Source organism: Mus caroli, unplaced genomic scaffold (assembly GCF_978045245.1).
Source record: "Mus caroli unplaced genomic scaffold, Mus_caroli_1 scaffold_15, whole genome shotgun sequence".
Lineage (NCBI taxonomy): Eukaryota > Metazoa > Chordata > Mammalia > Rodentia > Muridae > Mus > Mus caroli.
This window is the reverse complement of record NW_028227270.1, coordinates 101,377,984-101,450,072: the sequence shown is the minus strand read 5'-3', so window position 1 is coordinate 101,450,072 and position 72,089 is coordinate 101,377,984. Positions and strand designations below refer to the sequence as shown.

Below are 72,089 nucleotides of genomic sequence, written 5' to 3'. Positions count from 1 at the left end.
AAAAAAAAAAAAAAATGAACTGCCAACAGCAAGAACAACTCGAAAGCATGAGTGCCAAGGACAGAAGAAAAGGCGGTTATGAAAGGGGAAAGCCAAGCAGTAGGAAACTGTGTCCAGGAGACTTCTTGGAATCTTCTCTGTGGCTCTGACAAGACAGTCTGTTAAGTCCTGCCTGTTTATAACTATTAAGGACCTTGGATAATTTTGCTTGTTTGAGTGTGAAAATAACAAAGGAGGTTGAGTCCATGGGTCAATCAGCCTCAGACATAGATGCTAGGGAAGAACCCTGTGAACACACCAGGATACATCCAGGCAGCAGCAGTATTTGAAAGATATGTCTGGGGGTAATTGATATTAGTCCCACTAAGAATTCATAATGATCAAGCTAATGCTGGCAAAATTCTGAGCTTTGGAAAAAAACCATCAGAAGTAGAAATATATACACACATTGAATGTGCAAGACAGGTGATCTCACTTTTGGAGAATACCGTCTACACTAGTGAATGAAGCCTTGAAAAATCTTTTACCATCCCTAATCATGCAATAACTGAGTGAGCTGAAGAGAAAGGAATTCACCCTATGTACTAGGGCTTGGTTGAAAGAGAAAGTCCCCTAAAAAGTACAGTAATGACTTTCCTCTGCATAGCAATCCGTACACATCTGCCTGCCTTTGGAGAGGAGAAAGTTTGAGGACCCCATCTAAGGAGATGAGCACGAGAACTGTGCTTTCAGGTAGTCATGAAATTTTCAAGAATGTGAAATAATTTCAGTAAGAAGGAGAGGGGACTCAGGGCACAAAGGCAGGAAAAGACAAGTTCAAATGCCAAAGGCTATTACTAGCCAAGCCAGATCAGATGGGAGAACAAGGAGAAGTCAGGAATAGTGGTGAGATAAAGGGTCAGGACAAACCAGAAGGCATTGTCTGCAGATGCACACTGTCACCAGGTGGTTTGGGGTTTCTGGGCTTAGCTTGTTTCTAATAGAAGGCTAGGTGTCTAAAGGAACTATCCCAGAGATCTAGCAGAGCCTCCATCAGGGTAGCAGAATCTTGTATCACTCTAGGTTCTGGTTAATTCACCAGAGATAGCCAAGATTTTCTGGAAGATTTGAAAAGATATGAGAGAGATGGGTGAGGGGTAAGGGGAGAGGAAGAGATTGAGTTTGAACTCAACCAACAAATTACTACTGATTGGTTTTTCATTTCAGGAGATCCTTTTTGTGGTTTGGAGTCTGTACAAATTGAGATGTAAATACTCATGTCACAAAGCTGTGTGTAAGGGTGCCTTAGCTAGGATTAATACTGATGTGAGGAAATACCATGGCCAAAGCGATTTGGGGAGGAAGGGGTTTATTTCAGCTTACACTTCCAGGTTATAGTTCATGACTAAAGGACGTCGGGACACAAACTCAGAGCAAGAACCTAGAGGCAGGGGATGATGCAGAGGCCAGGGCATGTAGTGCTTACTCACTCACATGAGTCACTTTCTTACTTACTTGCATGTCTCTCTCAGACTGCTGTCTTATAGAACCCAGGACCAACAGCCCAGGGTTGGCACCATCCACAATGTGCTGGGCCCTGCCCCATCACTAATTAAGAAGATGTTTTATAGCCAGTTCTCAGGGACTTTTTTTTCTCAATTGAGATTCCCTACTTTCAGATAACTCTAGCTTGTGTCAAGTTGACAAAAAAAACTTGGCCAGCACAGACGGTGAAACTAACTTCTTCTGTAGTGCAGGTAGCACTGTGGTCAGTATCTGCCCTCATGACTGCTTTTCTCCTCCTTTCTTATTTCCTGGTATCATATTCTTTGTTCTTTCCTTTAATTCTACACATCTACACAGAGATCAGAAAATCAGACCTTCCAAGGCCTTCAGAGAATCAGCTTTTCAGAGCTCAGGTTGACCTGACCACAGTGGCCTTCACATACATTAAGTTTCTCACTTCTTCCCACACTATCTCAGGAAGGGTGATGCCCCTCAGCCAAAAGGATGTAAGCAGAGAAGACTGTAAGCCTGAGTCAGGGTACCCTGGGGAAGATGAGTGGAAACATCATAAAATAAACTTAAAGCATGTGTTTTATGTAACTGTGGCTATCATAAGGTCAGACAGTCAGCTGTTTCCACAGACAAGTGGAATCTTTATCCGAGCCACTTTTCAAGACCTTTCACAGATGACTACTAGTTCACTTCTCGTCAACAGCAAATCTGTGTCAATCACCAAGATCATATGGATTTGCAACAACCTCTTCAAAATAGGTCTGCTAGACAGTAGATTATTTAGCTATTCATGTGACCAAAGCAATGCATTATTTATTTATTTTACATGCAAACAGAAAAGGCAATCACACTGCAAGAAGTTGTCTGCATAAGGGTGATAGCTGAAGCCACACTTTCTAGATGGGCTCAAACAGGACACCAGATTGGAAATCAGTTAGATAACAGAAAGGAGCACATAAGGAGAAAATGTCCTTGCAAAGTGTAGGCAGAAAGAAGAACAAGATGGTGGGGAAAGAACTGGTGTTTTTTGTTTGTTTGTTTGTTTTTGTTTTTATCACTATTTTACATTTGAAGAAGTCAGAGAGGGCAAAGGCTCTCAGTGTGGCTGAGGTGGAAGATGCCTTTTATGGTTTTCATTTCTCTAACAGTAAGATTGACACTGTCACAGGGCCAAGTGGCCAGCAGCTCACCTTATACTATTTTGTCATTGGTCTCTGACATGCAATTCTAGCTTTAAGTTACTCAAACACAGTGGTATGTCTCTTACCACAGAAACTTTTTCCTATGTTCCCCAACTTGGAATACTCTTTACCAGAGTGTCGCTTTATTCTTCTTTCCAGTCTTAGATAAAGCACCTTGTATATAGGTCTCCACTCGGTGATCTAGATCATATCAGCAACACCCTTATGCATATGTTTTTATACAGTTTTATTCAGTCTTAATATTAATCTCTATTTTAATGCTAGACTATTGTTCATGGTGCCAAAACAAACTGATGTGTACTCTATCCCAGAGTCTCCATCTAGTCACCTTTGAAACAGTAAAATGCATTGCATGTCCACTGATGTTACAGGGGTCCTTGAAATTCAGAATAAATTATCCATTTTGTGTAAAGCTTGCATCTTGTATATACTCAGGAGAACTCTGTATTAATTGGGTCAGTAGCCAGGAAGGAGTGGAAAGCTTCAGTTTCCTAAGTCATAGTTCAGATAATACAAGAATGATAAAGTCTATCATGATATTTGCTTCATCCCTCACAGCTTGAGTCCTGGAACCCTGTCTTGGCATGGCTAGGAAATCAAGAAAAGACAGATATGTAGTCACACATACAATTAAACTGGATTAAGGAGGGTTCTCTAACCATTCAGAGTTCCACAGAAACCTGGAACCTCGGCATGTTTATTCGTTACAGCACAGAGGGAGAGGTTGGCTAGGCTTGGTAGAAGGTCTCTGCAGGTGAGCCATCTAAGAATGTAAATATTCCTGAAAAGGAGGCTTCAGGAGCTAGTCTTTGCACATACTTACCAGTTTTCATACAACTTATACTCAAACTTTTAAGGAAAGCTTTGTTATTCCTCTTGAGCCTGGCTCATGTGGGTAAGAACTTTGCCAGTTTAGCATGGACTGATTGGTCTTGGAGTCCTCAACTGGCCTTGCTCACATCAAAATACACATCACACAGGACTTCAGTGACTTGGGGGTTCCTCTGCCCCCTATAGATATTTGCAACAGGTGCAGATTCCTCCATCAATATAAGCAGTCCACTCAAAAATAACTTTGCATAAAAACTTAGAAGAAAAGGAACCTTTTCATTTGTCTCTAGAAGAATGTTCAATATATTGAAAAGTCATAAACAGACATTGTAAATTTAGATGGCCCACAGTCAGAAATAATACTAAATTCTCTTTTTGAAAGCATGAGCTCAATAGCTAATGAATAGGTAATTTAGATCAGCAAAGTACAGAAAGAGAAGATCTGAAAGCCCAGGGTTAATAACTTAGAAAATTATAAAGTCCAGTTACAGCAAGATTTCCAGTAGAGTGTGGTACCTGGAGACCCAGACAGGCAGAAACAGATGTGGGAGAATCCTGAAATGACATCACTTTGTCTGATGAAAAAAAGTTTTAGCAGATGGAGAATGGTTTTCATAGAGTTTTCTTAAAGAATCTGAAACTGAGCATTTGATGTTGCTAATCTAACTGCATCCAGTTGAGAGAAGTATGGAACCAGGAGACCATAAAGAGGATATTGGTGACAGACATGAGATTAAAATCATGTTTTTTTATTTTGGTCACAATTCAATAAATATCCAGATTTTACTTCATTCTCTCCATCAATGATACACAGAGAGGTAACCAATTTCCATTGCTTGCTAGAGCTTTGGCTCTAGACATTTCTGTAGAATACCGAGTCTAAGCTTCTGTAGAATACCGAGTCTAAGCCAACTAGAGGAGGGAGGGACCAAATTAATTGCCTTCCAGAGCAGGCTAAAATACCAACTTTGTCCATTTTAGCCCCAACTCAAGTGGCTCATCTTCAGAAATACTCTACTTCCAATGCTGAGTGAATTCACAGAAGGCTGAGGAAAAAGCCATGACAGCTAGGAACGTTTTTGACTTGGTGCCTAATGCTACATCCCAGGATCCTGGCTAATCTGAGCCATAATCACCTGCAGGAAGAGGAACACCCCAAACAGAAAAGAGTTGGCTCATTCTGTAGGTCAGGTAGAATTCAGTAACCTCAGCTATCCCTCTAGCCTATGGACACCCATCAAGACAGGAATATCTATGTGTTCCTTTTGATCTCCCAGTTTACCTGCCCCTGGGTGCTTCTGGGCACCTCAATATGTCTTCCATTGCTCCCACTCACATCCATTAACGTGTGTCTACCCCTGGCTATAGGCAGGCATCAGCACTCTCATAGCTCCTACAGTTTTTCCCACAAGTCCTATCAAAAACAGAGAAGACAAATTAGTTTCAGCTTCAATGTTCATGGCCATCTAAGATGCCTTGTTTGTGTGAATTCCTATACTCTAGTTTCATGATAGTTATTTAACTTCTACAACCATTTATAAACAGACACTGTGGCTCTTATACCCATCTCACAGTTTAGAAGACTACAGTATGCATCAAATGCTCTTGATTTGGGATAATAATGGAAAACTTTCAACTATGATTTTACTTATTAGGTATATACTATTTGTGTAAAATTTAGAAATGACATATACCAAATAAATAGAACATTGAATGAATACATTTAAATATAATTATCTACAGATAATTTCAAATGGATTGAAAAGAAAGCTTTGTTGTTCAGTTTCATGTGACTTTGATTGTCAGATGTGCCAGATTTCTTTTACAGTAATACTATTTTTTATTTCCCAAACTTTAGAATCAAATGTCCATTAAATCACAATAAAGTATAAATCCACAAGAAAATTCCATTATGTTCATCAGAAGTAGAGGTTCTGCAGTACCGTTCAGCAATTTACCAACCAGTGCAAGAGCTTTCTTTAGGCAACATCATGGAGCCAAAATTATCAATGTCATAATAATTTTATTCTTAGAAAACAGCACAAACAAGACAAGGGTAGGGATATCTTGGATAACTTTCCTTCCCAGTGTTACCACTAGAAGCCAGTGCTCGTCTCTCTTACAGGGAGAGAGCTACATTTGGGACAATGTGAAAACCCTCGTCAATCCCTCTTTTCATCCCTCAATAGTACTGTCTTTCTGAATAAACTCCAGGTAGACAGTTTTTAGCACCAGCCAAGAGTCAAACAGAATAGCTTCTGGTTCATTGACAATAGTATAAGAAGCCTCTAAAAGAGTATAGCTTTCAGGCCATGTAAGCATTCATTCACTAAGAATTATAGACACCCTCTGTATTTGTTAATTGTGTGTTGCTATGAAAATGACCCAGGCTAATAAGAATGGAAGTCCATGAGTGTGGTGCCTGCATTCTGGCAGGGTTATTACTAGATAATTTTGTGACATGGCAAAGAAGCAGAAATGGAAGCAGCCAAATGTAGAAGAGGCCAAATGAATGAAAAGATACTGTTTAATAACAACTTTGCTAGCAAGAATTGGCTTAGACTCTGAGGCCAACATTAGCCCCTTCCAAGGATGTTTCTTCATAACCTAGCAACTTTCATGGTGTCCTATCTTTTAACTGTTCCACTGTCTCAACACTGATTCACTGAGGAATAAACTTCCATCACAAGTGAGCATTTGGGGAACACATTCTAACAGAATTCTGGCCATATCCCCTCTAAGTTCAAGATTGTTACTTGAACAAAGGGATATAGTCAAAGACATGCTCCTGGCCTAACAAAAGGCACAGAGCCCTTAAAAGGCCAGGGTGACACATTCTGCCCGGACAACAAAATGATGGTGGTGGAGTAGATGAGCCATTGGCCCTTTAGGTGGGGTGCTCAGGAAATGCCTCTATGGAGAGAAAAAATGGAAATTGAGGCTGGACAGAAGATCCAACAAGAAATACTCCAAGCAGACAGAAATGTCACAACAAAGGCCCCGGTTTCAATGAACTCATCTTGTTTGAGGAATTGTACATGCCTAAATAGAAAAGTTCATGGTTTTATCTCTAGTCATTGAGTCCAGATGTCCTGAGGCGAGTGTGGCCAGTATAATATCTTCAAATAGAGCAATGGGTGTGGATTTCAGTCTAAGGTCTATCTGAAGTAGAGGCTGTTCTGCAGAAAGCTCACAGCATCAGACTGTTGGGGTTGGCCTGCAGTTCTCATGTCTGGGTTCGAGCCTGGGATGCATCTTGGAACTGAAAGAAAAGAGGGAATCTAGGAGGGTAAAGAGAGAAATGGAGTCAAGACTGTATTCTGATCAAGACTCAACTTTAATGTCGTCGGACATGCTTTATAAAGAAGAGGGGAGGCCCTTTCCCAGTCTCACAAAGTTCCTTTGAAGTTGTCAGATCAGCCTTTTATTAAGAACCCGAGAAAATCACAGTTCACAGTTAACTCTGAAGATCTTGGAGAACCGGTTCGGCCTCAGGCAGGTAGCAGGTAGTGGCATATCAAAGGAGAGGGATGAGAAGTAGCACAGCAGGTGGCTCCGCCTCAGTGGCGGATGGTCTGAGCCAGCCTAGCTAGGCTGGAAGGAGGTAATATCTGAATTACAGTTTGGTAGGGCCCTTCTGGTCATTCTGCAGAAATAGGTGATAAGCGACTGAGAAGAAAAGCTGGAATAAAAGGCCCAGGGGAGACAATGGACACGTGTATATACTAGTGGCCAATACAGAGTGGGATAAAGGCATTACATATGATTAAGTAGTCGTCAGGGCATGTTGAAGGGAATGCTAGAGTAAGTAAGGGGACAGACAAAACAGTTCAAAAAAATTCACCTTAGGTTTAGTCACAATAAATGTAGCTCATATTCAAAGAACTTGACAATAAATGATAAAATGGTAAAATCTTCTCTTTCTATAACTATCAGATATGTGTGTTTGTGTGCATGTATGTCTGTACATGTGAGCATGCATGTGTGAGTGTGCATGCACCTCTGTGTTGAATATGCATGTGTGTGTGCTTGTGAGTGTGCTTGTGTGTGCATGTCTCAGTGTGTTTACTGCTACAGGTGCAGAATGAAGCTATAGATAAGGTGGATGAGATTTGCTCCTGTTTCAGCTGGTATGTGAGAGGAACTTTGACATCATTTTAATACCTCGGCCAGAGGCAGAGCCCATCAACACACACTGGATGAGCCATGCTATTAGTAACAAAAATCATCAACTTCTGAGTTTCGTTAGCCTATCCCCAGCTCCAATTGGAATAAAGGAAAAATATGGAGGAGGAAATTTTGTTGACATTCCTCAACCAGACCAAACACTAGTCCAAAGCTCAGCAGCCTTTCTTATTATCTCTCAGCTCCTCAGACTCTTCCTTTTTAGAGTGTGTTTGTTTTGTTAATTCAATTCAACTAGCAAATCTGCATCTGTTACTCATGTAAAAGTATCAATGAGAAATTGAAGCAATGCTAAATAAAAGGTTCACCCTTGAAGAAAATAAAGTCTAGCTCTATTTAAAGTATAACTAGACATACATTAAAAGTAGTAAATGATTGTGAAAAGTGGCAGAAGATTTAGAATGATGTCAAAGTTCCTCTCACATGCCAGCTGAAAGAGGAGCAAATGTCCCTCTTGGTGTCCCAAGAATTCATAGGCTTTTGAGACAAAGCACAAAGCGTATCTGTGAAATGTAAGGCCACTGAGTCTTCACAAGGACTATAACACACACCATCATTTTGAAATTCTCTACAATTTATATCCCAAAGAGAAAAGAGAAAATCCTCAGGTTGAGTTGAATTGTCTGTTTTTCTGAGAAGGTGAAGTAGAGTGACATCCTGATGTATGTGTTTCTCTTATTTTACAAAAGCAAAATAAAAAACCCTGTAAACTTTTTTAAAGTGAAAAATAAAGAATAATATGATACCCAAGATGCAGATACTTCTGGGAGAATCTACACCAGCTTGCCAAATCACAAATGGAACAAACCTCTGTGAGTCCCAAGAGGGAATCGAAGCAGAGCAGAAGTATGTAGGAAAACCTGTTCATCTTTCTGTATTGTCTGCATGAGTTGTGCATGGGGTATTACTACTCCGATGTCACTAGGAGCAAAGGAGAGTGACTGAGCCAAAGGCATAGCTTGGAGTACTGTACATGAAAGCTGCCAGCCTCCAGCAGGCCACTGTGTTGCTACCATAGTGAAAGCCCCCATGGTTTCTTGGGTTTCTGTTCAGAGAGCTAAAAGACTCATTCGTTATTTACAAGCACCCTAGTTATCCCTTATTATGAGACCACTGAGATTCAGAAAGATTTACAGACTTGCTCAATTTCCACAGCTGGTGATAACTTCCACCGAGCTTAAGGTGTCTGCAAATTATTATTGGCCACCCCTGCTCTCAGAAGGCCATCAGTCTTTACCACCTGGCAGTCTGTTCCCCAGCAGTTCTACCCTTCCTGCCTTTGTGCCTATATGCTTTCTAATAGCATATGGAGAATGGTGCTAGGAGTTCAGAGGTCCTGTACTCTGTCACCTCAGGAACTGGCCATGTACTCTCGGCTAGAATCTCATTTCCCGCTTCCCATTCCGGGAGCCACTCCTCGGAATTCCGTTCCTTCTGAGAAACAGGGACTGTAGCCCTGTCATTTGTTTTTGCAGTACACAGTTTTCAGATGACTTCTTACCATTTCCCTTACTTCCTTGTTCAGTGAAGAATTTGGCTTTGCCTTCTACATTGGAAGCTCCATCTGCTGACTTGTTCACAGAGCCTGGAGTCTGCTCTCAGGTGGGCGATCAACAGTATGCCAGGAGGAATGGGAGGTTCAATTTCTTTTCTTTATTTTTTGAATTTTTGTTACTATTCCCACTCTAAGCCTGGACATTATAAAGTTTCTGATCACAGCATCAAGAGTCTGATTTAGTTCTATTTATCTAACACAGGTTTTGTCTCCAGTCTTCCCCAGCACTGAAGGAAATGCCTGTGTACTAAAATCCTTGGTGATTGCAAGATTTCATGTTGCCATGAAATGGAAGAAAAAGAGAGAATCCAAGAGAGATCTTTATACAGTCCTTAATTTTATTCAGTTGTTCTCCTGTTTCCTCAGAAACAACTGAAACATCTTTAAACACGGTTCCTTTTTAGCCATTCCCCACCCTCAGCCTGGGAAAGTACACACCAAGTTCAGCAAAAACTCGAGACCAATGAAGAGTTGCACAGCTAGCTATGCAAGCACCCCATCACTGTCCATTGAGTCCTAATTATAATCTTTCCACAAAAAAAAAAATCACATGTCCTCTCATGGGTCTTGACTCAGCAAGGCATCACATGAGTCTGCTTCAGCAAAATAGCAAGGGAGTCTGCATCTCATGACACAGCCAGAAATTTACACTTCAGGGTCTAAAGGGAAGATGTAGCATTTATTGTATTGTTTTGAAGACTTAGTGAAGAAACAGGTACCAAGTGGATAGGCAAGGGGCTTCTCAGTGGCATGCAGTCACTGTTGTCAACCCTCTCCTTCCCCTTGCCTTTATCAAGGGAGATTTTGATATAGGCAAGCTTCAGAGGTTCCTTGAACACCTGAAAAGTTATATTTAAGTTAGTTATATCCATGAAGGATCTGATTACATCTAAGTTAGTCATATCCATGAAGGATACTATTTTTAGAGAAAGTTTCTATATATATTTCCCAGAGTTGTCTTTTTTTCTTTTTTTTTTTTTTTTTTTGGTTTTTTGAGACAGGGTTTCTCTGTGCGGCCCTGGCTGTCCTGGAACTCACTTTGTAGACCAGGCTGGCCTCGAACTCAGAAATCCACCTGCCTCTGCCTCCCGAGTGCTAGGATTAAAGGCGTGCGCCACCACGCCCGGCCCCAGAGTTGTCTTAACAAAGCACTATACGCCTAACTAACAGAAATGTATTATGTACAGTTCAGGGGGTTGAGCCTCTAACATTAAGGTTTTGGTAGGGCTGGTTTCTTTTATACACTCAAAGGAAGAATCTAATTTTATCTTTCTTGAATAGAATTTGGTAGAAGAATAGGTGGGATTCTTCAAGTGACTTGTCTGTATGTCCAACTTTCCCCTTTATATGAGAACATCATTCTATAGGATCAGAGTCTACCATGATGACTGCATTTGAATCACTTAAACACTTTATTCCTAAATAAGTTCTCATTTTCATAGTTCAGGGCTTAGAACTTCAGCCTATCTTCTAGGGTAAAGGATTCAAGCCACAATGTATCTATAGTTATTGTTAGATTTTTAAAGGAATCTATAGTCTCACTATAAATTTTCTTGATCTTACCCACAACCTAGCCATCAAGCCTGGAGGTTTAGAGATAGGCCAGAGTATATCTTGAGTATTAAATTATGGGGAAATCCCACAGTAATTCTGATGGATTTTATTTAGACACATGCTGCAGGTTGACTATTCCTTATCAAAAATGCTTGGGAAAAAAGTTTTATAAATTTTAGGGTTTTGCTTCCTAGATGGTTTTAGGATACATAAATATACATCATAATAAGTTTTAGGAATGTGACTGAAAGTCCAAAATTTTTTTCATGTATCTTTCATATATGGGTTAAAGATAATATCTTACATTGTTACATTTTGGGTATGAGGACAATATGAAATTTTTAATTTTAAAGATATGTTGGGGCTCAAAAATTTCAGGTTTTAGAGCATGTTAGAGTCAGGGCTTTTAGATTTGCAGTGCTCAACCAGTATAAGAGAAAATCCACAGAACGTAATTTTTCTACTTTATGTTCTGTACTCTATAGTCTTCATGGGTGGGGCATTTCTTTGAGGAGAGATTGATGTGTTAGGGCCCAGCCTAACATGGGTGTTGCTGCCTCTGTAAAAGTGGTTTTGGGAAGTAGAGGAAGGCAGCTGAGTGCGAGCTGGGAGAACTAGCCAAAGAACAGCACTCTCTGCGATCTCTGCCTAAGTTCCTGCCCTGACTTTCCTGATGGGGAACTGTAAGCAAAATAAACCCTTTCCTTCCCAGGATTTTTTGGGGGTGGGGTGGGGTGGGGATGGCATGGTGTTTATAGCAGCAGTAGAAAGAAAAAAAATAGGACAATTTGATTCCCACATATTGAATATACAACAAAACCAATCTTCAGTTACTATGGCTAACATAAAATGTCATTTAAAAATGAGTGTCCTGATAATGTGGGAGCATGATTTCTAAAACCAATAGGCTTTCGCCTCAAAGCATTTTCCTTCTTCAGAACAACCTAGACTATGACATATAAAGGTCCTCGGACATGGAAACAAGTCTAAACTGCTCGCAGAGGAAGCCTGTGGGCTGTAGTTAAGGGAAGATCTTCCAGGTGAAAAACTACTTTATGGCACCATAGCTTGAAGGCAAGGTACCTGAATTGAACATATCTAAGGTGCTGGTCTTCTAAAGTCTGTGCTGTCCTTATGTCTGTCCATCAATGTGCTTCAGACTAAACATTTGTGATGACAAATACAATGTCTCCTTCTTCATCTCTTTTAGATTTCTTTGCTGTTTGGGACATAGATCATTTGAGTTGTATTCAAAGAATTACATTCACATTAGGACTTCTGTAATTATACTGTTGGCATTGTTGAGTTAGGATACATAAATATCTAAGTGAAGCTACTGGTACTACACATATCATAAGGTTGGAATTCATCTGAATCCGTCTTCAGAACTATCATTAACTCGCCATGTGGTGTCAGTTGCAGTATCGGAAGCTAATCTGTGGTAGTTATGTCATGACTAGTTTCATGTCAACTTGATGCAAGTTAGGGTCATTTTGGAATACAGAAACTCAGTTGAGAAACTGGCTGGATTAAACTGTCTTATGGAAAAGCCTACATTTTATTTTCTTGATTAATGGTTGATGTGGGAAGGCTTAAAACATCGCTATGGCTTCTCAATAGTCACAAATAATATAAAATATCTTGGCGTGACTCTAACTAAGGAAGTGAAAGATCTGTATAATAAAAACTTCAAGTCTCTGAAGAAAGAAATTATAGAAGATCTCAGAAGATGGAAAGATCTCCCATGCTCATGGATTGGCAGGATCAACATTGTAAAAATGGCTATCTTGCCAAAAGCAATCTACAGATTCAATGCAATCCCCATCAAAATTCCAACTCAATTCTTCAACGAATTAGAAAGTGCAATCTGCAAATTCATCTGGAATAACAAAAAACCTAGGATAGCAAAAACTCTTCTCAAGGATAAAAGAACCTCTGGTGGAATCACCATGCCGGACCTAAAGCTTTACTACAGAGCAATTGTGATAAAAACTGCGTGGTACTGGTATAGTGACAGACAAATAGACCAATGGAATAGAATTGAAGACCCAGAAATGAACCCACACACCTACGGTCACTTGATCTTCGACAAGGGAGCTAAAAACATCCAGTGGAAGAAAGACAGCATTTTCAACAAATGGTGCTGGCACAACTGGTTGTTAACATGTAGAAGAATGCAAATCGATCCATTCCTATCTCCTTGTACTAAGGTCAAGTCTAAGTGGATCAAGGAACTTCACATAAAACCAGAGACACTGAAACTTATAGAGGAGAAAGTGGGGAAAAGCCTTGAAGATATGGGCACAGGGAAAAATTCTTGAATAGAACAGCAATGGCTTGTGCTGTAAGATCGAGAATTGACAAGTGGGACCTCATGAAACTGCAAAGCTTCTGCAAGGCAAAAGACACCATCAATAAGACAAAAAAACCACCAAAAGATTGGGAAAGGATCTTCACCTATCCTAAATCAGATAAGGGACTAATATCCAATATATATAAAGAACTCAAGAAGGTGGACTCCAGAAAGTCAAATAACCCCATTAAAAAATGGGGCTCAGGCAGGGTCGGCTGACACCTGCCAGCTACCCACGACCCCCGCCACAGGATTTTGAGACTGCTGGTGAGTGGAACACAGCTTCTGCTCCAGTCCAATCACGCGGGACCTGAGACTGCTCTGGTTGGGGAGGCAGAAATCCGGACTACGTAGGGCCACATCCTCTTCCAGTGAAAAGCACCGGGGTAGCTAGGACACAGGGTCGGCTGACACTCCCCAGCTACCCACAACACCAGCCACAGGATCTTAAGACTTCTGGTGAGTGGAACACAGCTTCTACTCCAATCCAATTGTGCATGGGACCTGAGACTGCATTAGTTAGGGAAGCAGAAAACCGGCCTGAGTAGGACCACAGGCCTCTTCCGGCTGGACCAGCACCTGGGTACCGCCAGCTACTCACGACCCCCGCCACAGGATTTTGAGACTGCTGGTGAGTGGAACACAGCTTCTGCTCCAATCTTTAAACAGTGACAACGACAACAACTAACCCCAGAGATTACCAGATGGCGAAAGGTAAACGTAATACTCTTACTAACAGAAACCAAGACCACTCACCATCATCAGAACCCAGCACTCCCACTTCGCCCAGTCCAGGGCACCCCAACACACCGGAAAAGCTAGACACGGATCTAAAAGCATATCTCCTGATGATGGTAGAGGACTTCAAGAAGGACTTTAATAACACACTTAAAGAAATACAAAGGAACACTGATAAACAGGTAGAAGACAGTAAAGAGGAAGCACAAAAATCCCTTAAAGAATTGCAGGAGAACACTGCTAAAGAGTTACAAATCCTTAAAGAAAAACAGGATAACATAATCAAACAGGTAAAAGTCCTTAATGAAAAACAGGAAAACACATCCAAACAGGTGATGGAAATGAACAAAACCATACTAGACCTAAAAAGGGAAGTAGACACAATAAAGAAAACCCAAAATGAGGCAACACTGGAGATAGAAACCCTAGGAAAGAAATCTGGAACCATAGATACGAGCATCAGCAACAGAATACAAGAGATGGAAGAGAGAATCTCAGGTGCAGAAGATTCCATAGAGAACATCGGCACAACAATCAAGGAAAATGTAAAATGCAAAAAGATCCTAACTCAAAACATCCAAGAAATACAGGACACAATGAGAAGACCAAACCTACGGATAATAGGAGTGGATGAGAATGAAGATTTTCAACTCAAAGGACCAGCAAACATCTTCAACAAAATTATAGAAGAAAACTTCCCAAATCTAAAGAAAGAGATGCCCATGAACATACAAGAAGCCTACAGAACTCCAAATAGACTGGACCAGAAAAGAAATACCTCCCGACACATAATAATCAGAACAACAAATGCTCTAAATAAAGATAGAATACTAAAAGCAGTAAGAGAAAAAGGCCAAGTAACATATAAAGGCAAGCCTATCAGAATTCCACCAGATTTTTCACCAGAGACTATGAAAGCCAGAAGATCCTGGACGGATGTTATACAGACACTAAAAGAACACAAACTCCAGCCCAGGCTACTATACCCAGCCAAACTCTCAATTAACATAGATGGAGAAACCAAAGTATTCCACGACAAAACCAAATTCACACATTATCTCTCCACGAATCCAGCCCTTCAAAGGATAATAACAGAAAAAAAACCAATACAAGGACAGGAACCACGCCCTAGAAACAACAAGAAGGTAATCCCTCAACAAACCTAAAAGAAGACAGCCACAAGAACAGAATGCCAACTTTAACGACAACAATAACAGGAAACAACAATTACTTTTCCTTAATATCTCTTAATATCAATGGACTCAACTCCCCGATAAAAAGACATAGACTAACAGACTGCTACACAAACAAGACCCAACATTTTGCTGCTTGCAGGAAACTCATCTCAGTGAAAAAGATAGACACTACCTCAGAATGAAAGGCTGGAAAACAATTTTCCAAGCAAATGGTATGAAGAAACAAGCTGGAGTAGCCATTCTAATATCTGATAAGATTGACTTCCAACCCAAAGTCATTAAAAAAGACAGGGAGGGACACTTCATACTCATCAAAGGTAAAATCCTCCAAGAGGAACTATCAATCCTGAATATCTATGCTACAAATACAAAGGCAGCCACATTCATTAAAGAAACTTTAGTAAATCTCAAAGCACACATTGCACCTCATACAATAATAGTGGGAGGCTTCAACACACCACTTTCACCAATGGACAGATCATGGAAACAGAAACTAAACAGGGACACAGAGAAACTAAGAGAAATTATGAATCAAATGGATCTGGCAGATATCTACAGAACATTCTATCCTAAAACAAAAGGATATACCTTCTTCTCAGCACCTCATGGTACCTTCTCCAAAATTGACCATATAATTGGTCACAAAACAGGCCTCAACAGATACAAAAATATTGAAATTGTCCCATGCATCCTATCAGATCACCATGGACTAAGGCTGATCTTCAATAACAAAATAAATAATAGAAAGCCAACCTTCACGTGGAAACTGAACAACACTCTTCTCAATGATACCTTGGTCAAGGAAGGAATAAAGAAAGAAATTAAGGACTTTTTAGAGTTCAATGAAAATGAAGCCACAACATACCCAAACTTATGGGATGCAATGAAAGCATTTCTAAGAGGAAAACTCATAGCTCTGAGTGCCTCCAAAAGGAAACTAGAGAGAGCACACATTAGCAGCTTGACAACATACCTAAAAGAACTAGAACAAAAGGAAGCAAATTTACCCAAGAGGAGTAGACGGCAGGAAATAATCAAACTCAGGGGCGAAATCAACCAAGTGGAAACAAGAAGAACCATTCAAAGAATCAACCAATCGAGGAGCTGGTTCTTTGAGAAAATCAACAAGATAGATAAACCCTTAGCCAGACTCACTAGAGGGCACAGGGAAAGCATCCTAATTATCAAAATCAGAAATGAAAAAGGAGACATAACAACAGATCCTGAAGACATCCAAAACACCATCAGATCCTTCTACCAAAGGCTATACTCAACAAAACTGGAGAACCTGGATGAAATGGAGAAGTTCCTAGACAGATACCAGGTACCAAAGTTGAATCAAGATCAGGTTAATGATCTAAACAGCCCTATATCCCCCAAAGAAATAGAAGCAGTCATTAATAGTCTCCCAACTAAAAAAAGCCCAGGACCAGATGGGTTTAGTGCAGAGTTCTATCAGACCTTCAAAGAAGATCTAATCCCAGTTCTTCACAAACTATTCCACAAAATAGAAACAGAAGGTACTCTACCCAACTCATTCTATGAAGCCACAATTACTCTGATACCTAAACCACAAAAAGACCCAACAAAGATAGAAAACTTCAGACCAATATCCCTTATGAATATTGATGCAAAAATCCTCAATAATGTTCTTGCTAACCGAATCCAAGAACACATCAAAACAATCATCCATCCTGACCAAGTAGGTTTCATCCCAGGAATGCAGGGATGGTTCAATATACGGAAATCCATCAACGTAATCCAGTATATAAACAAACTCAAAGACAAAAACCACATGGTCATCTCGTTAGATGCGGAAAAAGCATTTGACAAAATCCAACACCCATTCATGATAAAAGTCTTGGAAAGATCAGGAATTCAAGGCCCATACCTAAACATGATAAAAGCAATCTACAGCAAACCAGTAGCCAACATCAAAGTAAATGGTGAGAAGCTTGAAGCAATCCCTCTAAAATCAGGGACTAGACAAGGCTGTCCACTTTCTCCATACCTATTCAACATTGTACTTGAAGTCCTAGCCAGATCAATTCGACAACAAAAGGAGATCAAAGGGATACAAATTGGAAAAGATGAAGTCAAAATATCACTTTTTGCAGATGATATGATAGTATATATAAGTGACCCTAAAAATTCCACCAGAGAACTCCTAAGCCTGATAAACAGCTTCGGTGAAGTAGCTGGATATAAAATTAACTCAAACAAATCAATGGCCTTTCTCTACACAAAGAATAAACAGGCCGAGAAAGAAATTAGGGAAACAACAGACTTCTCAATAGTCACAAATAATATAAAATATCTTGGCGTGACTCTAACTAAGGAAGTGAAAGATCTGTATAATAAAAACTTCAAGTCTCTGAAGAAAGAAATTATAGAAGATCTCAGAAGATGGAAAGATCTCCCATGCTCATGGATTGGCAGGATCAACATTGTAAAAATGGCTATCTTGCCAAAAGCAATCTACAGATTCAATGCAATCCCCATCAAAATTCCAAATCAATTCTTCAACGAATTAGAAAGTGCAATCTGCAAATTCATCTGGAATAACAAAAAACCTAGGATAGCAAAAACTCTTCTCAAGGATAAAAGAACCTCTGGTGGAATCACCATGCCGGACCTAAAGCTTTACTACAGAGCAATTGTGATAAAAACTGCATGGTACTGGTATAGTGACAGACAAATAGACCAATGGAATAGAATTGAAGACCCAGAAATGAACCCACACACCTACAGTCTCTTGATCTTCGACAAGGGAGCTAAAAACATCCAGTGGAAGAAAGACAGCATTTTCAACAAATGGTGCTGGCACAACTGGTTGTTAACATGTAGAAGAATGCGAATCTATCCATTCCTATCTCCTTGTACTAAGCTCAAGTCTAAGTGGATCAAGGAACTTCACATAAAACCAGAGACACTGAAACTTATAGAGGAGAAAGTGGGGAAAAGCCTTGAAGATATGGGCACAGGGGAAAATTTCCTGAATAGAACAGTAATGGCTGGTGCTGTAAGATCGAGAATTGACAAGTGGGACCTCATGAAACTGCAAAGCTTCTGCAAGGCTAAAGACATCATCAATAAGACAAAAAAAAAAACCAGCAAAAGTTTGGGAAAGGATCTTCACCTATCCTAAATCAGATAAGGGACTAATATCCAATATATATAAAGAACTCAAGAAGGCGGACTCCAGAAAGTCAAATAACCCCATTAAAAAATGGGGCTCAGAACTGAACAAAGAATTCTCACCTGAGGAATACTGAATGGCAGAGAAGCACCTGAAAAAATGTTCAACATCCTTAATCATCAGGGAAATGCAAATCAAAACAACCCTGAGATTCCACCTCACACCAGTCAGAATGGCTAAGATCAAAAATTCAGGTGACAGCAGATGCTGGCGAGGATGTGGAGAAAGAGGAACACTCCTCCATTGTTGGTGGGATTGCAAGCTTGTACAACCACTCTGGAAATCAGTCTAGCGGTTCCTCAGAAAATTGGACATAGTACTACCAGAGGATCCAGCAATACCTCTCCTGGGCATATATTCAGAAGATGTCCCAACCGGTAAAAAGGACACATGCTCCACTATGTTCATAGCAGCCCTATTTATAATAGCCAGAAGCTGGAAAGAACCCAGATGTCCCTCAACAGAGGAATGGATACAGAAATTATGGTACATTTACACAATGGAGTACTACTCAGCTATTAAAAAGAATGAATTTATGAAATTCCTAGCCAAATGGATGGACCTGGAGGGCATCATCTTGAGTAAAGTAACACAATCACAAAAGAATTCACACAATATGTATTCACTGATAAGTGGATATTAGTCCAAAACTTAGGATTCCCAAGATATAAGATACAATTTGCTAAACACATGAAACTCAAGAAGAATGAAGACCAAAGTGTGGACACTGTGCCCCTTCTTAGAATTGGGAACAAAACACCCAGGGAAGGAGTTACAGAGACAAAGTTTTGAGCTGTGATGAAAGGATGGACCATCTAGAGACTGCCGTATCCAGGGATCCATCCCATAAGCAGCTTCTAAACGCTGACACCATTGCATACACTAGCAAGATTTTGCTGAAAGGACCCAAATATAGCTGTCTCTTGTGAGACGATGCCGGGGCCTAGCAAACACAGGTGTGAATGTTCACAGTCAGCTATTGGATGTATCACAGGGCTCCCAATGGAGAAGCTAGAGTAAGTACCCAAGGAGCTAAAGGGATCTGCAACCCTATTGTTGGAACAACATGATGTACTAACCAGAACCCCGGAGCTCTTGTCTCTACCTGCATATGTATCGAAAGATGGCCTAGTCGGCCATCAATGGAAAGAGAGGACCATTGGACTTGCAAACTTTATATGCCCCAATATAGGGGAATGCCAGGGCCATAAGAATGGAAATGGGTGGGTAGGGAAGTGGGGGGCGCTATGGGGGACTTTTGGGATAGCATTGGAAATGTAATTGAGGAAAATATGTAATAAAAATATAAAAAAAAAATGGGGCTCAGAACTGAACAAAGAATTCTCACCTGAGGAATACTGAATGGCAGAGAAGCACCTGAAAAAATGTTCAACATCCTTAATCATCAGGGAAATGCAAATCAAAACAACCCTGAGATTCCACCTCACACCACTCAGAATGGCTAAGATCAAAAATTCAGGTGACAGCAGATGCTGGCGAGGATGTGGAGAAAGAGGAACACTCCTCCATTGTTGGTGGGATTGCAAGCTTGTACAACCACTCTGGAAATCAGTCTGGCGGTTCCTCAGAAAATTGGACATAGTACTACCGGAGGATCCAGCAATACCTCTCCTGGGTATATATCCAGAAGACGTCCCAACCGGTAAAAAGGACACATGCCCCACTATGTTCATAGCAGCCTTATTTATAATAGCCAGAAGCTGGAAAGAACCCAGATGTCCCTCAACAGAGGAATGGATACAGAAATTATGGTATATTTACACAATGGAATACTACTCAGCTATTAAAAAGAATGAATTTATGAAATTCCTAGCCAAATGGATGGACCTGGAGGGCATCATCTTGAGTGAGGTAACACAATCACAAAGGAACTCACACAATATGTATTCACTGATAAGTGGATATTAGCCCAAAACTTAGGATACCCAAGATATAAGATACAATTTGCTAAATGCATGAAACTCAAGAAGAATGAAGACCAAAGTGTGGACACTGTGCCCCTTCTTAGAATTGGGAACAAAACACCTATGGAAGGAGTTACAGAGACAAAGTTTTGAGCTGTGATGAAAGGATGGACCATCTAGAGACTGCCGTATCCAGGGATCCATCCCATAATCAGCTTCTAAACACTGACACCATTGCATACACTAGCAAGATTTTGCTGAAAGGACCCAAATATAGCTGTCTCTTGTGAGACGATGCAGGGGCCTAGCAAACACAGGAGTGGATGCTCACAGTCGGCTATTGGATGTCCCACAGGGCTCCCAATGGAGAAGCTAGAGAAAGTACCCAAGGAGCTAAAGGGATCTGCAACCCTATAGTTGGAACAACATGATGTACTAACCAGTACCCCGGAGCTCTTGTCTCTAGCTGCATATGTATCGAAAGATGGCCTAGTCGGCCATCACTGGAAAGAGAGGCCCATTGGACTTACAAACTTTATATGCCCCAATATAGGGGAATGCCAGGGCCAAAAGAATGGGAATGGGTGGGTAGGGAAGTGTGGGTCGCTATGGGGGACTTTTGGGATAGCATTGGAAATGTAATTGAGGAAAATATGTAATAAAAAATATTAAAAATAAAACAAACAAACAAACAAACAAACAAACAAAAAAACATCGCTATGGGTAGTGCTGCCCTTGGGCTGGTGGTCTTGGATGCTGTAAGAAATCATACTGAGAAGCCATGAGAAACAAGCCAACAAGCAGTATTTCTCCATGGCCTTTTTGTTGGCTCCTTCCTCCAGGTTCACTCCTTGAGTTCCAGTCCTGAATTCTCTAAGCAGTGTACTGTGATGTGGAACTCTGAGCTGAAATAAACCCTTTTCTCCCCAAGTTGCTTTTGCTCAAGGTGTTTTATCACAGCAACAGAAACACTAAGGCATGGTACATGAATGGAGAAGAGACAGTAGAAGCAAATGGGCATTTTACCATAAGACACTTAATAAAGCACATTCCTGAGCTGGGCTTAAAGTGTTCTTCTGATTGCTTCCACAATATTCATGTGTATAGTCACTGACATTTCCAACAGCCACACAAGTTGACACAGACACACACACACACACATACACACAAGTATATGCCTTGTCTCTTACCCTTCCCTGCTCTATGCCATCTCAAGACTCTGCAAAGAAGACTTCACCACTGGGGCCTCTTGTCTCTGGTCCTCCAAAAACTGTAAGCCTAACAAAACACTTTCTTTCTAAGTAGCCTGCTTCAGTTACTTCAACCTAATAATGGAAAAAAAAAAACAGACTAATATAACAAGTACCACAGAGAGGTTATCCAATAATGCTTGCTGGGTTTGAAAAAAATGACTTCATGTAGTAGCATGCAATCTTTACATCTAACATTTGCTTAGATGGGTAATTTTCTGTATGGAAACAATAGAAGTCATGTTTTAGGAAGAAGAACTCTTCTTTTCTCAATAGGTAATACCCTGGTGGAGGAGATGAAGACTTAGCTATGCAACTGAGCTGCTATAGGTTAAATGTATAGTAAGACCCTGGCAACTACACAATCACAACCACAGCACAGAACATAGATAGGTGCATATTCTCAGATGGCTTGAATGTGTTCAGTGTAAATTAATTCTTAACTACTGGTACTAAACTACATGTTCCAACTTTAAATATGAAATGAATTTAAAGTCATGTGTTAATGTTTTCTCAAATGAAAACAGTGTGTATTTAAAATTAAATATTATAGAAATAAGTGTCATTATTCATGCATGAACTACACAATGAGTTATGGACCGAGTATTTTTCTGCACATGGTATATGAGTTAGTAACTCTACACTGAAGCAAATAAAATATATTTTTATTACTATCCTAGCCATGTTTGTAAAAGATATGGTTACTGGTGCCAGGGTGTCTATAAAATTAAATTTGCCTTTAAAGTGGCATTTTTAAATCACTCACAAATTGTTGGCTGGAGAGACTCGTTCTCTCATCCAACTGAAATTGTGGAATTATTTTGACTAGACATGGATGACAGATGCATTGGTTCCTTCACTTGAGGTACTTCTGTAACTGGAGGAAAGTTAGATCTATATATCTGGAGAAGTTAAAAATACCATAGGTTGTCTGGATAATACACAAGCATGGAACATGAAAGCTGTGGGTGGAGGTGGTAGAAGAATCCAGCAAGAGTTAAACTGGAGCTTTTGGGTGATGTGGACTTAGCATGGTAGGGAATTGTGTGTGATTTGTAGGACATTTCCTCAGAGATGCAACTTTTGGCCTTCCTTAAATATTTGAATAACTTTGTAGGTGTGTCCCAAGTTCCAATTTTAAGAACTTGTAATCCACAGCATTTGGGGGAGCCATCTTGGTTCCCAGATCCCGCCAAGACTAGTCTACACAGATGAGAGTGTGGACTGCAGAAGCTAACAGCTTCTGGGAAAGGCAGAAGCCACAGAGCTTCTGAGGTAGACCATGTTTTGGACTCCAGACATCCCGGCACCTTCCCTGCCAGAAGAGAGGTGTTTGCCCTGCCTGGGAGGATTTGCCAGAGCACCTGGGGGAGCCATCTTGGTTCCCGGATCCTGCCGAGACTAGTCTGGACAGGTGAGAGTGTGGACTACAGAAGCTACACAGATTCTGGGACAAGCCCTGTTTTGAGCCTTCATCTTCTGCCAGGAGGCAGGTCCGAACGACAGATATCTGTGCACCTTCCTTGCAAGAGGAAAGCTTGCATGCAGAGAATGCTCTAACTACTGAAACTCAGGAGAGAGCTAGTCTTCCAAGTCTGATTACAGAGGCTAACAGAATCACGAAAGGAACAAGCTCTAAACAGAGACAACTATAACAACTAACTCCAGAGATTACCAGATGGCGAAAGGCAAACATAAGAATCTTACTAACAGAAACCAAGAACACTCACCATCATCAGAACCCAGCACTCCAAACTCAGCCAGTCCTGGGCACCGCAACAAACCAGAAAAGCTAGACCCGGATTTAAAAGCATATCTCATGATGATGGTAGAGGACATCAAGAAGGACTTTAATAACTCACTTAAAGAAATACAGGAGAACACTGCTAAAGAGTTACAAGTCCTTAAAGAAAAACAGGAAAACACAACCAAACAGGTAATAGTCCTTAAAGAAAAAGAGTAAAACATATCCAAACAGGTGATGGAAATGAACAAAACCATACTAGACCTAAAAAGGGAAGTAGACACAATAAAGAAAACCCAAAGTGAGGCAAAGCTGGAAATAGAAACCCTAGAAAAGAAATCTGGAACCATAGATGCGAGCATCAGCAACAGAATACAAGAGATGGAAGAGAGAATCTCAGGTCCAGAAGATTCCATAGAGAACATCAGCACAACAATCAAAGAAAATGCCAAATGGAAAAAGATCCTAACTCAAAACATCCAGGAAATCCAGGACACAATGAGAAAACTAAAATATAGGAGTAGATGAGAATGAAGATTTTCAACTTAAAGGGCCAGCAAATACCTTTAACAAAATTATGGAAGAAAACTTCCCAAACCTAAAGAAAGAGATGCCCATGAGCATACAGAAAGCCTACAGAACTCCAAATAGACTGGACCAGAAAAGAAATTCCTTACGACACATAATAATCAGAACAACAAATGCACTAAATAAAGATAGAATATTAAAAGCAGTAAGGGAAAAAGGACAAGTAACATATAAAGGCAGGCCTATCAGAATTACACCAGATTTTTCACCAGAGATTATGAAATCCAGAAGATCCTGGACAGATGTTATACAGACACTAAGAGAACACAAATGCCAGCCCAGGCTACTATACCCAGCCAAACTCTCAGTTAACATAGATGGAAAAACCAAAGTATTCCATGACAAAACCAAATTCACACATTATCTTTCCAGGAATCCAGCCCTTTAAAGGATAATAACAGAAAAAAACCAATACAAGGACAGAAACCACGTCCTAGAAAAAGCAAGAAAGTAATCCTTCAACAAACCTAAAAGAAGAGAGCCACAAGAACAGAATGCCAACTCTAACAACAAAAATAATAGGAAGCAAAAATTACTTTTCCTTAATATCTTTTAATATCAATGGACTCAATTCCCCAATAAAAAGACATAGTCTAACAGACTGGCTACACAAACAGGACCCAACATTCTGCTGCTTACAGGAAACCCATCTCAGGGAAAAGGACAGACACTACCTCAGAGTGAAAGGCTGGAAAACAATTTTCCAAGCAAATAGTAGGAAGAAACAAGCTGGAGTAGCCATTCTAATATCGAATAAAATCGACTTCCAACCCAAAGTTTTCCAAAAAGACAAGACGGGCACTTCATAATCATTAAAGGTAAAATCTTCCAAGAGAAACTCTCAATTCTGAATATCTATGCTCCAAATGCAAGGGCAGCCACATTCATTAAAGAGACTTTAGTAAAGTTCAAACCACACATTGCACCTCACCTCACACAATAATAGTGGGAGACTTCAATACACCACTTTTACCAATGGACAGATCATGGAAACAGAAACTAAACAGGGACACAGTGAAACTAACAGAAGTTATGAAACAAATGGATTTAACAGATGTCTACAGAACATTTTATCCTAAAACAAAAGGATATACCTTCTTCTCAGCACCTCATGGTACCTTCTCCAAAACTGACTATATAATTGGTCACAAAACAGGCCTCAACAGATACAAAAATATTGAAATTATCCCATGCATCCTATCAGATCACCATGATCTAAGGCTGATCTTCAATAACAACATAAATAATAGAAAGTCAACATTCACGTGGAAACTGAAGAATACTCTTCTCAATGATACCTTGGTCAAGGAAGGAAAAACAAAATAAATTAAAGACTTTTTAGAGTTTAATGAAGATGAAGCCACAACATACCCAAACTTATGGAACACAATGAAAGCATGTCTAAGGGGAAAGCTCATAGCTCTGAGTGCCTCCAAAAAGAAACTAGAGAGAGCACCTACTAGCAGCTTGACAACACACATAAAAGCTCTAGAGCAAAGTGAAGCAAATTCACCCAAGAGGAGTAGATGAAATGAAATAATCAAATTCAGGGGCGAAATCAACCAAGTGGAAACAAGAAGAACTATTCAAAGAATCAACCAGATGAGGAGCTGGATCTTTCACAAAATCAACAAGATAGATAAACCGTTAGCCAGACTCACTAGAGGGTACAGGGACAGCATCCTAATTAACAAAATCAGAAATGAAAAGGGAGACATAACAACAGATCCTGAAGAAATCCAAAACACCATCAGATCCATCTAGAAAAGGCTATACTCAACAAAACTGGAAAACCTGGATGAAATAGACAAATTTCTAGAAAGACACCGGGTAACAAAGTTAAATCAGGATCAGTTAATGATCTAAACAGACCTATATCCCCTAAAGAAATAGAAGCAGTCATTAATAGTCTCCCAACCAAAAAAAGCCTAAGACCAGATGGGTTTAGGGCAGAGTTTTATCAGACCTTCAAAGAAGATCTAATTCCAGTTCTTCACAAACTATTCCACAAAATAGAAGTAGAAGGTAGTCTACCCAATTCATTCTATGAAGCCACAATTACTCTGATACCTAAACCACAGAAAGACCCAACAAAGATAGAGAACTTCAGACCAATTTCCCTTATGAATATCAATGCAAAAATACTCAATATAATTCTCGCTAACCGAATCCAAGAACACATCAAAACAAGCATCCATCCTGACTAAGTAGGTTTCATTCCAGGGATGCAGGGATGGTTTAATATACGAAACTCCATCAATGTAATTCATTATATAAACAAACTCAAAGACAAAAATCCACATGATCATCTCGTTAGATGATGAAAAAGCATTTGACAAAATCCAACACCCATTCATGATAAAAGTCTTGGAAAGATCAGGAATTCAAGGCCCATACCTAACCATGATAAAAGCAATCTACAGCAAACCAGTAGCCAACATCAAAGTAAATGGTGAGAAGCTGGAAGCAATCCCACTAAAATCAGGGACTAGACAAGGCTGCCCACTCTCTCCCTTACTATTCAACATTGTACTTGAAGTCCTAGCCAGAGCAATTAGACAACAAAAGGAGATCAAGGGGATACAAATTGGGAATGCAGATGATATGATAGTATATATAAGTGACCCTAAAAATTCCACCAGAGAACTCCTAAACCTGATAAAGAGCTTCAGTGAAGTAGCTGGATATAAAATTAACTCAAACAAGTCAATGGCCTTTCTCTACACAAAGAATAACCAGAATGAGAGAGAAATTAGGGAAACAACACCCTTCTCAATAGTCACAAATAATATAAAATACCTTGGCGTGACTCTAACTAAGGAAGTGAAAGATCTGTATGATAAGAACTTCAAGTCTCTGAAGAAAGAAATTAAAGAAGATCTCAGAAGATGGAAAGATCTCCCATGCTCATGGATGGGCAGGATCAACATTGTAAAAATGGCTATCTTGCCAAAAGCAATCTACAGATTCAATGCAATCCCCATCAAAATTCCTACTCAATTCTTCAATGAATTAGAAAGGGAAATGTGCAAATTTATCTGGAAAAACAAAAAACCTAGGATAGCAAAAACTCTTCTCAAGGATAAAAGAACCTCTGGTGGAATCACCATGCCTGACCTAAAGCTTTACTACAGAGCAATTGTGATAAAAACTGCATGGTACTGGTATAGTGACAGACAAGTAGACCAATGGAATAGAATTGAAGACCCAGAAATGAACCCACACACCTGTGGTCACTTGATCTTTGACAAGGGACCTAAAACCATCCAGTGGAAAAAAGACAGCATTTTCAACAAATGGTGCTGGCACAACTGGCAGTTATCATGTAGAAGAATGCGAATTGATCCATTCCTATCTCCTTACAAGGATCAAATCTAAGTGGACCAAGGAACTCCACATAAAACCAGAGACAGTGAAACTTGTATAGGAGAAAGTGGGGAAAAGCCTTGAAGATATGGGCACAGGGGGAAAATTCCTAAATAGAACAGCAATGGCTTGTGCTGTAAGATTGAGAATCGACAAATGCGACCTCATAAAATTGCAAAGCTTCTGTAAGGCAAAAGACACTGTCAATAAGACAAAAAAAAAAAAAAAAAAAAAAAAAAACCACCACCAGATTGGGAAAGGATCCTTCCCTATCCTAAATCAGATAGGGAGCTAATATCCAATGTATATATATATAAAGAACTCAGGAAGCTGGACTCCAGAAAACCAAATAACCCCATTAAAAATGGGGCTCTGAGCTAAACAAAGAATTCTCACCTGAGGAATACAGAATGGGTGAGAAGCACCTGAAAAAATGTTCAGCATCCTTAATCATCAAGGAAATGCAAATCAAAACAACCCTGAGATTCCACCTCACACCAGTCTGAATGGCTACGATCAAAAATTCAGGTGACAGCAGAGGCTGGCGAGGATGTGGAGAAAGAGGAACACTCCTACATTGTTGGTGGAATTGTAAGCTTGTACAACCACTCTGGAAATCAGTCTGGCAGTTCCTCAGAAAATTGGACATAGTACTACCAGAGGATCCTGCAATACCACTCCTAGGCATATATCCAGAAGATGTTCCAACTGGTAAGAAGGACACCTGCTCTACTATGTTCATAGCAGCCTTATTTATAATATCCAGAAGATGGAAAGAACCCAGATTCCCCTCAACAGAGGAATGGATATAGAAAATGTGGTACATTTACACAATGGAGTACTACTCAGCTATTAAAAAGAATGAATTTATGAAATTCCTAGGCAAATGGATGGGCCTGGAGGGCATTATCCTGTGTGAGTGAGGTAACCCAATCACAAAAGAAGTCACATGATATGTATTCACTGACAAGTGGATATTAGCCCAGAAACTTAGAATACCCAAGATACAAGATACAATTTGCAAAACACATGAAACTCAAGAAGAATGAAGACCAATGTGTGAACACTTTGACCTTCTTAGAATTGGGAACAAAACAACCATGGAAGAAGTTACAGAGACAACGTTTGGAGCTGAGTCGAAAGGATGCACCATCTAGAGACTGCCATACCCGGGGGTCCATCCCATAATCAGCCTCCAAACGCTGACACCATTGCATACACTAGCAAGATTTTGCTGAAAGGACCCTGATATAGCTGTCTCTTGTGAGGCTATGCCGCGGCCTAGCAAAAACAGAAGTAGATGCTCACAGTCAGCTATTGGATTGATCACAGGGCCCCCAATGGAGGAGCTAGAGAAAGTACCCAGGGAGCTAAAGGGGTCTGCAACCCTACAGGTGGAACAACAATATGAACTAACCAGTACCCCCAGGAGCTATTGTTTCTAGCTACATATGTATCAGAAGTTGGCCTAGTCGGCCATCAGTGGAAAGAGAGGTCCATTGGTCTTGCAAACTTTAAATGCCTCAGTACAGGGGAACGCCAGGGCCAAGAAGTGGGAGTGGGTGGGTAAGGGAGTTGGGGGGCGTGTATGGGGAACTTTTGGGATAACATTGGAAATGTAAATGAAGAAAATACCTAATTAAAATTAAAAAAAGAACTTGTAAGTGGCAAAGCTTCTGATAAGAAAGTTGTCTTTGCAAGTAGTTGATCAGAGGCAGAAGGTCCAATTTGGCACCTTGATGTTCATAAAGCAGTGCAGAAAGCAGCGGATGGCTCTATGTTAGGTTGGGACCTTCTTTGACCAGACAGAACTGATGCTGATCACTCCCTTGTACATGCAAGATTCATGGCAATTTAAAAGCTACAGAGCTGCCTTCAAAAAAGAAATACATTTTTCCAGTGTAGAATAAGGAGACAGAAACTTTGGGGTTCAATGACACATTTCAAGAGTAATTAGATCTTTGTCCATTACAAATGACAGAATTCCACTCCACTTGTGACCCTGGGCACATCTCAAATTATATCCATATTCAAAGCAGGAAATTTTCTGTCTTACTCATGGATGCAGGAAGTGAGTTTTTTTTCCCCATTCTAAAATGGTTTCTAGAAAATAGATCAGAGAAAGGTAGCAGGTGCGAATATTCCTCTGAATGCTAAGTGCACTACCTAGTCCTTTTATTAGGTATAGTCCTGGATCTATTAATATCCCTCTTCATTTCGAGGGATGACCACTAGCACATTTCTATGGCCTGCTGATTAAAGAGATCCTCCTGATACTCAGATGTAACTCAGGCGTTATGTCTCAATGAGAGCAGTGAAGAGCCACCATCCTTGTGCAGAAGGCTGGTTTGTTGTGCTAAGGGGGCTGGCTCAGCTGGCTGTTAAGATGATGGAAAAGCATGGTACCCCAGGACCCTAAGATCCATGATGAGTTCCTCATCAGATAAAAAAAACCCTCTCTGGGCTTTTTATTACATTCTGTGATAGGGTTTAATTACTAGAATGAGTCAAATGAAAAAGGAAGACACACTCCTTTTCTGTGTCCATGAATAAGATACATCTTCCTTTCTGCTTTGATTGTGGATATGGCCTGGCATGTGCCCAAAGTCACAGGGCTGAGCAGAGATATGTGGTTTGGACTGGACAAAGGCCATTCTGTGGGTGGGGATATGGGAAAAAGGCAAGCACTGCCACAATTTCTTTATAGGCTGGAATTCCTGGAATGTGGCTGTGCCATTCTTCTTGGTCTTTGGCTGGCCTTCACTCTCTTTTGTGGTTTCAGGAGTCAGCTTAGCTACTGTAGAGGACAGAGGTTCGATGATAGTTTATGAATATATAGGACTATATTATGAAATTACAATTATGTATAGGTAAATGAGAAGTGGATGGTTTCTAGGAAATAGACGAGAGAAAGGGTAGTAGGTGTAAATATTGCTCCCAAAGCCAAGGATGTCACGAACCCAGACCTGGTGGTAGCTGAGGAGATGCATAGACGTGGTGGCTATAAGAACTGCACTATGATGTTACCTGGGATCCTGATTAGTGGTAAGGACTGACTCAGGAAAACAGATCAGTACTGCCTTTGAAGCTTCTTTCTGACCCAGGCAACTGAAAGCCGAACTTTATAAAAGATGAGACTTAGTAAGCTCTGAAGATAACCAATTTGGCTTTGATTATGGGAAGTACTTTATTTGCTTATTACAGAAGGATTTTATCTTCTTTATAATTCAGTTCCTCCATATTTCTTACAAAAACAAACACATCAAAGAATAATTTGTAGGGTTCATTAAATTTATTTAATTGTATAGATAAATTACAATATAGATGGCTATGGCATAAAGCAAGCATCATACATTTCTCTTGATAACAAAAGATGCTACATGGCAAATGAAACACAGCGATAAGAAGAATCTAGAATAGTAAGTTGTATTACTATAAGTCTCCTTAGCAACCAGAAAAACCAACCCTGTTTAATAGATGAAGAAAGTAAACACTGACAGAGCTGGTGAGCTCCTTTCTACAAATGTTACGGGCACAGACTATGTGCCAGGCACTTGCTTGGTGCTGGAGATACTAAAGTAAACAGAGCATGGTACCCGTACTCAAGGGGTTCTTACCCAGGATAGCAGAGGTCAGCTTCTAATAATCAGGAAATCCCACACAGCATAATGAGTATTATGAGCATGGCATGCCAAGGTGTAAGATGCAATGAATTCAGGCATGGGAGTAGCTCACAGAGGTCACATGTGAGCTGATCTTGGAAGCATGAGCAGTAGTCATATAGACACAGTTGCAGTGAAAGAGTTTCAGGAAAGGAAAGGCAAGGGCTACTAGCCTAGTTCATTTAATATGTAAAGGATTAGATTAGCAGAGAATTCTTGGCCTTACTTGGGGGCCTCCCAGGTCAGTGCTATTTTGGAAGCCTGTTTGCCCGCTAGAAAAGACATGAAGGTTCAGCAGAGCGGTCAGTACTCTTGCACACAAAGCAGCACACGTGACTGTTCATTTCATCTCACGTGTAAATACTAAGATTGTCCAAGCCTCCCACTTAAAGCTTCCTTTGCCGTTAGAGGAAGCATTACTTTGTATTAACAGTTTCTACTTCCTGGTAGAGTATCTACATCCAGTGGGCCATGCCACAAAATTCAAGTCTAGAAAGAATCTTAAAGGCTCATCTTATAGTAACCAGAGGCAGGGGTGGTGTCACTGGGAGCTATTGCTACCCTGGTGCAGACAAGCAAGGGACTTTCTTTGTAAGGGGAGAACTGAACAAAAGCATTCTATCTTATTATCACCTTCGATTCTTATTGGCAATAATAAAAGTCTCACCCTGCAGAGGCAAACTCCTTGTGCTGACCCCACCCCCACCCTTTCCTACTCTATGGCACTGACTACCCACCTGCTCACAGAAAGGATGGCCCCTTTCCTTCTCAAAACAGAGCTGAGCAGCCACAGTCAGATGTACAAGCAAGTCCACATAGGGTTTATCTCCCTAAAATTAGCTTTATTTCCAGTGAAGAGTTACTTTCAAACTAGTCTCTAATCCATTTCCATACAAGGTCACTAAGAGCTGAGGTTGGAGGTTCAGTTCCTGCAAGTTCACAAGGAGCAGCCCTCATTCATCTTCTCTGGCTGCGCCATCTGGCATGTGCTTGGTGGGGTGAACACAGAGGGGTCCTTAATGCCTAGCTGCACATCAAAGAAGCGCGTGGACATGACCACAGTGTAGTTCCTGATGAAGGTCTCCTGGACCGGATAACAATCCTTGGCTGTATAAACGCCGATCCACGTTTCATCTAAAGAGGAAAAAGGTTGACCTTTTCAGAGAGCACACAGGCAAAATTCTGGAACATTTTTATAAAGTGCACTTTTTGACTTTGTTCAAAGACTCATTATGGAGGTTTTCATATTGGTTTATTACAGTCGTCATCACTTACCTTACAACTTGCCCAAATTGAAAACTCTTTCTCTGTTCAGTGGTTTCTGATCTTCCTCTCCTCCCATACCATACAGCAGTCATGCTACTGACGGTCCGATAGATTTGGGCACTTCATGCACACAGTATTTATTTATTTATTTATTTTTGATTGGCTTGTTTCCCTTTACATAATACCCTCAAGTTTATTCCTGTTTCTACACATACCAGAATTCCCTTCCTTTCAAAGGAAGGAAACTACTCTAACAAAGTATCACATTTTGTTTATCTGCGTATCTGCTGATGGTATCTGAGTTGTTTCTAACAGGTTGTTTGTAGGAATAGAACCAATATAAGTCAGGGTGTACAAATAGCTATTTGAGTTCCTGTCATCTTTTTTTTTTTTTTTTTAGCATATATTCAGAGTTGGGTGCTCTGGACCATATGGAAATTTTATGTTAAATGTTTTGGTTAAATGCCATATTGTTTCTCAAAGACTGAATGTCTACTCTATATGTTTCAAAACAACCTCAGAATTAAAAAAAAAAATGGTTTGTATTAAAGCAGGCCTGTTTGTGTTTAGAATAATGGAGCAGGTCTGGACATGGCAGTTTTAGGAGGTGATGGTGGGAAGTGAATGTTGGCACCAAATTCAGGAGTATTATCACAAAAAATTCCTTTAGGTTACAGACCTAATGGATTTCATGAAAAGTCTATAGCAAAGGGTGATCACATTAGATTCAAAGTGACAGAGGCATGCAAGTAAAACTAATAGATGGAGGTGTTTCAACAACCCACTAAAAAAATGGTAACACATAATTGCCAAGTACACAAGGGACTTACTTGGGCTTTAAAACCTCATTTAAGCATGTGACTTTCCCCAACAACTACATTCAGTAAGGGACTTAGAAGAGTCTATTCCCCAGCATACACCCTGAGATGCAATGTGGGAATCCTTTCCATACTTACAGGATCTTGCTGTTCTTCTGTCAGACCACTCCTGGACCATGATCTGCTCCTGAGGCCCTCCGATGGAGTACTGATCTTCAAAGGTAGAATTCTGGGGAATGTCGAGAGGATCCCAGGATTCCACCAAGGGAATCTTTGCACACTGTTTAGTGGCTTGTTCAATCTGAAACATCACTCCCTCCTTATAGAGTAAAATGTATTCAAATAATCTGAAAAGTGGAATCACAGAAAATAGTTAAGGACTTTTATGTTAAAAATAATCATGTATTTCATCAATATAGAGCCCAAAGATCTTTGATATAAAGGATGATATAAATTAATTTTAAAAGATTGCAAATCACTTGTTTTTATAAATGTTATTCACACCAAACCACTTAACTGTGGATAAATTAAAGTTTAGAAGTTAAACGACATTTCAAAGTGAATTTTTATCTGTGAACCACTACATGCTAGACCCCAGGCTTAAGCCCTTGAAATGAGGGACACATGTGGGTGTAATATCTGGCTTATGGAGATTTGTTTAGTAGGATAAAGGAAAACTTCACTTTTGTTGCTTTTGCTTTGCTTTGTTGTTGTTGTTGTTGTTTTCGAGACAGGGTTTCTCTGTGTAGCCCGGGCTGTCCTAGAACTCACTCTGTAGACCAGGCTAGCCTTGAACTCAGAAATCCACCTGCCTCTGCTTCTCAAGTGCTGGGATTAAAGGTATGCACCACCAATGCTCAGCCCATTAAAATCAAGGAATAATAGAAATTTCCTGAAAGTCAGAAGTCATTGCAGAAAGATAGACAAAATACCTGCATCTACTGCCTAGATAACCTTCATGAGTGATTTGCTCTCTTGATGGAAGGTACTCTGTGTGTAGCCTGATGAGCCTAGGGCAGCAAGGACAAAGGCCAAGGAACCTTCAGAGCAGATGACTAACACAGCAAGCTTGCCTGCATGCTTTTTGTCTCCTCTAGTGACCGCATACACACGCTGCCTGCAGGGTGAAAGAAGGAACTCTAAGCCTTACACCTATATCTGATGTAGAAATCTCTAGGTATGCTATGTTGTACTTCTTAAAACTAAGTGATTTGGGGGTCTTTGTAAAGCCAAGACCTTAGCAAATGCTTTTCATCAGTGAAAGGAGACTGCTCACTATGGGCTGGGAGGATAACTGAGTGGCAGAGCACCTGCCTGACATGGATTTGATCCCAGCATCATGAGGAAAATGGGCAAATGATAATGATCTTTGTTCAATAAGCCTCAGGTTTCAAAACACACGTTCATGCAGGATGTCTGCTCTCTGTTCCAAGTCTGTGTTTGAAATTATTTTCATTAAAATAAATCATTATCAATAATGTTATTTTGTCAAAGGTATCCCAATTAGCATTATACTTTATGTTTCTATGAGGTGGTATAGAAATATGATTATGACCTCATTTTATATATTTATATATATCCCACTAATTTCAGAAAAGCAAGAACCAGCTTATAAGGGGAAATAATGCATGAAAAGATGACATGCATTTAAAGGTGGGGGTGAAAATAAAATAAAATGTGCATTTATGAAATACTGTTTAAAAGGGGAAGGTAATTTTGTGCTACAGAGATGGTTCAGTGGTCAAAGGGCTTGTTAGACAAGCATAAGGACCTGGGTTTGGATCCACAGCATCTACATAAAAATGGGCGTGCCAAAGGGTTCCTGCAATTCCAGTACTGGGAGAGATGGATGGATCCCTGAAGCTCATTGGATAGCCAGCATAATTTTAGGTTCAGTGACAGACCTGATCCCAAATAAAAATGAAGAATGGCCAAAGAAAGGTACCCAGGGTCCAACACAGGTCTCCATATGTATGAGCACACCAGCCCACAAGCACACATGCACGCCTCATGCACACATGCATACACACTCAGTAATACATACACCACATATTTAATGCATCACAAATATAAACATTTTAAAATAGAACTAATATCCTCTAGAATGCATGTAGGATCCACAAAGAATAAGCCAGTATTATCTACTATCTCACAATCTCTTAAGTCTCCAACACAATAAAGCCTAGCCACTCGTTGACTGAATTTAGAAGTGTCAGCAACAAATCTGAGACACAGCCTGTGAGGAAATATAAGAACCTCTGCCCATAAACAAAGCCTACCCTTCAGTGCTTTTTCTGGCAGGTTGACCATCCAACACTCTGGTGTGTGTACCCTCAGAGTTGTACAACGGAATCATTTCTCCCGACTGTTAGCATCATGCCATGCTGTTCCTAGGTCTATGGTGTTCAAACTGTGATAGCTGTCCCCTGAAGAACTCATATCTATGTATATGGGGATAGCTTCTTGAGCCCACTCCCACTAATCCCCAATCCACCCTAGCATCTGTGTCTCCCATACAGACCTTGGCACTCTCACTTGGGTTTACTGGGCTACATGAGAATATGGGACCTAGTGTGCCATATTCAGATTGGCCTGGAGGTGTAGAATTGGGACTGAGGGCCTACTGGTCAGCCTCTCTGTGTAAATGAACTGTCATATGGGAACACAGAAGCTGTGGGGATGATTTCCACCATGTGAAATGAGTAAGACTAAAGAACAAAGCAGAAAGAAAAAAAAAGAAAGAGCCGGCTGGGGTTCCAAAAGCTGCATTTTTTTTCCTGAGGTGCTCAGAGACTCCACTAGGGAATAATTACCTCCCTTTGTTCTTATAAAGCTTTAATTTTGGCTTATGACTTTGTACAGCTCATAACAAGTGCTCATTTTTGATAGAGTCAAAGAAACTGGGGCTCCACAATGGAACACAGGGTCCTCAATAGAGGAGCAAGAGAAAGTACCCAAGGAGCTAAAGAGGTTTGCAATCCTATAGGTGGAACAACAGTATGAACTAACCAGTACCCCCGGAACTCGTGTCTCTAGCTGTATACGTAGCAGAAGATGGCCTAGTCGGCCTTCACTGGGAAGAGAGGCTTGCAAACTTTATATGCCTCAGTACAGGGGAACACCGGGGCCAAGAATTGGGAGTGGGTGGGTAGCAGGGGGAGGGTATGGGGGACTTTTGGGATAGCATTTGAAATGTAAATGAAGAAAATACCTAATTAAAAAAAAGTATATGGCTGCCTTATTGTATTTCTTCTCCGGATTTCCTGGACAACTTCCTTGGATGCCATTAAACCTGTGCCTCTAGTTCCTGCCCCGCACCCCTCCCTGCCACACCCAAATGATATTGTGTCTGAGGCTTGATGAGACTTTGGCTCAAAGAAGCCCATCAGTGGCAAGGTGTGTGCTTCCAGCATTATCACATGAGAAAACAGCTAATTTAGTTTCTCACTGATACATTGCTAACTTTGACCATGATGATATGTGATAATACTGATCTCTCCATGAGCAATTAGCCATCATTGATGAGCAATACTTTGTGATGCTAGGAATATCCTGTTATCCAGTGTTGGTTTTAACTTCAATTACCCATAAGGTGATTTAAAATACTGTAGTAACTATTTCATTGCTCACATGCAGCTTGCAAATGTAAGAGGAAGGCAGCAGTTTGTAAGGACGAGCCCATGTTCCTAGAGAGGTCAGAGGAAGATCACTTGCTGAAGTAGCTGCTCTGGTCTACCAGCAAAGTTCCAGGGAGAAAAAGCAAGTAGCCGGGCTTGGTGGCAAATGGCTTTCTCTGTTGTGATACCTTGGCAGCGTTGACCTAGAAATTGTAAATAAAATCAATTCTTGAATTATTTCACTAGAGGTTGGTGTAATAAGACTAATGGCAGAATAAATGACATCTCTCTATGTTTCCTAATCTGTGCAGAATTTCTCTACTCTCAAAGCTCCACTTATTAAGTGTACCAGCATCATCTACTGTTTAGTCACTGAGAGTTCCTTCCAGCCAGTATCTGCTAATATACTACTATTGATCTTTGAATGCTTGGTGACTCTGTGATAGCAGATACCCCAGGCTCACTGTGGGCTCTCCTGATCAGACTTGATGGAACCAGAGTGGAGCAATAGATGTTATTCTGGGATGGCTTTTCCGCCATCACAGCCTCTTATGTTTACAAAATCATAAATTAATGTTGCTATTTCCGGCTGAAATTTAATATCATAAGTTCTCTTCATTGCTCTTATAATTATCTATCTCTTCTATTAAAATAAAAAGGCATGTTTCCAAAATTATTAACAAAGTGATGTACATATTTTATACTATAGTCAAAACTGTTGAAAATTAAAGTGTGAACTAAAGCTAGGATTTCATCATAGGGTTGTATCCTTAGTTGGAGTTGTTGAGACTTGGAGTCAATACTGTGCTAAAATGTTCACACGGAATAATTCGACTCCCTGTGAAGCTATACTTCCAGATTAATAATCATCAGCTTGTTTTGTTTCTGTTTGTTCTAAATTTAGAAATTTTACACTTTTCTCCCTATTATTTGTGTTTTTGGTTTTGGTTTTGGTTTTTGGTTTTTTCAAGACAGGGTTTTTCCATGTAGCCCTGGCTGTCCTAGAACCCAGAAATCCGCCTGCCTCTGCCTCCCAAGTGCTGGAACTAAAGGTGTGTGCCACCACTGCCCAGCTTTAACATTATTATTTAAATGTGAAAAATGTCATGTTTTGAAACTCAAAATGCTCTAGGGAAGCATATTGAGAGAAGTCGCTCTCCTACCCCAGTCTCTTTCCTTCTTCCCCACATGCCTTATAGATAATACTTTTTATCAGCTTCCATTTTTTCTGGTTTTTACAATGTTTACATGGACAAAAGCACCAGAAGGAATAACTTCATTCTGTCCTGTTTGGGAAATGCAACACCATTTGAAACACAATACCCAGGTCAAAAGGTAAGAATATCAGTGGTTGTTTTAAACATTACCAGATTTTTCTCCACTAGACTGTGCTGTTTTGTACTTTTACCAGCAACACAAGTGCCTGCTTTCTTTACAGTCCTGCCAAAAGAGGATGCTGCCAAAATTGTATCTGTGCCCATCTGATAAGCAGGTTAGAGAATAAGAATCCCAAGGCTATGTTTTAGATCTTTAAAAAGAAGAAGAAAAAAAAAAAAGTCCTGACAAAAGATGACACAAACCTAAAGTATAATGCTTGAGAAGTTTACACACTGCGTCGTCTAGGAAGTCACAGGGACATTAGGACAAGAGTGGCCAGGCTCGCCACTTTCAGGGTTCTGTCCTTAGGATGAGTGAGGAGGTTTTCATTCATGCAGGGCAGTTGAGCACACCATCACCTGTCAAAGCAACATCATGCTTTTCTTTCCTCTGAAAAACAACTATCTTCTATCAAGTTTAGCGACTTTATTTCCAAGTTTTTAAAATTAATTTGCCTTTTATGTCTTAGTTACAGATGTTATTAGCTCTAGTTTTACAATGAGAAGTATTTTTGCAATTTAAATATCTTATTGCCTTCTGAATTTTTTCATTTCTAAAATCCTGTGTTTATAAAGGGAAGTCTCCAGGCTCCCAGTTTCTCTTATTTTCTCTTATATAGAGAGCTTTAAACCAAGTTGAAATTTACCTTTATATATGGTCTAATATCTAAAGGGTAATTTTATTATGTTACAGTTGCTCCAAGAGCATTGTCAAACAGTCCATCTTTCCTTGGTGATGAGATCGAATCCCCATCTGTCCCTGGATCTACTTCAGGACTCTTCTATCCTTCTGGGTTGCATGTCTGCTCACTACAGCCAACTGATTTACTTAGAAATATTCACAGTAGTCATCAGCAATTGTTTTCTTCCTTGTTAGAGTCGTACTAGATATCTAGATCTAACATTTCCATATACATTTAAAAACGAACTATTTCGATCAAATTAACTAACACTAAGATGACAATTTTATTTTGTTTGAGTTAAATGTATGTATTACTAATGAACTAATAATACCTTTACATGTAAAGACATTCTATCTCTCCAAATATGTATGCTCACTTTTGATTTTTATGGTTCAGTAATAATTTTTTTCTAACACATTTTTTCACATTTCTTTTAATTACTTTGTATCTTTTGTTGCTAGAATAAATTGAATCTTCTCTTGCCTGTTAAGTTTATAGCAGATCATTGTTTATATACATGGAGATTACAAGTTTGGATTGCTAATTCAATACTCAACCATCATACTGAATTCGCTTATTGCTTCAACTCAGTTTTGGTTCTTATTTTCAAAGCCAACTACATTGTTTCCTTGAAAAAGATGTGTCTGTACTTCTCTGCGTTAGCTCTCATCCTCTGAGCACTTTCTCTGGCTATAAGACCAGCATCACTAAGTGGAATAGAAAGAACAGGGTTCTTAGCTAAGTGGCAAAAAGAATATGAACTCCATATTAAAATACACGAGCTTTATTTATAATGGTAAGAAAGCAGTGTCATTTCCTGCAAAGTACCTTCTATAAACCATGTTTATTGAATTTGATCAATTGTCTTTCCATCAAAGAATATTCTCATGTATACCTTGTCTTAGGTGTATTAAGATTTCTAGAAAAGAAACTATCCTTGCATCCCCCTGATAAATGTTTCTTGATTCTGCTGTATTTTTTGATGTACTATTGGGATATATTTGCTAGTGAGAAACTTTTAATCAACACTTACAGAATATTCATAAGGGATATCACAGTACTTTTAAGAGTCCCATTTATCTTGTGTATATATATTGTGAGCTACTTTTCAATTCACTGTCATTCAAATGGTCCCTATTGAGGGATTGTTCTAGGAAAGTCTCCTTTTATGAGCTATTACTGCTTCCTGCTTGCCATCACAACTAGATGTGAAGGCTTACACATGTGTCTTTACCCAAGTATGTAAAAGGTTATTGAACTTCAAAAGAGGTAAAATAGACATTTCTGCTCCTTCCCCTCACCTTCCTCTCCAAATGGAAGCTGAGTGGATTCTATAACTCATTCTTGGTTGTCTTTTGAGCTAAAGGCATAATTGGCTCTGGCCTTGCAGACTGTAGGAAAAGCCGGAAAAGGAATAATGGAGATTTCTCTTAGAAAACAAGAGAAGGGTGCTGGTCCAATTCTATTGTATATATTTCTGTCTTTGAGTGTAGTTGGATAAAGACATTGTGCTTGTATGTCATGTGCCAGCTGGCAACTCGGAGACAACATCCTAGAAAGGGAATAGCAACAGACAGAGAAAGACCAGGGTTTGGAAGAAACTTACGTGAAACTTAGAAACATGTGTCACAAGTACATCCCAAGAGTTCTGAGCAGCAAACCTCTCCTGGTACCAGCTTTTCTGTTTGGCATCACTAATGGGGTACTTAAAACCCTGCATCACAGACACTGTATATTGACCCTCATGGAAGTTGTATGAGAGTCTTTCCTTGCAGAATGAGCAAAGCCCTGGCATTTGGCTAATCTTGGACTCTAAAATATTGAAGTCAAACCTGGCGGTGAGTTAACCTAACTAGCTACTGCCTGAGCAGCTAAAATGAAATGATTTTTCTGGCTTGAATTGGGGTATTCAGGAGATAGGTGAAAAGCCTCTAACACTTGTATTTTAAAAACCATATTAAAATATATGCATTTTAGATTATAACTTAGTAGTGAATATCAGGGTCAGGATTAGACTCAAAGTCTGCTCATCTATCATACTTATTCCCATTCCCCCCACAAAGAAAGCAGTGGCTACTCACCCACTCATAATTATATGACCATCTCAGACACACTAAAGTACAGACAAGGGAGTGCACTGATATCATTTGATCACAGAAGGACTTTGGCTTCTATGGGAGCTATTGGTCAAATCTTGGGTTTATTTAGCATGCAATATAATAGATTAGTAATCTTAACTCTCAGGAGGAAAGTCTGAGCTTCAGCCACTTGTACTCTGGCACACATGAAGTGTGAGTTACACCCTACAGTAATGATGAGACACAAAAAAGAAAAACACTTGGAAAATTCACTGTGGACTTTCTGCCAATCACATATAACTAAAAGAAAATTAGATTATTTAAGAATGTAGTCTGAGGTAAAGTTAAATCAAAGTATAATTTATGTGTGTAATATAAGAAGCCATAGGTGGCCGACCTTCAGTCCTTGGACACTAGTTCAAAAGGAAAAGAAATGCTCAAGAAATTGAGGGGCTTTCTCTTCCAAAAATACAGCTTGATGGATCCTGGCCACATGTAGGAATATTCTTTCATCTGATGATAGACACTGCCTTTTTTCCTTGAGGCAATAGTTCAAGCTAATTACAGACACTCAGAGGAATGGCCTCATTAGTACTGAGGAGGCCACGCTGCCATGAAGCAGAGTGTTTTCTACAGCCATGGCACAGGGACAGGATGGGGTAGGGACAGTGAGGCTGGGCTTGCAGTGAGCCTTGAGATTTTAAGTAGGCAAGCATCCTTTTGCAGCAGGCTGAAATAGAAACTCACATACACACATTGACAGAACATTTAATAAAACACTTGAAATGAAGGAAGTCAAGATAAAAGTGCAGTGGTGTTAGCATAAGCCAATCCAAAGAAGAGAAAGTAGTGGATGATGGTGATGATGGTGATGGAGAGGAGGAGATTTACAAGATAGGATTCCGGCAAAAGAAATTTTAAAATGAAGAGATGGATGAAAATGTTATGGACAAAACAAGCAATTTAAAAAGATGCACGTAGCTGGGCGGTGGTGGTGCATGCCTTTAATCCCAGCACTTGGGAGGCAGAGGCAGGCAGATTTCTGAATTTGAGGCCAGCCTGGTCTACAAAGTGAGTTCCAGGACAGCCAGGGCTATATAGAGAAACCCTGTCTCAAAAAACCAAAAACCAAAACCAAAACAAAAGAAAAGATGCAGGTAAGAGAGACAAAACACACAGAGAAACAATCCAAACAGGAGGAAAACAAGATTAAACCTCTAGAAATAGAAGATCGGGAGACATGGGAATAGGCAAAGATAGAACAGTTTCCTAGCACATAAAAGTCTTTGGGTTCAATCTAGAACTGCAAAATTTTAACTTAAACAAGAAATAGGATTTAAAATTTTTAGTGTTAGACATGACCTGGAGACATCAAATTCAAAAATAATAGAAAAAAATTTCAAAATGAGGGTAGAGAAAAGCATATTCAAACTAAATTTAGACCTGGAAAGGTTGTCAAGATGTTACAATGCTTGCTATGCAAGAATAAGGATCTGGGTTCAATTCGTAGCACCTGCTCCAAAGAGCTAAGCCCAATGCAGTGCTTATAATCCTAATGCAGGGAAACAGAGCCAGGAGGACCCCTAAGATATGACCAAGCTCCTTATATACCCGAGAGCATATGCATGTTACAGAAATGCCTCGGGGGTTAGCCAAGGGAAGTTGTTGATCTTTCAGGAGCTGGATCCAAAATGGAAAATGAGGAAACATGGCAAACAACACACATTACATTTTTTTTTCAGTGTGGTAAGTGGGACTTAAATAAATACCTGCTTTGTTCAATAGGAACTGTACTAATGTTAGAAAAACCAGACCACAAACTTCCTTTTCCAACTCCTTAAGGAGAGTTAAGATCTCATAATGCTGAATTTTCCTGGTTTACACAGGCCACACCTAGAGCTGTCAGGAGCTCCACTTTCCACAATTACAGGGTGTGTGACAGAGTGGACAGAGAGAGGACATGGGTCTGAAATGAAAAGCTTCCAAGTTGTGCAGAGGCTAGTACCCAACAGGGCATCTCTATGGATGCTAAGGCTGGGCTAGGTTCTTCCATCAGAACTCTTGGCTCCCAAGGACGTGAGCGTGTGAGATCGTTTCTGGTCCACTGTGTTCTTTCTTCTGAAGTGGAGCTTCCATCCGTCCACACAGGACTCCACACTCCCACCAGGCTTCTCCGCCAGAGTTTTGCAAGGATGTGAGCGTGTGAGATCGTTTCTGGTCCACTGTGTTCTTTCTTCTGAAGTGGAGCTTCCATCCATCCACACAGGACTCCACACTCCCACCAGGCTTCTCCGCCAGAGTTCTGCAGGGGACTCTGATAGTTCTAGTGAAGCCCAATTTTTCCCTCAGAAGACAAGTCTGACTTTCTCCATCTTTCATCAACATCTGGCTGAGGAACTCCAAGCATTAAGACTTGAGATTCCAGGAGATCCAAGAGGTGTCTCATCAAGAGACAAAGTGAATGGATCCAAAGCTGTGGAGCCCATGCAGATGGCCTGGTTCACTCATCACAGCCATCTCTACAAGTATTTGCTAGCTCAGGTACATTATTAAAAGAATTATGCATCATTATGCATCCAAACTCACTTCAAAAAAGTGAAGGCGATGTCATGTTAGGCTGTTATATGAATCACTGAGTTGGCTCTGGTTTATCCACAAACTAGAAAACTTTCTTTATAAGATCTATCAGTGATTATTCACTGAAATGATCAATGTCCTTGTTAAACCAGCAGCTTTCCAGAGTCAGTGGTGAGTTATAACCCTACTCACCACAGGCAGAACCAATCCACAGCAGTGTGACATCATCACCCCAGATGTGCCATTCTGACCATCTATTTCTTGTTTATAGTACCACAAATTACATACTTAGTCTCTTTATAGATATGATGTGGAAAGTTGGGTGCTCATAGTCTGCTGGTCGGAACATCTATATGGAATAACCTTCCTGAGTGTCAATTTGATTAACTGTTGAAAACTTTTAAAATGTGCAAGTCAACTCATTATTTTCATATCTAGGAACCTTTCAAAATAAAGTTAAATATATTTAATATATATTTGCATGAAAATATAAGGCCACATATTTTACTGTCAGTTACACTAGTTAAAAACAGAGGTAAGGAAATGTGGTTGTCCCATGATAAGGGATTGCCTATGTAAGTTATGCTATGTCTTTAGCTAGTGCTTGCTTATCATTTAGTAGCATGAGGATTATGAACAACTGTTTTATGCTAATATTATATTTTTAATTAGGTATTTTCTTCATTTATATTTCAAATGCTACCCCAAAAGTCCCCCATACCCTCCCCCCCTACTCCCCTAACCCACCCACTCCCACTTCTTGGCCCTGGTGTTCCCCTGAACTGAAGCATATAAAGTTTGCAAGACCAAGGGGTCTCTCTTCCCAATGATGGCCAACTAGGCCTTCTTCTGCTACATATGCAGCTAGAGACACGAGCTCTGGGGGTACTGGTTAGTTCATACTGTTGTTCCACTTATAGGGTCTACTCTAAGATGCTGGAGAGATAGCAAAACCAAGCAGAAATCTCTGACCTCCTGACCTTAGATGTAGCAAGACTGATGATAAAACAACAAAAAGAATAAACAATATGTTAGGTAATAACAAATACCTTGACTATGTAAGGCACTGAGGTAAGTGTATGAGGATGCTGAGGGGAGAGAAACCATTAGAGATAGAGTAGTTCTGGATGGAAAAGGTTTTCTAGTTAAGTGGAATAATCAACAGAAGTTCCAAGCAGATTAAACTGCCGAGGCTATGGGCTGGCAACAAAGGCAAAAAGATAAGATATGGAGGGAACAGGAGTAAGTCCCACAGGGACATCTATGAAGAAGGGCATTGAATCCAAAGAGGTGGAGCTGCCTGACACAGACATTTATCTGAATACAATCACTTAAGTTATCATGCTTGCAAACAGCAGGTCAGAGCAAAACTATGGGTATAACAGGAGGATTTCAAAACTCCAGGTATGAGACAGTGACAGTTGAAACTAGGATGATAGAGAATGTGTAACCAGATTCTGTGTAGCGTTTGAAATCAGAATTGGTTGGATTTATATCCTGCCTCTTTGGAAGTAGGTGAGAGAGAAGAGAAGGATGACCGTGTGGGTTTATGCTGACCAAGTAGACCTACTATACTTAAGATAAAGAAAGGGGAAGTTTAGTTTATGTGTTTAGTTCTTTGGTTTGGGTTTGGTTCTGGTTAGTTTAGTTACAAGCAAAGGAAATATTTATTTTGGATATGCTACATTCGTAATGACCACAGATTTCAAAGGAAGACATCAACCAGGCAGATGGGTCCAGGGGAGCTCTCTGGAAAGGAACCAAACACATGGGTGACACCCCCCCACCCCCAATGAAGAGGTAACATTTAAAGCCATGACTTACATGATCTCATCTAGACAGAGGGTTCACACAAGAAGTAAAGGGATGGAATGCCCAGCCCTGACCTTTCCTTTATTAGCAGTACAGAGAGCAAGAATTGCCCAGAAGACTAAAAAGAGGAAATGAGGCAGAGGAGGGGTAGTGGTTTAGTTGGTAAACTTCTCACCCTGTACCATGAGGACTTGGGTTTGGAGTCCTGACACACACAGAAAAATTGGCCACAGTGGCACACACCACTTCCCAGTCTTAGTTCCTGGGAAGGCTAAGATAAGAGACTCACTGGCAGCCAGTGGGAGAATGCATGAGCTCCAAGGACAGAATGTGAAGGAATCCAACATTGACCATGGGCTTTCACATGCATATACACTCACACATGTGAACATGTACATACAAACACACACACACACAGAAAAAGAGATACAACACATACACACAGATACATACATACATACATACATACATACATACATACATACATACATAGAATTATTGTTCAAATAATGAGAAACATTTGGAAGGTGATGTGTGAAAAGCCAAGTAGAAGAGGCACACCTAGGTAGGGGAGTACTGAGAAGAGAATCGGGGCTGCTGAGGAGCTGAGAGATATTTGAAGCTTCTGGTCCTGCCCAGGACCTTCTCCATGGACCTGTGTGACAGCTTGATTGGAGAGGTTTGAGAGAGCCAGGTAGGACAGAGATAAATAAAAGGGGTGAAATGAGGTTTCCACTGTTAGTCTTCAAGAGACTCTTTTTCCTTAAAGATGAGTAAATAAAAATTTATGAAGGAAGGAATGAGAATTTTTTACTGGAATTGGGAAATATAAGACTATCTCATTTTTTTCCAGGAAAAATAAACCACTAATTGGTGGCATATTTTCAGATCTTTGGGCATGTGGCCCTGACCACCTTCTCTAAGGACAGACTTAGGAAGAAACAGCTCAATGTTATTGAAAAGAAGTTGTTTCCAGAACAGTATGGTGACCACTTCTGATGACTTCCATTCATAAAGGATTTTTTGTTGTTGTTTAGTTTTGCTTTTTTTATTCTCCTTGGTTCTGTTCAGCTATTTTATGCCTTTAGTAAAAGAAGTAAATTCCTGAACTCCAAGGTCTCTAGACCCTCTCAAAGCAAACTTTGGTTCTTCTAAGAAAGTGTCTTTTTTTGTGTGAAAATGTCAGCATTGCAAATCAATATGGTTTATTTTAGAAGGGTCAAGATGTCAATAGTAGTACATTTTCCTTAGTTAATAAAACAAAACATCATCTCTCTTGATCAGATATGAGAACAGCGAGCACATGACAAGGAGAAGTCATGCCCAAGCTTTAAAGTCTTGAAATGAAATCCCAATCCATGCAGAACATGGTGAAGACCGGTCTACTGCCTGAGACTCACAGATCCTCTCTGCAGGCCTGCAATGATGCCAGGTTGATAAATTCAAGAGAAAGTAAATATCTAGGAAAAATGTAACTTGCCTTTCCTCTTCCTCTGCTTGAACAATATGGACTAACATCATTAAAGAGACACAAACATTTCTGTAAGGCTGGTCTTGGGCTGTGTAGGGAGGGAACACTCTAGCTGCATGACTGATCTTTAGTGAATCTGAGGATGAGGTCTTATTCATTCACTGTGAGAGAAGGGAGCTACAAAATTGGTGAGGTCAAGAAGAGAATACACCATGTTGGGTTGAACTGGAATGGAAAGGGCCACAGAATTACTTCTAGGGATAAGGACTGGAGTTCTAGACACAAAGATTTAAGTGTGTGCATATTTGTGAATGAGTGCATGAGAGTGTTCCTGTGCGTGTGTGTGTGTGTGTGTGTTACGACTCCCGACTCCTTGTTAGCAGTGCCTGAGAGCAATGAGAACAACTAGACTACAGACTTAGACTTCCAAGTATTTTTCTCCAATATCAATAACCAGGACTTCTTGAGGAACAGCTTGTTGTAAGGGGAAATAAGATGATTGTGGAATATCTTACTCTGCCTCAAAAAACAACAACAACAACAAACCAAAACAAAACCAAAAGAATATCAAAGACGACTGGAAGAGGCTCCTCTGGAAAACTGGGAAGTCAAAACAAGCAAGGAATGCAATGAGAACCCTGAATCTGTACTGAAACAAAGAAGTAAATTTAGAGTTTGATGAACAATTGGAATGGACAAGATGGGAAAGTATCTTCCCACACAATTACTTATTAACTATGAAGGAAAAAGTGTCACTTCACAATGTCACAATATGATAACCAACATTCTGTGGCTAAAGCGGTCATACAGATACAGTAAAGTCTTAGCTTTGACACACTCCATACTGAGTAAGTTGAACATGAATACAAGACACCAGAGGAACACTGAGTAAAACACCCAGGCAGTAATCTTTAAAAATAGCAGCTGCAAGAAAAACCTCGGGAATTGTTCTAGACAAAAAGAGATCAGAGACACAGTACCCCAATGTCATGCTTATATTTAAACTGTATTCTTCTGCTGTAAAAAGAACCCAAAAGTTCACCAACAAAACCTGGAAGTAGCTGGGTTTCAGGTAGTAAAATAGAGCCAATGTTGACTTTCTGATTCATGGCTGTAATGAAGGTACAGAGAATGAATGTCCTTGCTTGCAGAAAACATACACCGCAGTATCTGAAGACCATGTGCATATCTGGTGGTCAATGAACTCCCCAATAGTTTAGAAACTAAAAGAAAACCTCTTTGTACTGTACATGTAAATAGAAGATAGTTTCAAAATAAAGTAAGATAATGTGTTAAAGAAAGAATCATTATCTTCTTTCTCAAACACACAAGAATTGATCATTTTTATTATTATTAGATATTTTCTTTATTTACATTTCAAATGTTATCCTTTTTCCTGGTTTCCCCTCCAAAAGTCCCCTATCACTCCCCTTTTTCGCTGCTCCCCAACTCACCCATTCCCATTCCTAGTCCTGGCATTCCCTTATTCTGGGGCATAGAGCCTTCACAGGACCTAGGGGCTCTCCTCCCATTGATGACTGATGAGGTCATCCTCTGATACATATGCAGCTAGAGCCGTGAGTTCTACCATGTGTCAAACACATAAGAATTGATCTTAAAGGAGTTTTCCTATAAATAATTCTGTTCAATTCATATGATAATGGAGTGTCAGAGAGGAGAGGTTTTCGGCTCAGGGCCAAAGCACTGAATGGTCACTTTTTCTTTCTGCTCATGAGGACAAGCTTAAATGAAAAGGAAGGGGAGAGAAAGAAGCTTAAGTTTACACAAAGGACAGGGTGAAAAAAAAATATAGAATCTATGCCACAGCATTGTAGAAGCCATCAGCTCGATGTAACAGAAGCACCAATATGCTTTCATGATATTGGCAATCATATATCTCCTAAACAAAAGTACTTAGAAATGAGGCGTCATTGAAAAGAAATGATTCCAACCTATGGCTGTCTAACAGCATTCCCTCCGTTTCCAACCAAACACAATTAGTTTCATATCGCAGCAGAGAAGATAAATGTTCTTTTGTTCTCTGGACACAACTAAACCAGACATGAAACAATCACAACTTGAATGAGAATCCATTTGCTACTCAATATGTGACATACTTTTCATCACTTATAAATAAAAATTTCTGGTAGAACACATAAAATCAACTCCTGAGCAGCCTAAAAAATGTTATCTCTATGTGTACTCATCCAGTGAATCTCTGCCTCCATGTGTGTAGCTTCATTAATCTGAAGACACCACTGGTAAGCAGCAGTGTGGTACTGGTGCCCTGTAGGATACAGTCAAACCTAACTTGCTCCCCTCACATAAAATCACCATATTGATTAAATTATAAAAATAATCAGCCTGCTTTTCCTTCAGCCTTCCCAATATAATCCCCATGAGTTTAATCCAGAAATCAGAAGAGACAGTTGGAACCAGAAAACAAAATAGTATCAATTACTAATTTTTCCTATTCATGGTTCAGGCTTGTCTTATCTGTAGCTCATAAACTATTTTAATCTTTTCCATCATCTCAGGGAACAGAGATTCTGGAAAATCCTTGTCATTCCCTGGTAACTATCACTGGGATTTTCCGTAAGAAGGGGAAGAAGGCTCTTAAGAAGTTGATCCAATTCTACACTTATGTCTCAGCTTACTAGTAAATACAAAGAGACAACCATCCATAGTTTTTTCAAATAACATCTGGTTGCTTGGCCATACTCCTGTTATTTGAAACCATTTTGAGTCTGTACTAAGAAATCTACATTTAAAGAATGTAAAATGTATTCACATACTAAATGCTCCTTTCTGCATCTGATTTAGAACCTGACAGGACTGTGAGAGGGAACCCAGCCAAAATCATGGAAAGAAGAACTCAACTGCCATCTACAAGCCATACTGTGAAGCCATCACATGATGGTATAAAGATAGAGAAATGGAGATGCAGTGAGGATGTGAATTCTAAGCCAACAAGATTGAGGCTGTGCCTTACAAGTGCAGTGTACATGTCTGAAACGCACACTAATTAGTTATTAAGTTATGAGGAAAGAGACTTCCTGATACAAGCTTGTGTACTGTCCAGAGTGGGAGGATTCCAGACCAAAAGAAGGGACAGTAGAGAGTAGCAAGGAGGCATCACAACTGTAAAAACACAGGCATCGCTTTACCTTCCATTTCACCTGCATCTTAGTTGGGGTTTCTACTGATGTGATGAAACACCATGACCATAAGCAACTTGGGGAGGAAATGATTTATTTCAGCTTACAGCTTGTAGTCCATCATGCAGGAAAGTCAGGGCAGAAACCCAGAAACAAGAAGTGGAGCAGAAGCCATGAATTGAGTGTTGCTTACTGGTTTGCTCCCTCTTGGCTTGTTCAGCCCACTTTCTTGTCCCAGCCAGAACCACCTGCCCAGCAGTGGCACCACCCTCAATTGGCTGGGTCCTCCTTTATCACTTATGAAATCAAGAGAATGCCCCAAAGTACAATTTGGTTTGGGGCATTTGGTCAACTGAGGTTCCCTCTTCTCAAATGTCTTTAGCTTGTGTCAAGGTAAAAAAAAGTCCAGTCAGCACAACTGACCCTTGTCAACTTGACACACAAACACATCACTATTCAACTACAATCGTTCTTTTTCTCATTTGTCCCCGAGGTGTCACGCTAATATTCCTATCATAATATAAAATATTCCAATTTTTTAAATTCCCACAGGTTTCAAATTTTTACACAACTTAGAAGTTCAGGCTCTTTAAAATATTTAAAACTCTTTTAAAGTCCCAAGCCTCTCTAACACTTCTTATCTCTCTAAAATTCCAAAGTCTCTGTAAAATTCCAAACTCCCTTAACTGTGGTCTCCTAATTTGAAAAGTTACATACTTCTTATTTCAGAAAAGAGAAGCCAGAGTACAGTTACAACCAGAATAATACGAAAGCAATGTCCAACACTGTAAACAGCTCAGGATGGGGCACCTGGGACTTACTCATGATTTTCATGATCACCAGGGCTCCTCCAAGGACTCCATACCTCCACCTCTGCCACATAGGTTCAACAGTTGCCTCTCCTGGCCTTTCACTGTGACAAGACTGCTCTCCAAGACTCCTTCATGCCTTCACATCCAGGACAATCTGAGAAACTCAAGTTAGGTGACTAGCATGTGGTATAACCTTAGCCCCCTCTGGATCACTGCTTCTGTGAGCTGAACCTAGGGAAACATGTCTGAAGAAATTCTACATCAATAATGCTGGTCTCTTCTTAATCACAGCTGATTCTTCAGCCTCCGCTGACCCAAATCCATTGTATCAGCAAAGCGAAGCAATGGTCCACTTTAGTTGTTATAGAAGGGTTGAATACTCATAGAGTCTTTAAAGCACTCTCAAACTTTCTTCTAAGAACTTCTCAAGCCAGGCCTCCATTGTCTACACTGCTTTTCACATTATGTTCTTAAAGCTTCCAATGGTTTTTCCAGCCCAAAGTTCAAATGTTACCACTGTCCTCCCCAAAACATACGATCAAGTCTATCTCAGCCAATACCCTACTCCTGGTATAAATTTCTATCTTAGTTAAGGTTTCTATTGCTGAACAGCATGACCAAGGCAATCTGGGGAGGAAAGGGTTGTTTTTATCTTACATTGTCTTTCAAACAGTCCATCATCAGAGTCAGAGTAAGAACTCAAGGAAGGGACCTGGAAGCAGTAAACGTGAAAGAGCACTGTTAATTGGCTTGCTCCCTGTGGTTTTCTCAACCTGACTTATTATACAACCCAAGATCACCTGCCCAGGATAGGTGCTACCCTCAGTCAGCTGGCCCCTCCCATATTAACCCTCTATCGGTCAAATGTACCACAGGTCAATCTGGCGGGGAAATTTTCTCAATTGCGGTTCCCTCTTCCCAAATGACATTAGCTTGTTTCAAGTAGCCCACACAATCTGACAATTGTTAAATATTATTCTGGGAAGAAACATCTATCTGTGATGGAAAAAACCTCAATGTTGTACATAAAACTGAGCCTGGAAGAGACAATCACCAGGCCTCTGTACGTGTGTCTGCTCCAACTCTTTACTCATAACCTCCTGATCGCAATTTGGCTCCTCACATCGTTTTGAATCAAGGAGAGAATGATCTAGTCTATCTCTGTGGTTTTGAGAATACTGGTCTCCATACCAGCTATAAATCTTGCTGAAATATAGTTTAGCATTTGAGTCTGTGTACCGAGTCAGTTTCCAAAGAGAGGATACTTGTGTGTGCTGCTCAGTCAAGTGTCTGAGTTCAGAGGGGCTGTCAGTAAGACTCCTGCACGTGGGAAATGAAATCCACCAGAACAATGATGGTGGGTGGTGAGAGAAGCGCCTGGGACCCCTCACTACACACCTCCTCACTGCTCTAAGAGGAGACAATGTAACTTTGTATATTTAACTTACAGAATCCTCACTATATGCTAATAAATGAGTTGCTATACATATTTCCATTTTGTAAAAGAGGAAACTGAGTCTCAAAAAAAACCACAGTAATCTAGAAAGGCTCACTTCAGAACCAGATTCTGAGTACATAGCCAAATGTCTTAAACAGTTAATGATGCTCTTTGGGTGAGAATGAACTCTTGGTCTTCTCCAGATCACATTGCTTAGTTAGCATCAGCAGTGAGCTCTGGGGTTCCGCCCATGTTCCCCATGTCTACTGACCCACGGATAACCAGTGAACATGCTTCCTAAGTACACATCAAGAGTCATGCCCCACCCTCACTCCGAGGAAAGAGAGTGATCCTGTTCTATGCAGCCAGTACAGCTAGCTCCAGGTACCACTAATGGCAACTTGCTTGACTCCTCTTTGTCCCTCCATAACCTGCTGCCTCTGATCACTTATATATCACCACCTCTTTAACACTTCCCTAATAGAACCACCTGTGCAGTTTCCTCTCCATCAGAAGCAGCTACAGAACTCTTTGAGTGTTTGCTCCTACACTCATTGTGTCGCTCTAGTTTTTCTAAAGCTCATGAGGACAAAATTTCAGTTGTGCATCCAGTGATCTTTATGCCACCTAATAATGGCATTCCAACTGTTCAGGTTCCTTCAGCATGACCTCTCAACACACTCTGTGCTTTTTGTCCCTCATAGAGACTGGCCTGGTAGTCTCAGAATAAGGGTCCTGCTTGTAAACTCCCAGATGACAACCTACTAAATCTGCGATACATACATATTTATGCCCCCAACAAAGTCTTTTCTGCATATCACCTGTGGTAAATTCGCTTGGGTGTCTGAGGACTACTAATTTGGGATATCACCTTCTCCAGGAAGTTCTGGCCATGTGTTCATCATAGGTATATTCATCATAGGGATAATTAAATTATGAGATTCCACCTTCAGACTGTTACCCCCTGAAAAATCAGGACCCACTCCACTGATAACTGACACAGTATCTGCCATGAACAATAGCCTACTGAATGAGGATGGATGAATATGAACATAGTATATTATAGATGTCAGAATCCATGCAGCTTTCTTAACTTTCAGTTGTGCGATAGAAGAAAAGTTTATTAATTTCCCTAGGTCTTGGTGTTTTTATGTGAATAGAAATCATACAGCCTAGTTCGTGATGTTATGAACCCTAAGCAAAATTATATAAAACATGCCAAGTTTCAGCAATAGTATATCACATAACACAGTCAAATAATGGATATTACTATATCCATTATTAATAATGGATATAGTAATATCCATTATTATAATGGATATTACTATATTACTATATTATAATAATGGATATTACTATATTACTATATCCCTCAAGCCCCCAATGAAAAACACTCATGTTCTTGAAAGTCTTTGCACACTCTGAATCTTCCATAAAGACACCACTGTGACTTGCCTTCCAGGCTAATGTAAAGCTGTCCCTCTATATTCAAGGAGGATTGGATCCAGTGCCTATATGGCTAACAAAATCCATGGGGATGCTCTTGTCCTTGATCTGAGAGTGACAAAAAATTGCATGCAGCTTACAAACACCCTTCCATATAAAGGTTGTTCAGTATAACAAATATAAATGTTATACAAATAAGTTCTGTATTGTTTAACAAACAATGACAAGAAAAACAGTATGGATGGGCTTAGTACATGCAATATGATTTCACATATTTTCTATCCGTGGTTTGTTGAATCCTCAAAAGCAGGAAAAAAATCCACGAGTACAGTGCGTCTCCTGCATTTGGTAATGGGCGGTGTCGCACTCTGATTAGATGGTTCAGAAAGTTGTCTTCCCCTACTTTAAGCGAGAAGCCCAACACTCCCAATGTTTTTTGGTGAAACGGTGTTACCAAGCTTTGTTTTGTGCTGGAAGCTAGTGGTTCTTATTCATCACCAATCTCACTGTTCACTGGAGCCTTGCACCAGGGCCATCGTATCTCCTCATGGTGCAAATGCCATGTCGGTGTGACTGCATGACACACACTGGACGTTAGTGGAGGGCTGAGCCAGGGAGACAGGTGGTGATCTTAAATTAGAAAGTAGGTCTTAAAGAGACCAGAAACAAGGTGACATTCTAAAAAAGTATGTCCTCTACCAACACAAAATGGAAAGCTAAACTGACTACCATTGTGTGTGTATGTAAATGTGCACCCATTTGTGTTGAGCATGTGTGTGACAGATAGCATGCCCTCCCATTTTGCAATTTCTGTGGTCATTAAAAATAGGTTTAAAAAAAAACCTAATAAACTGAGAAGAGAGGAGGATAAGTAAAATTGGAATTTTAAGGTGGGAATGTATGTGCCCCAGCGTCTATTCTAAGGTGGCAGTACAAGTACCTAACAGATGTTTTAAGGAGACAGTATATGTGTTCTAATGGGAGTTTTAACTAGTTTTTCAAAAGAGAAAATCCTCAAGATGGAAACAAACATGGTCAGATTGTAATAGGGTAATGAGCTGGGAGGAGCTTTTAAAAATCATTTCCCATACCTTTTACAGTGTTGTACTTAGAGCCACATGTCAGAAGACAGAGAGTGAACCGACTCTAAGTTGTCCTCTGGCCTCCACACAGGCAACACACACACACACACACACACACACACACACACACACACACACACACACACACTGTGATTTAAAATGTTTTCATTGTAAACAAAATTTTTAGAGAATATTGTGTTTGTCCCTTCTACAAAAAAACACGCCCTAGACTGCAGGGGACTTCAGGTGCCAGAAGCATGACTCAGCAGTTAAGACATGAGGCTAACTTAGAATGCTTGACTTTTCCATCCTTTCTTTGCCTGCCTCTACCTCAATGGGCAGACCAAGCGGATCCCAAGGGCCCCTATAACGTTATTGGGGATCGGGAGCTGCTGGGGGTCTAGCTGGGGTAGCAAGCCCCCGAGTTGGCGTTCCCCTGGCCGCCGTCTTGCCCTTCCAAGCCGCCTACCTCTTGCAGGGGATCAGCGCCTTCCTCTCGTCCAGCACCCGCACGCGCTGGTTGAGACCATCGTAGGACACCAGGGCGCGGTTGTTGTGCCCGCTGCTCTGCTGGTACAGAACCTGGCGTCCCTCCCACTGCTGGGGTGCCTGGCATGGCTGTGGGGTTCCCAGGGAGCCCGCCATCCCCAGGCCGCACAGCACCCAGACCCAGAGGCTGCCCAGCAGCCAGGTCCCCCGAGGCCCCTGGACCAGGCGGCGGGGAGCGCGCGCGGGCATCGTGATCTGCCGCCCCAGGGTCAGCCGAGCTCCAGAGAGAGCCGAGGCCCTGCGTGCACTAGTCGCGTGAGCCTTCTCTGTGTGCTGGCGAAAGGTGTGCTCCCGGACCCAGTTCAGGCCTCTCTCGATTTTCCGTTCTAGAGGCTCCTGGCTTGGGGGCTCCGGACACTGGGACACCGGCCTGGGGAAGCCGCGTGACTCGTCCCAGCTCTTTCTGCTCTGGCGGAGGCTTACCAAAGCTTGTTTTTCCTGCTCTCTGCTGCCAACAGGAAACGCAGCGGCAAGTGATGCCACTAGCATCCTAAAGGGCATCGCACTTAAAGGGTTTGGGATGGAAGGGATAATTCGCTGAGAAGGGACTCCTTTCTCCAAGAACTGCAACCCCCCTCAAAGCAGAGCAAAGCAGAGGTGTGGCACATTCTCTGGCTGCTGTAATTTGTTTCTTGGTAAAATCGCGACTTTTTTTTTTTTTTTTACAAATTAAAAGTGTTACAATGGTCCCTTCCTGAAGAAATGACACTAAATTGTTGTGGTGTTCATTGTGCAGTTTCCAATCTCAGGCCTAAGTCTCAATTCAGTAAGATTCCTCTCTCTTTCCTACATATCAAAGCTTCGAGTCCAGAGGTTTATGTTTTTAGAGGTTTACTTTAGTGTGTGTGTGTAAGTGATGGTAGGATTAATAATATAAAAACAAGACGAGATGAGGCAATTTTTAAAAGACCCTTGCTTTACAATGTTGTTTACATTTCCACTTAATACCTAATATGAAGAAGAGTGAGCCAGGAGGAAATGGTTTGGAGCATTTCTGAGTGAGGTCAAAAGAACTCCAGGACTGGAGCCCAAGCAAGTATCTGGAAGGCAATCAGGAGCCTGATCATTTAGGGCCTTAAAAGCTGTTGAGTGTTTTGTTATTGATATCGATGATTGTGAGAGCCCCAAGCCCACAAAAAGCCAGGAACAACCCTCATAATGGATGTATATTAGAAAGCTCACTCGGGTAGCACAGGAAGAATATGCAGTGTCAGACAGAGTGGCAGGGTATCAGGACAGAAGCTGCTATACTACAAGCCAGCTGTAGAGTAGCTGCGTGACAGCAATGGGGATGGGTAGGGTGGAATGGAGCTTGAAAATACAGAGAAAGATTGAAGTTGGAGGCAGGGGGTTCTGATTTGGGTAAATGAGCTTTCCATCTGAGGAAGGAAGGGAGGAAGGGAGGGAGGGAGGGAGGGAGGGAGGAAGGAAGGAAGGAAGGAAGGAAGGAAGGAAGGAAGGAAGGAAGGAAGGAAGGAAGGAAGGAAGGAAGGAAGGAAAATTGTAGGTAGGCAAGTTAGCTTTGAGATGACTGGGGAATATCTAGGTAGAGACAACCAAAGACAGTTCTGCATGGCTTGAGCATGCAGTGCCCAAGTCTTAGATTCGGAAGCCACAGGCATAGAAAGGGTCACTGAAGGGAATTTGAGGTGGATGGATGGATGGATGATTCTTGCCACCCCCCTCCAGGGGATATTTGACAAGGAACTCTCCAACCTAAGTTTCAAAAGTCCTGAGACTGAAGAAACTTGGGTTGACGGGAGAGGGAAGACTGAGGTGAAAGCTAGGGTCAAAATCCTGAGAGCAGCAGGCATGTAGGAGGGGAGAAAAGGAAGAATAGAGGGCCCAAATGGGAGTCACCCCAGAGAAGCACCCAACTAGAGGACAATGGCTTTAGTGCTAAAGCTGCAAGCCTTTTGGGAGGGCAGGAAGAGGAAGGACAATTGACAAGAGTTTTCAGACAAGTCCCTCTGCTCTGTATAACACTATGAAAAACAGGGACAGACTGACTATCCGTGGGCCTGATAGGTAGGGTTTCACACGACATTGAAGGCAGCTTCCTTAGACTGAGTGTGAACTTGGAGTGAGCCCAACAATGAGCTCTACCCCTCTGTCCCAAATTCCTGTCTTAATAGTTTCCTTCTTTTAGTTCTTTTCTTGTTTTCATTTAGTGTTGGGATGAACCTAGGGTCTCATCTATACTGGGTTGGAGGAAAGTGGTGGGAAGTTTTTATCCCTCTGTCTGTCTCTGTCCTTCTGTCTTTCTATACCACCACTCTCTCTTCTCATTAGAAAGTTAATCTAGTAATCTTTACTGCTCAGTGTGTGGGTGGCGGGGGTGGGGGTGGGGTAGATTAGGTTTGGGATTTCACTAGCAGAAAAGGCATGAGCTGTCTTTTGGCCACCCCCTTCTGCTTGATATTTTCCTATGGTATTTGGCATCTTTGGGACTTGAGACCTATTCGGTAGGAAAGCAGAATGCCTTTATCGATTGCTCGGGATGAATAGGTACTTTACACAGATCTAATAGTATCTGACCTCATAGGAGCATTAATGTCTTCATAGTGTCTGTCTCTATACCTCACACAATAAGGATGACAAATGCAGTTGTGGTTTTTTTGTTTGTTTGTTTGTTTGTTTGCTGTTTTTGTTTTGCACAGCTGTTTTAATCCTCAGTCAGATTCACACCTAAGCTAACTTGTGGGCATCGGAGTTGGAGGGAGAGCCAAAAGAACTTCCTTAAACCCAGGTTTCAAGCTCAACCATACCTTTAAAGATTAACACTCAGAGAACGTGTTTTCTTATTGTCAATGATGAGAGCAAGTTTACATCGGAAGTCTTGCTTTCTGATTGGCAGGCATTTGGTGTAAACTTGCAACAGTAACACCTCTTTTCTGTGAACCAGCATTGATTTTCAGGTTTCTTTCTAAAGCAAAGAAGAGGAAAGTAAACATGCATGCTCACTTTCCAAAGCTAGTGAGTTCTCAGTCAAGTAAAATAACGGGCAATTTAGCAAAGATCACGCTGGTGGATTAGGAAAATCTTTCAGCATGCAGCATCTCAAGTTATCTTTGTTTTCTACTGTTTTCCAGTCATGTTGGGCTCAGAAATTAGTATTTTAGAGAAAGAAGCGAATAGAGAAACTCCTCCAACACAGAGATGCTCTTGCACCCCTGGGCAGTTCCAAGTTCCTGGAGCAGGCACAGACCAAATGCCTGGTAAAAATCTGAGCCAGAACTAAGTCTAGTGGCCACAAAACAACATCAGTAGCAACAACAATAGCAAACTCCGCACAACTCAGGGCGGTCTGGGGAAGGCTTATATAAACTGCCAGTGCTAGTTCCAACACTTACTGTGCTAGGCTTTCCCTGATCCACACTGCCCTCATAGCTGAGGCGCCTCTCTCGCCCCCTATGGGAAAGGAAAAACAAATGTTTCGAAATGAAAGGGCAACAACAGGGTCACGTTGCTCCAGTTGCTCCAACTCTGAACTTAGGGAAACTTTAAGGCCGACTTAGCAAAGTCTCCCCTGCACAGGCTTTTATCCAGAGTCCCAAATGGCTAAAAGCAAGATGCTCCTTTTCTTGATCTGAAGAAAAAAAGACTAGCAGACGAAAAAAGGATAGACTTTAGGGGAAAATGCAGAACTATGGCCCTTGGCTGTGGAGCGGCGGAGATGATGTCATCGCTTCTGCCGGAGAGGCTGGGGGTGGAGCAGCGGAGTGGGAGCCGGCTTTGCTCTCGCCGCTGCCAAGGCTGCTGAGCCCACGTCAGGGGACCGGTCTGGATAAATAGGGTTCCACAATGGCCGTGGCCCGCTGCGCTCCGAGCTGCGGGACCCGAGACTGGAGCTTCCCGCGGGGGTCGTTGCTCTGGAGGCTGAGTGCTGGCGCTGCCAGTGCCGGTGCGCCCAGGGGCGATCGACGGCCAACCCCCCAGAACTCCTCATCAGTGCAGACTGGAGCTCCAGCAGGAAAGCTCACTCCAGTGCCCCAAGGTAAAGAGATAAGGAGGTCAACGGGGCTGGAAGAAAAGGGTCCTCCCAGCAGAGACTGCAGCCCAGGAGGACAGTGCCATGCTCCTCTCCATCCTGGTGGCGTTATGCCTGTGGCTGCGCCTGGCGCTGGGAGTGCGCGGAGCGCCCTGCGAAGCTGTGCGCATCCCCATGTGCAGGCACATGCCCTGGAACATCACCCGGATGCCCAACCACCTGCACCACAGCACTCAGGAGAATGCCATCCTGGCCATCGAACAGTATGAAGAGCTAGTGGACGTGAACTGCAGCTCTGTGCTGCGTTTCTTCCTTTGTGCCATGTACGCACCGATCTGTACCCTGGAGTTCCTGCACGATCCCATCAAGCCCTGCAAGTCTGTGTGCCAGCGCGCACGTGACGACTGCGAGCCCCTCATGAAGATGTATAACCACAGCTGGCCAGAGAGCCTGGCCTGCGATGAGCTGCCGGTCTATGACCGTGGAGTTTGTATCTCTCCAGAGGCAATAGTCACTGACCTTCCAGAAGGTAAGAGAAGAGGAGGTATCAAGGAGGCCAAGAGATTCTAGGGAGAAGCAGATGGTGTCTGCTTAGAGCCCAGCAGCTCCTGTCCCAACCTTGGGGGAGGTGAAGGGCCCAGAAGATTATCTCTCAGGGATTTCTCAGGAGAGAGAAACAGCTCCCTGAAGGACATGGGGAATAAGGTTGTTGGAGAATAACCCATTAAAGTGTTCTAATTTAAGGTAAATAAAAGAAACAATACCCTAAGCAAAGAAAGCTGGTGCTTGAGATAGTCCCAGCGCGTGGTGGCTAATTCTCATTCCATGCTGACCGGGAGTTCCCTACTCCCCACCCGGCGGCGGCGGCAGCGTGAAAGTTTGTAAATGTAGTCGCCCTGGTTAAACTCCACTATGTGCCTATGTTGTGGTCACTGAGCAGAGCACTGTGGCATGTTGGTTAATCTGATCCTGTGTCACTTCCTCCGTTGTTTTCTTTTATGCTGTTTTACTGTTATTGTTGGAAGGGACACTACGAATTCATTTCTTGAAATGAAACCTGAGAACATTATTGCATTATTTTATTGAGGCTTCCCCTAAGTCAGATCATCCTCTATTTAAAGAGGCTGCGCCTAGGATATGAGTTAAAGGGGGTGGGTGTGATTTATCAACCTTGCTTTAAACGATTCTCTTATTTGGAATACTGGGGGGAAAAGTTTACGTTAGACAACTGCTTCAACTTTGTTAAGCCTGGAAGTTATGCTTAGTACTGTTGATAATGCAGCTGTGGACTGTTCCTGCACTGCAGTGGGAGGTAGCAGCGTGGAAACAGGCTGGTGGTTCTAACAGAAGACTTCGAACAGCACTATCAGGGTGGCTCAGGGAAGGGGCGAGGAGACTGCTCCAGGTTAGTGTCAGGGATGTTCATTTGCATCAGATTCTGTTTGAATCAGTGAATTCTTGACTCGAAGACTTTTTTCCTTCGGCCTGAGTTGTAGCGAGAAAAGTAGGTAACAATCACATTATTTTTACTACGGCAATATTGTGTTGGATGTTTGTATTGGCTTGTAGCCTCCAATGGTTCCTTATTCCATGTGAATGAGGAGACCTAGGCACTGACTACATCCCTGAGGCCCTGTTTGTGTTTCAGATGTGAAGTGGATAGACATCACACCAGATATGATGGTGCAAGAAAGGTCCTTTGATGCTGACTGTAAACGTCTGAGCCCTGGTGAGTTCTGTCCTCAGGCTTCCTCTGTTCTGCACACAGAGTGATGTCCTTTCCCCACTGTCCATGTATTTTGTGTCTCTTTCAGATCGGTGCAAGTGCAAAAAGGTGAAGCCAACCCTGGCAACATACCTGAGCAAAAACTACAGCTATGGTAAGTTTTCTGATAACAGCATTTGCTTTGGGGACTTGGCACAGCAAGGCACTGAAATTGCACGAGACTGGATATAGTAGTCAAGAAGGGGTAATGGATAGGTAATTACATGGTTTCTGAACCACTCAACAACCATAAAGTGTCTTTTCTGGGTTAATGAAAGCAAGCACAAGATAAATAACTCACATAAAAAAATAATGACCTCAGTGAAAACGGCTGTGCACAGAGACTGCCGCTCCGTTTCTCAGGTTGTTCCCTTACAGGAAGGACAGGGCTTTGGACCAGGATTTGTTTATCTGAAGACCAGAGGATGAAGATATGACCATGTGTCTTTTTCTTCACCAACAGCTACAGATGCTTAGGCATCCTCTCTTTTACTTGAACGAACCATTTAGTACTTCTCCAGAGGGAAAAAACAAAGGCCATGCTATTTTAGAAGTTTTGAGTATTTTTAATTCTCTATCATCATTTGGAAATACAATTCTCTTATGTTCTTTAAAGATTTGTACTTGAGATCAGAAACAATTCAATTGCTTGCACTGGCACATATGTGCACACACACACACACGACACATACCTACACTATACAAACATATACATGAAAAGAAGAAAAAACCAGATCAAGTGCCTACTTGGGCTATTTAATATTTTATTGAATTTCTAAACTTTTAAATTTCTCCTAAAATAACAAGGACAAAAGAGTAACAGGAAAGATATATAGTTTCTTCATCAACTTGGTTTTCATATTTTAACTGATACATGATTTCAGTAGAATATTTAGATTATTTAGAAAGTTGGAGAGATATGGAACTCTCTCCTTGGGAAATAACCTGTAGTTAGGTTGTCAGACTTTAGAGTCATGAATAACCAATGTGGATAATTCAATTACAGAAAAATTCTTTTTCTTCCAAATAGGTTATTTTCCTGAAACATGTTCTATGTGGATATTGCCTAACTCTGTTCTGCTTAGTGCTTCATCTGCCAGGATCCCCAATAGGTCCAACCAGAGTTTCTCTGCTACTATTATCTCTGGGGTACCATGCAGATAATGAATTGTTCATTTGGTATGCTTTTGGCTCCTCCTCAAACAGCTTCTTATGGTGGAATTCAAAACAGTCTTATTTTGGGGCTGATCTACAATTCCACTAGAAGCACTAAGTAGTAGCAAGATCCAAAGAATTTGGAACTTAAAACTTGATCCAAGGTGATGACCTGAGCGTCCACCTGTAATAATGCCTCATCCCTACTCCTTGGAGCTTGTATTGTCATGCTACATTAGTGAACTGAGGGCAGCAACTTCTAGAGTCCTTGTAGTTGGGATATGTTAATGTTAGGCTTCAGGCTGTCCAAATATCTAGACATGAGCTCAGCCTGAACTATGAGAGGATTTCTAGTGGTTAGATAAAAGCCAGCATTCCCTAGGGACCTGGCAGTTATGACTAACGAATTCTTCTGTAAAAAGTAATTCAAACATAGCATGGATGACTGAATGAATAGAAACTTCACCTTGGTCTCCAAAGCTGGCAATATGCCTATCCTCCAACCCATCAGAGGGAAAGTAGAAACAGATAAAAATGTTTACAAAATATCTGGTTGATCTATAAGCCCAATTCCAGGCTAACATTGGCCTTCTAATTACCTTTTCATTTTGTGGTGTGATTCATTAATTTTCAGACAATGTTGACAATAAGATGTTTTGTGGGCTTTCTGCCTATACTGGGACTGCTTGAACATGATCTTAATTACAGAAATAACACTTTTTAAAGAAGCTCTGGATTTGGCCCCAAAACACTGTCTCTAGTTTCTTCCAATGTCTTCCATAACAACACTTACTTGAGTTTTTGATTGCAGTTATTCATGCCAAAATAAAAGCCGTCCAGAGGAGTGGTTGCAATGAGGTCACAACTGTGGTCGATGTAAAAGAGATCTTCAAGTCTTTGTCACCTATCCCTCGAACACAAGTCCCTCTCATCACCAATTCCTCTTGCCAGTGTCCACATATCCTGCCCCATCAAGATGTCCTAATCATGTGTTATGAGTGGCGTTCAAGGTAGGTCACAGGGAGTGTGAATTTCACTCAGTAATCATGGTTTTAAAGAACAAAGTAATACCAGTTGTCATTTAAAAATATTTTAGTAGATGTCTCTTTTGAGATGCTGTATTTCCTAAGTATCAGTTAGTCAAAACATGAATAATATAACCAGTTAATAGGATGAAAGAAATTTAGAAAAATATTTTAAAAGAATCTTTAAAATCTTATTTCAGAATCCATTAGCTGATTTAAAATTGTATCCAGGAGTAGATCATTTTGAGTAAGAGTAGTCATTTCAAGTCATTGTATTAGTCTCATGGAACACTGTACACATACACTAACTTACATAGAAACTTTAAATTGGTTTCTGGATCTGAGAATCCATGACTATCAAATCAAATCATTGCAAAGCAAAGTACAATTAAATAATCACACGTATACCTCTAGCTGGGAGTACTGTTATGCCTATATTTCCCTGGCTTTTTCCCTTATATCTCCATACATTTTTTAGAATGAAGACATGAACTCGGCAGTTCACATCCTAGGACAGACCCCATAACCTGCTGTAATTTCATCTAGAAAAAAAATCATGTGTTTTTGTATAACAAGCTGTCTTTCATTCTCTTGACATTCATGCTTGTATGTTACTTCTTTTTTTTTTTAGATATTTTCTTCATTTACATTTCAAATGCTATCTCGAAAGACCCCTATACCCTCCCCTCACCCTGCTCCCCGTAGGTTACTTCTTGATAAAACCCAAGACTCCTCTGTTCCTCTATGGAGAAAAGCAAATGCCATTTTTGAAAATGTCCTAATTTCGGAGCCTAGTTGTGTGTCCTATCAGTTGTTGCCCTCCGCTGTAGCACTGCACTATCTGAGCTTTCAAGCTATTCTACTTGCAACTGGCTCAAGAGTGGACAGTGCTCTGAACTCTTGCATTCTGTTGCTGTAGCAGACCAGGGTTCATTTAGGGACATACTAGGTTATTAGTCACGAGATTCTTTCTGGGCAACTGAGTGGGTTATAGACTCATCCAGTGCAAATATTTTTCTGTTTGTCTGGGATTTATGTAAAGAAGATTTTTAAAGTAATTAGAGATCTATCTTCTGAGAGGCACAAAACTGGCATGAAGCTACTCTTTTTGGATCCCAGTAGTTCAAGAATAGTCATAAAGATAACCCAAAAGAAATGTTTTCCTTTTTTAAAAATCTCCAGTACTGAGGATTGTACCTAGGGCCTCAAGCACGCCTCGAGTTCAACACTTAGTTAAACTTCAGCCCTCTGCTTACTTTTTATTTTTAAGACAATGTCCTAAGACTAATCTTGAATGCATTCTGTAGCCCAGGCAGACCCCAATCTTGTGAGCTCCCTTCCTCAGTCTCTTTTTCAAATAGCTGGAGTCACAGGCCTGCTGAAAGCAGACCCAGGAAAGGGGAGTGTGCTTGAAAACAATGAGGGCAAATGCAAGAGCACTTTACTATGAAAGACATGTGGCAAAACAATAGAATATGCATGTGGGCATGGCAAATATATTTATTTGCAAAAACAGTCTCTTTTCTCACTGCATTATGAAACAAATTTAAAATGGACTACATAGGTGACTGTTTTAGAACTGTGGCCAGAAAGAACAATGGATGATTAGAAATCTGACCCTTGAAAGACAAAATGCTCTATAAGCACAAAGCCAATGCACGGAAGTGCAAGAGAAAATATCAGTGCACGTTGTTGCTAGATGATACTATATTATGTGCACAACAGTCACAAAAGTAGATAGAAAAGGCCATACCTCTGTAATGGATATGATGAAAATGGAGACATTGTTCTCTCAAATTAGCATTTAAAGTGCTAGGAACACAATGCAAGATGTCTGCATGAATCCACTTAGAACCTATCTTTGTGTAAACAGTAAATAAACAGTAAAATTCTCCTTTGTATTCCCAAAGCTCAAATGAGCAGGAGATCCTACTTTTAATTAATATTTTAATGGTAGTGAATTAGATGAAAATGAGGCTATTTTTAAAACAATTTTTACTCTATTGAAAAACCCTGGTTTAAACTATTTATTTATGTTTACTTTATGTGTGGGGACTGTTTTGCTATATGTATATCTGTGCATCATATGTGAATGCAGTTGCCATGGAAGCCAGAAGAGGCCATTATATCCTCTGAAATGGGAGGTAACAGCTGCTGGTTGGCCTCTGTGTTGATGCTGGGAACTGAACTCAGATCCTCTGCAAGGGCAATCAGTTCTCTTAACTGCTGCACTGTCTCTCTCTCTCCTCTCTCTCTCTCTCTCTCTCTCTCTCTCTCTCTCTCTCTCTCTCTCTCTCTCTCTCTCTCACACACACACACACACACACACATACACACACACAGCCCCTTTTGGCCCAACATTCTACTTTCAGAACTTGTCTAAAGGAAATAATAAGCCAGTGCATATTATTCTGTACAAGGATATTAAACACAATAAGTAGAAAGTGGAGGACAGCTAAGTAGATATCCACAGTTGTACTATATAGTTTATTGTTTATTTGTGTTTTTCTAATCATCCCAGAAAACAAATATAACAACGAAAAGTAATGTATAGTATAGTCTACATATACAGTGTGCTCAGAAAAACATATAGGAACAAGAAAAATCCATAGGTCTTTCGCAGTGGATATAGAGGTTGTAGGAATAAGAATTATTTGAAAACAAGTATGATTTTTTTTCTTTATGGATGTTTTACCTTTTTAATAAAAATTTAATTGCCAAAAATTTACTTTTTTTAGGATGATGCTTCTTGAAAATTGTTTAGTTGAAAAATGGAGAGATCAACTCAGTAGAAGGTCCATAGTAAGTATAATCAGCAACATGGTGGGAACGTGTAGCCATGAAGGTAAGAAATCCCACAGATGGGGATTCTCCATACTGCCTTCTCTCCAAGCTCTCACGGGAGCTCGTGCTGTTTGAATCTGCAGTTTAGAATCACACCCAAGTTACTTGGAATTGTTATCAGAAACTGTTGTTCAACTTCACAGTTGACACAGTTGGACTGAATTATAAGGCATCAGTTATTCCCAGGTTAAATTGAGCCTTTTGTTTCTTAATTGTATTACAACTTAGTAATAAGAGTGAAGAGTATAAAAATTTGGTAGTCACTGGATTAGAATCAACATATATCTGTAAGTATGGAAATATTTCTAAAACCCATACCACAATTAACCTAACTAACATACTACGTTGCATTTAAAATAATATAGGGCATGTCTCTATGCAAAAGTAATTCATTTGTGGTCAAATGTATAATTTCAGTGGTACTATCATTGCCATATTGATGATTACATTAGAGTTAGAATATTCCCCCCACCCCAGATGAAAATCATCTGCAACTTAAAATGGTAACAGGTTTGGAATTTTTAGAGGACATTAGCTCCTCAAAATAAATGTAGACTTATTGAGGAGAATTTATGCATTAGTTACATGAAAGAAATCATTCCTCCTCAGTTTTTCAGTTCGCAGGAATAAAAATACCTAGGCAAGGCACTAGAGTATGTGAAAAATTCACTTAGGAAGAAGACAGCTGAAGACTGAGCATGCCCACAAAATAGAACCGACATCTATGTGTTGAGCTGTGCTAAGCACTCCTATCAGAGACTTGGGAGCTACCAGGCAAGTGTGTTCACTGTTGTGTGTTGTATGCCGGCCCGTGGCCTACTTGAACAGGGTACACCTGGGAGGCAGGCTGGGGCTCAAAGAGACTTAGACTGCAAGAGAGGATAATGAAGCCAAGACAAAGGTTCTGATCAAGGCCCTTGATTTTACTCAAAACTGTGCTTATAAAGGGGGAAGGCCCATTCTCCCCCCCCCCCCACCAGTCCATTCTTGGTGTCTGGAGCCAGTCTGCAGGTGACAAGCAGGATAGGATGTGCCTCCGGAATATCTCTAGGACCTCTCAGCAGGTAGCAGTGTCTTGGAGGAGAGCAGTGGCAGGTGATAGAACAATAGAGCCATCAGGGTCAGAAGGCTCCACCCTAGGTAATCTCCTTCTAAGTGGCAGAAAGGTCAAAGTCTGGATCAGCCTGTTTCAAGGCTGAGGGAGGCTACAGTTGTGAGATAAAATATTCTAGCAGAATTGCATTTCTGGTTCCCATGATAAAAAATATAACTGAAAAATCATTGGAGAAATGAATTCAGCCTCTGCTCTCCACACTCCACATGTGTGTGCACATACACACCAAATACATACATGCATACATACATACATACATACATAAACAAACAAATGAATACCATAACCTTTGTTCTGAAGGAAACTTGGTTATGTGTCAGGTGACTCATTCCTCAGTGTTCTGGGCACTTTAGTGGGTCACAGCAACACACTATCTGCTTCTCTGTGTCTCACAAGTTTTTTTGGTTTCTTTTTGGTTATTGTTTATTTGTTTGTTTTTCTGCATCCTATCATAGTTCAAAAATATAACATAATACTATAAGACATTTTGAGGGAGAGCACTTTTATTATTTTACATTACTGCAATAATTTTATTCTTGATATTATCTTTTACTATACCTATTAGTTAAACTTTATGGTAGGTACATATAGGCAACAAAAGCCATAGTATCTATGGAGCACAATACTGTTCATGGTCAGCATTATGCACATGTGATATTGGAATGATACAGTGAAGAATGGTTTTTGTTTTGTTTTAGATATAGGGATTTCCTCAATGCAGTAAATCACTGGTTTTGTACAGAGAGTAAATACATTACTACTTTTAGCAATAGCAACATTATTTGAGAAAGCTTTGTTGTGTAGAGATACTATACTGAGGCTGGCCATTAGAAGCACACAGGTAGGACTTGAGTTCTAGAAACAGTTGGAGAACGCTGAATTCTGGCAAGAATTTTTAATGGTTCTACGGTCCTGTGAGAATAAACTCTGCATGCTCATTTTACTGCTTGTGACAACAGTGCCCAGGGTATCGGTTGTGAACGTCAAAGAACTTACTTGTGAGTGTTGAGACTTCTTTGCACACAGAGCACTTTCCAATCACTGGATGCATGATAAATGCCCAGCATAGGGAATCTACAGTAATTGCCATGACATTACAGAAGAACTGCACTAACATGAAAGCTCACAGGTCAGTTCTGGTATTGATTGAACAGCATAAAAGGGTAACATGTAACATTTACAAATTGCCTCCCAGCAGTGGGAAGAGAGGCTTCAGGAACAGCAGAGAACAATTCAGGACAAGAAGCAGATAGCCAGCCGCACCAGTCGCAGTAACCCCCCAAAGTCAAAGGGAAGGCCACCTGCTCCCAAACCTGCCAGTCCTAAGAAGAACATCAAAGCTAGAAGTGCTCCCAAAAAGTCAAACCTGAAGAAAAGCACAAGCTAATTACTTTCTGTGATGGAGCCACCCTTACAGGATAAGGTGGTGCTGCCTGGGACAGCCTACAGAAGGCCACACACCACTTGCCTTAAGGACCCACTGTGGTTCGCTTTATAGACACTTCTTGCAGCATGTCTCATAATGATAGCTTCAATGTTTTGCTTTAAGCCACAGAGCCCTGTTACTTGTTGGTTTTCTGGTATGGAAAGTACAAGAGGGAAGGCTTATGGAAAGGTTCCTGAATTCACAGTTGTCTGTGTGCATACTGTGTAAGACCTTCTGTTTTGAGAGTTTGACCTAAAATGTACATTATAAAGTTCACATACTATGTCAAGCAAAACTTTTTTGACAAAAAATATTGAATATCCTTTGACTTGTGTTAAGAAGTTGGTGACATATTAAATGTTATTGAAAACATGTTTTTGACAAAGGCAGGGGAAATGATACTTAAAAGATCTTCATGTGTTTGTTGTCTGCAGAAATATTTTTCTGATGAGTGGGGTTTTGAAAAGCTTAGAGCTATGGCATGTGGGAAAGGGTAATGTGTGTTTATCAGACTTTCAATTCTGTCTTTATCTAGAAACTTTGAAAATGAAGCTAACAATGACAAGTAGAGAGAGGCAGACTGTCAATCTCTGTGTTCTTGTCATCTGGCTACCACACCAACCTGGAGATGCTCCTCACCAGTTACCCATGAGCTTCCCCACAAACAGTATTCTTCTTTTCCCCTGTATGACTCAAGTACCAAGGAGACATCTTGGATAAGTCATCAAGAGAGCTGGACCATTTCACTCTAGGGCATCATAGTTCTTCTAGTCATGAATAGTACAGGAGATTCTCTGTGCAAGTGCAGGTACTCACAGCCTCCACGCAGTGTCTGTGGAGCTATGGTGGCCGGGATGCCTAAGCTGGTTCGCAGTGTGCTATACCATAGGCACCATACTCACTGTTTCCATGATACAGGGAGCAGAGGCCACTTGGCTACCCACTACATATGGAGTTAGCAGAACAATACAAAAGCTTAAGACTTAGATTTACCATTGTCCCTGATGGTCACAGAAAAGTTAAGTGACATATCATAGTCATAGTCATTGAGACACAAACTGAGATGAACAGGACAAGAGCAAGAGGAGAAGCAGTTCTATGGGGAAGTATTGAGTGCACACTAGTTGCCTCCTGAAGGCTTTAGTTTTGTTTGTAGTATGACTTCAAGCTGCTGAAGAAACTCAACAGCATCAATAGAATACAAAACAGATCCACTGACTATTAAGGAAACCCAGTTAGGTATTTCACATAGCATCTAAACTCTAGAATCTCTGGACAAGTCATGAAGAACTACTAATAGCCTATGCAACCTGTTAGCAAAAGAGGATTGATTGACAGAAAAGAGTTAGAAAGAAAATCCATCACACTTTGCGGAAAAGGAGGAAAAATACTTCTGTAAAAATATTTTAAGTGTAGAACTGCAATAAATGTTGGAGAATGACTTTATAAATTTAAGTAATATTTATGTAAAAAATTTAACTAAAATTATGTAGTGAACGTTACACAAAATACTAAATAGTGATCTGGGGAGACAGATTTAGTCAGCTGAGTGCTTGCTATGTAAGCATGAAGACCTGAATTTGATCCTAGGGTCCATGAAATTTGATCCTAAGATTCATGTATAATAGCCGAGCCTGATGAGCAGTGTTTGAAATTCCAGTGTTGAGGTGGAGACAGGCAGATCTCTGAGGGAAATGGAAGTTCAAGTTCAGGCAGATAATCTAGCACCTGCAGAGAGACAAGTGGGATCATCCCATCTCTCTGACCCAGCCAGCCCACTGTCAGCTGATGGACAGCTCAATTGTTCTCAGTGGCCAGGATGAATATTCAGTAGTAGAGAAGAAGCAGTGTCTCTGTTAAAGATTGCAGGTACAGCTGTGAGGAAGCTTCCTCCCCTACAGTAAATGTAATAGTTCCTTAAGCCAAGAGGAAGCCAAATGCCCCTGCAGCTCCAGCCCACCTGCTGAGGAGAATCAGTTATTTGTAGAAACCAGTTTATGCTTGTATTAGTTAGGGTTTCCATTGCTGTGAAGAGACATCATGACCAATTAACTGGGGTTGGCTTATAGGTTCAGAGTTTCAGTGGATTATCATCATGGCTGGAAGCACAGCAGTGTTCAGGTAGCCATGATGTAGTTGCTGAGAGTTTTATATCATCATCCAAAGGAAGCCAGGAGCAGACTGTTCTTAGGCAGCTAGGAGGAGGGTCTCAATGTCCCCCATAAAGTGACAGGCTTCCTCCAACAAAGCCACATCTCCCAATAATGCCACTCTCTGGGCCAAGAATATTCAAACCACCACAATGCTAAAAGCCCACCTGTCTCCCCAAAGCATGATAACAATATTTTAAGGTTCAAGATGCAAATTGCCTTTCCCAGTCAAACCCCTTTAACCTTCCCAATTATCTCCCCAACTCAATCACCTTCTTATTGTAAATCATGCATAAGCCAGAGATCCCTGGAATCACACACATTGGGGAAAAGAAGGAAAGCTTCAGTTGGATTTCCTAGCCAATAGATTATGTTCATCAGCACGATCCCTAAGTGCAATCAACTGTCTATAGAAGAGAATGTGCAAATGATTTAGTGACTGGCCAGTCTACCCAACCATTTAGCTATTAAGATACCTCAACACTTCTCCCTTCTAATGAATAGCCATCCACTAATAAGATTTGCACTAATGCCTGTTTTTCTTATCTACACAGAAACCCTTAATGTCTAGGAGAGTCTTCTCACCAGACATAGCTGTTTGGGATTAATATTAAGTGAGGTCATGAAAAATATTCTATTCTATTGGCAATGCAACACACCAAACATCTGGTGCAGATAGCTACTGAAAGTTTATTTGGAAGTATAGACAAAGACCCAGGTATTAACTCCTGGGCCCATGCTGATTGAGAGCCATAGGGAGCAGTGGTTATGAGCCACCCCCATGCAAACACCAAGCTGGCAAGAGTTATTAGAGTCCAACTACAACTTTGATTCTTGGTTCATTGATTTCTTGAAGAGTTTTTTTTAGTTCTGTTTATTGATCCAAGAGGAACTTGGTCACTGATTTCAGGTAAAATTCTTTTACCATCCAGCTGTAGCCTGGAAACTTTAATCTATCAAAGAAATAGAAATTGAAGACAAAACCTCTAAGCATAAAGCCACGGTGTAGCTTCCAGGATGAAGGAATTCTCTACCATTCAAGAACAAAGAGTGGCAAGCTGAGAGGTCAGGCATCCTCCCGACCATCAACATCAGTGTCTCTACCATCAATACTAGTGTCTGACACAAAGGAGAAAAGAGCACAACCTGCCAGAGCAGCACAGGGGTATGAGGAGTGTCCTTCCCTCTCTGCTGTTGAGGAGCTAGTGATGGGATGGCATTTGAGGGCCAGTCTCCCAGGTTTCACCCCAGGAACATCACAAAAGTTAAAAAACATGGTCAAGAAATCTGCTTAGCACTCAGTGTCCAGGCCAGTTCTAGAAGCAGAGAAGCCCTGCCTTAAGGCAGATTTCTTCCCCCAACCAATCTGGGCATGTTTAGTAGGCTCTTCCCACAACCTGTTCTCAGTGACTACATCCCTCCCACACTGGCCAAGCCTGGCCCTCACTGCCCTCCTTGTCAGTCACTACTTTCGTCAAGATGCCCCAGTGTATATACACTGTACTGTCAGGGATATTACTGTGCTCCAAAGAGAACTTTGCGTCAATAAATAAGTGCTCTAATGAAACCCACTAAAATCTGATGGGGCATA

The 72,089-nt window shown here is 40.8% G+C and overlaps 2 protein-coding genes across 2 annotated transcripts; one reads left to right on the top strand and one right to left on the bottom strand.

Annotated features, from left to right (window-relative positions):
- Nucleotides 1-30,418: 30,418 nt before the first annotated feature.
- On the bottom strand, nt 30,419-55,473 carry Epdr1 (ependymin related 1). The gene is made up of 3 exons (XM_021180611.2): nt 54,949-55,473; nt 33,068-33,276; nt 30,419-31,979 (listed from the first exon to the last, which is right to left on the bottom strand). The coding sequence occupies exons 1-3, from the start codon at nt 55,215-55,217 to the stop codon at nt 31,783-31,785; spliced, it is 675 nt and encodes a 224-aa protein (XP_021036270.1). The 5' UTR covers nt 55,218-55,473; the 3' UTR covers nt 30,419-31,782.
- A 3,252-nt stretch (nt 55,474-58,725) lies between these two features.
- On the top strand, nt 58,726-68,570 carry Sfrp4 (secreted frizzled related protein 4). The gene is made up of 6 exons (XM_021180700.3): nt 58,726-59,548; nt 60,668-60,748; nt 60,834-60,899; nt 62,751-62,949; nt 65,703-65,766; nt 68,118-68,570. The coding sequence occupies exons 1-6, from the start codon at nt 59,104-59,106 to the stop codon at nt 68,307-68,309; spliced, it is 1,047 nt and encodes a 348-aa protein (XP_021036359.1). The 5' UTR covers nt 58,726-59,103; the 3' UTR covers nt 68,310-68,570.
- Nucleotides 68,571-72,089: the final 3,519 nt, after the last annotated feature.

Excerpts from the sequence above, each read along its gene's own strand:
- Epdr1 (XM_021180611.2), bottom strand. The coding sequence starts at position 55,217 with ATGCCCGCGCGCGCTCCCCGCCGCCTGGTCCAGGGGCCTCGGGGGACC. Across the intron at positions 33,277-54,948 it reads GCGCTGATCCCCTGCAAGAG|ATTATTTGAATACATTTTAC; the intron begins GTAGGCGGCTTG and ends TCCACTTTTCAG. Across the intron at positions 31,980-33,067 it reads CAGAAGAACAGCAAGATCCT|ATGAAACGTGGATCGGCGTT; the intron begins GTAAGTATGGAA and ends TTTCCTCTTTAG.
- Sfrp4 (XM_021180700.3), top strand. The coding sequence starts at position 59,104 with ATGCTCCTCTCCATCCTGGTGGCGTTATGCCTGTGGCTGCGCCTGGCG. Across the intron at positions 60,749-60,833 it reads CTGTAAACGTCTGAGCCCTG|ATCGGTGCAAGTGCAAAAAG; the intron begins GTGAGTTCTGTC and ends TGTCTCTTTCAG. Across the intron at positions 65,767-68,117 it reads AACTCAGTAGAAGGTCCATA|CAGTGGGAAGAGAGGCTTCA; the intron begins GTAAGTATAATC and ends ATTGCCTCCCAG.